Source organism: Callospermophilus lateralis, chromosome 1, assembly GCF_048772815.1.
Source record: "Callospermophilus lateralis isolate mCalLat2 chromosome 1, mCalLat2.hap1, whole genome shotgun sequence".
In the NCBI taxonomy this organism is placed as follows: Eukaryota; Metazoa; Chordata; class Mammalia; order Rodentia; family Sciuridae; genus Callospermophilus; species Callospermophilus lateralis.
This window is the reverse complement of record NC_135305.1, coordinates 37726309-37798397: the sequence shown is the minus strand read 5'-3', so window position 1 is coordinate 37798397 and position 72089 is coordinate 37726309.

Genomic DNA, 72089 nt, shown 5'->3' with positions numbered 1-72089 from the left:
AGGGTATGGATATCACAGGACAAGTTGCTAACCTTAAGGTGAAAAGTGTAATGATGAGAAACATGAACTTTGTGGTTAGGCTTTCTACATTCAAGTGCTGTCTATGAAGTTTACTGGCTATGGGACTTTGGAGAAGATATGTCCATTTTATGTGCTGTTTTCTCTTTTTTAGAATGGGAATAATGCTACAGTTACTTCTTTGGATTGATGTAATAAAAATGAGTTACTTATATATAAGTCACTTTAAACCATGCTGATTGTATGTATCAGCTTATGGGTTACATAAACTTGGGTAGGGTGTGTGTGGCAGGGGAAATGGAGGGAGAAGAATAAACAAGCAAATAAAAGATTCACCGAAGAAAGGAAAGAAAGCATCAAGAGTCCTCTTCTGAAATGAATTGTGCTTCTGAAATGTTTTTCTTTTCTTCTGGGTACACAACTTTGTTATCTAACTATGTTTTTTACCTGCTTGCTCTTTATTTCCAGCACTATTTCTAAATCCCTGTCCTCTGGTTCACCCAGATTGATGTACCGGGGACTGGAGTACCTGCATAATGAACTAGAGTTGACCTCTCAGAGTATGGACTAATTGAAACTTTAATCTAAACTCACTGGATAATTACTCCATATTCCTGTCCACTTTGGCTGCACAAACAGCTTGTTTTTTTCTTTAAACATCATTAGTGCCACCCTTGATCTTTTGTTTGGTCATTGGCAGGGGATTACTGGGGAAGGGCAGAGGAAGAGAGGTTATCCCTTAAGGTAGACTTAATTTTTAATAAGTAAAACATTACTGTTACTCAAACTCCAATGGTCAGAAGACTTGGAGATGTGATTTTTGTTTGGGGAGGGATGCCTACATAAACTTTTCTTATTTTTTAAGTATAAGAGAATGGAGTTGGGGTACAACTTACAATCAAGCTGGTTACTTATGCTGTAAAGTAACCTCTAGTTTAGTTTCATTAGGGAAACTTTCTCAAATTAAGTGCTCCCAGAAGTAGAGCAGTTATTCATAGTTGAAAGTCACTTGATCTGAGGATCACAATTAGGGAGAAAACGAATGTATATTCAGGATATAGTATGGCTAACCAACAAGGATGGGTGATATGCCTATATTTTGGCTAGAGATAATGTTGGGTGAGTAGAAAAGAGAAAATTTGTGAAATGACTTGAAGGTCATAGTGTGTTTCTTATTGAATGATGAAAACAATGTGGATCTACTAAGTGATTGAACAGTGACTAAGTAAGTACTTCCCAATATTTTTTCAAGTGATAGAAAAATAAATCATAGTATACTAGGATGCATGGAAGAGGCAGCACATGGCTGGTAATAACTGGCCAGGGCATTGTAGCCCATATTCACAGCTGTCCTCCCTAAAAGCATTGATACATGTAACCTATGTGTATAACTCTGTGCATGATCACACTGCTTAGAAACTTTGCACTGAAAAGCAGGCACAGAGATATATGCTTAGTCAAAGCCATAGAGATGGAAGAGAGGAAAAAAATAACAGATTGGACATAAAATGACCAGGCCATTAATTTCTTGATTGGAAAAGCACACACTTAGGTCAGGTTACCATAGAGAATTCAACCACTCCTGAGTCTGGCCCTGGCATGACAGGCTTAAAAATATTCTGTGTCAACTGACCAAGAACAAATCTGTGCCAGGGGGCAGACTTGCACAGAATAAAATAATAGAGATGGATAAATCAAAACCAAAATAAAACTAATTTATTAATTTACATTGAGAACTGAATGTATCAAGAGAATCCAGAAATCATGTTTGTTGATCAATACATTTTCTCTCTGTGGCAAATTTTCTCAGTCCAATTACGCAGTCCAATTATGACTAGAAGTTTGTTCAGTGAACCTGGGATAGGATCAGGAGAGTGGGTTGTGTGATATTCAGTCCCAAGTAAATGGGTCTAGATGCCCTGTGCTTTGGGGCCACTAGACCCCAAAATATTACACATATACTTCAATGGCAGATGTGGAAACACCTTTCAGAAAGGCCATCTTGAGAATTCTTTTTTTTTGTTTTAGAGATTAAAATGCAACTGTACTTGTATATAGATATTCTAGATATTCTTAGTTGCAACTTCAGTTCATTTCTGCTTGCCTAAGGGCACCCAGGTCTCTTTGATCATCATTACTATAAATGGCTGATTTCATCTCTTTTATTTTAAAGCTTCTATGATTTGATTATTAGCAGCAGAAATTATACTTGAGACCTAAAAAATAATTGTTAATATATTTCCTGAGCCTAAGAAAATCTATTTTCTATTTATGAAGGCAAGACTTACAATTAAATTTAGTATGGAAAAATTTCTAGGAAACATATAAATTTAATAATACCCACTGAAAAATCCATGGTATTTATTTAGCAGAGGGAGAAATGTGAGCTTTGCATTTTCATCCAAAGTTCCTACTAAAGGTGAATTTGGGAAGGAAAGACCTTAAGTTAAAAAAATAATATAATAGAAGTAAATGTACTAGAGACTTTTTGTTTTGAAGAGAGATGTAGCTTCTTGCTATTCACTAGCAGTATTCTTAAGACAGTAAGAAATTTAAGCTTAAAGTGGCAAAAAAATCTGAGGTAGAGAGACTAGGAGAGATCTATGAATATCTGGGATAGACTGTAACTTTCCTAAAATGATAATAAGGAATTAATTTAAGAAGGAGGATATACACTTTATGAGATCTTACTATTATGGAGGGCAGGGGGAGAGGGAGGGAGAGAGGAAATGTGTTTAAATGCATATCTAAGAAAAGCCTTGTTTTTTTTGTTATGTGATAGCACTATGGAGTAGTTACATTGGTCAGATACTTTGTCATACTTACATTCCTTCTTTGAAGTTGGTTTGTTTTATACATGAATAAACTTATGCTTAGAGATGTTAAATTATCCCAGTATTTAGTCATTACTATCTGGGACAGTTGATTCTGGGTGCTAGGTTTACCTTAATGACTAAGGCAGACAAAGTTCTGATCTTCTGGAGATTGGATTCTAGTAGACTCTAAGAATACAGCAGTGTCTTAAATTCAGTAGTATCCAAAACAATCACCCTTGAGCAAGCAATAAACTGCTTTGACTCCACAGACTCATAGCTTCTTTTTAAGACAAAGTTGAATATTTTAATTACAGCATTGTTTGTTCCACTGGAATGAAAGAACCTACATTTTTTTTTTCTAAGAGTCAATCAAAATGAACTCACAGAATGAAATCTGACGCAGTTTAAGGCTCTACAGATTTGGGGAAATGGATTCTACAAGTAGCAAATCTGTATATGATGAGATTTCTTTCCAAGTGACCTATTGCTCTGTCTTACCTTTTGGTGGCCTTTCTGTTATGTATAATTCATATTGTGTATATTCATACCTATAACTATTTCTTTATTTCTAGTGACTCTTTTTAAAGAAGGGTACACTGCAAAAAAAAAAAAAAAAAGCATTTAGAAACCCTTCTAGATATGGATCTGCAGACACAATCATGTAGCTTAAATCCCCCATTGCATCTCTCAAGAATTTTAGTTCTCTTGTACTATTCTCAAGAAATATGCCACCTTAACAGAAAAATTTACTTTGAAAAGAGAAGTGTCTGTTCATCTAAGAGTAAATGATCTTGAACTAAACTTTATATTGAAATGTAGGTATAGAAGTTTATTTCTGCCGAGAATTATATTTTTATGTCCTTGGAGTTATTGTAGGTATTGTATGATTTTTTGAGTATTTTTTATAATTTATTACAAAACAGAAGTCACTATTTTCCTGATTTTATTATTGGTTAATGTTTCTATGCTTTTAAAATTTAAGATGTAATGGTATTTTAAGGAATATTAAACTTTAGAATGAACTTTTTGCTGTTTAATATATTAAAAAGTTTATATTTACCTACAGACTAACAACTTAGATGTTCTAAACTATGCAATATAAACCAGTTGAATAGTGGAAATTTCAGCTGAAACAGTATTTCATCATTACTTTTCACATGGATATTGGATACTGAGATATAAGGTGAACTGTATGTATTCATCTTTTTACTGTGAAAGAACTTGACTTCAGAATTTCCTAATGACCTATTAACAGAAAAACTCTTTATGAGGTGAATTTATTTATTTAGCTCTAAAGCCCTTAATTGTCTGGACTATTCTACAAACAAGCAGATGTGTACTGTCCCTCCAGATTGAACCACTTTATTTCTTGACGTCCAAGATCCGTAATGGTTCTAAGAAGCATTAAAAAATGACCCATATAAAGTTACTCTGAGGCCAAAAGGGATTGTTCTGAATTTATTTAAAGTTTCCAGTATACTTGTGAATATGCATTTTTTGAGTGGGAAGAGAATGAATAGCACCCCATGTTTTTGCAAGGATATGACCCCCAAATGTCAGACAAAAGATCCAGGAAATCAAGTTCTAAGGGCCTTTTCTTATACTTGCCTCAACAATAGATAGTGTGAAATCCAGGTAAAGTAAACATGGGGTACAATCTGTAGTGGCAAAGAAAGAGAGAAGAAGACAATGTGAGAGGGATGATGTTGCTAAATAGTCCCAGTCTTGGTGGGTGTTGGAGCAGATGGAGGTGTTGAGCACATCTTTGGGTTTTTGAGCTCTTTTAGGATTAACTCTGATGGTTTTGCCTAGGTCTTAGAGAGCTCAGCTCATTTTAGTGGAGAAAACTCCCCACAGTAAGAACCTCCTTATTTTCATAGTGTAGGACAGCTGGAGAATTTGTGATACTGCTAGTGAGTGCTCATGAAGTTCACAGGTTGGCCACAACAGTGGATCTAGCCATGATTTTGAGAGACCATGGGCTTTTTAGAGAAACAGCCATGATTCGAATAACATGACATGTAGGCTTAATGTTGTTTAGCTTTAATCCCTTTCTATGAAAGAAATAAACAAAATTACATACACCTTGAAGATTATAGTGAGATTCAATAACGAGTTGTTTGGAAATAAATCAATACATTTTCAAGCACCTAAAATTGTGATTTTGTGTTAAATTTTTAGTATTTCAAGTATAAGGTTGTTTTCAAAACAAGAAATAGAAGATTGCTGTTTATCTCTTAAAACTGAATTAATGTGGATAATTGAGAAATTCGGAAAAGGGCTATGTTCGTGGGAAGTCTGCAATGACCACACTGCCTGCCGTGGTATAGTATTAAAATTAATCAATTTCCATCTGTCTTACATAAACCACATATTATCTCCAAAGAATGTCTCCTGCTGCTGTTCCACTGTCTGCTGGTTTTATTGCTTGTCCAAGAGAGATAATACTTCTTTTGTAAGTGTGAGTGAACTGGTTGGAAAAATGAACGGCTTGTAGCTGATTCTATAGGACAAGTTTAACTGATAATAAAATGTTTTTGAATAGCTGGAGTCAAGTAAGAGAAAAACATCTAAATGTACCTTCTTCTATAGGGAAGTATTTGTCTTTTTTAAATAACTTGCCAAATAATAATTATTATCAACTTCAAAAAGATGCACTGTGCTTAATACTTCTTTCATCATTTAAAGAATCTACTGACTTATATGAGATTTCATTCACTTACTCATTTAACAACATTTGTTGAGAGTCTATGGAGTATAAGTCATTACTCTTAGTTTTTGAGGCAACATTTGGAAAAATCTAAATTCAAATATTGATAACTGAAGTAATAAAATACAAATATGTGTGTACACACACATATACATATATCCCTTTATCCATAGTTTCTATGTTCTTAAATTCATCCAGCCATGGATTGAAAATATTCGAAAAATGTTGCATCTGTATTGAACATGTTCAGACATTTTTCTTGTCATTATTGACTAAACAATACAGTATCATAACTATTTACATGGGGTTCACATTGTATTATTTATGATACAGATTCTAAAGATGACTTATCCACATTTATCACATGTGAGAGGATGTGTATAGATCATTTGCAAATATTATGCCATTTCATATGAGAGACTTAAGCATTCACAGCTTTTGGTATACATAGGAGGTTCTGGAATATCCCTTGTGGGTACCAAGGGAAACTGTGTGTGTGTATATAACCCAACTGATTTTCATTCAATCAATTCAATTGGATTCATGAAATTGAACAGGTAAATCGCTAGACCTTGCAGATGCAGCTGGAAAATGAGAAAGTAACGTACGTTTCTCATGGATTATTTATTAAAAAATATAACACTATGTAAGAATTATGAAATATGTATGAATACTATAAAAAGTTGAAAAATGAAATTATTAAGCAAACATGGTGGAAATTGAACAAGTTATTTTAATTCTGAAATTTGGCAATGATGTTGTTATGGGCTAAATTTTGTCCCCCCACATTCATTTGTTGTTCTAACCCCTTAAACCTCAGAATGTGATTGCATTTAGAGATGGAGTCTTTAAAGAATAATTAAATTAATTATTATGAATGATAATGCGGGTGATCCCTAAATCAATATGACTGGTATTCTTAAGAGAAGAGGAAACACAGTACAAATACACACAGAGGGAAGACCATATGAGGTCAAAGGGCTAGGAAACCTATCTACAAGACAATGAAAAAGGTCTCAGAATAAAACAAGTCCTCCAAAACCCAGATCCTGGACTTCTAGCTTCTAGAACTGTGAGAAAATAAATTTCTGTTGTTTAAGCCGTCCAGTTTTGTGGTACTTTGTTATGAAACAAAACAATACAGATGACATAACAAATAATATGAAAAAACTGTGGGAAAAAATCTTCACATTGTTTACCAGTTGTCAGGAGCCCTAAGTTTCAGCACTAATTCTTGCACTTACTCTGTGACCTGTAAGGCTTCTAGCTTTGAGTAAAATCAATTAACTCATAAATTATTAAGAGTATCCTTTCTACTACTTATGTCATCTGATGGTTCTAAGGATGGGTTATAATTTGAAAACTTGTTGTAGTCAATTATACTTGTTGTAGTCATCTATACAAAGATGAGACATGTTGACTTGGTAAAAGAATACTTTCAAATTTCACATAAATGTGCATACTATATGTCTAAGTAAGCAATTTAATGAATAACATGTTTTTTTGAAAAGTCTTTAGGTAGCTATTAAACTTTAATTTTTCATCCTTTATTGATATAAAAATGTTACTTCTATTAATGATTCATTTAATCTTCCAGGTGATAGATGGTTTAATATCTGGTCAGCTTCAGAAATGACACCATATTACTCAAGAGTAGTTTTTGACTTCATTTCAACCATCCCTATCTTCTAGCAAGATGGAATCTAAAAACTCCAGTCAGAATGGATCTTACTTTTATTTAAAAGAAAGAAAGAAAACTGCTAAAGGAACATTATCACAGAGTAAAAGCAACTTTAATTGGGACTGGATTTCCTTTACAAATATGAAATACAAAGGACATGTACAGGAAGTTTTACAAAGAGCAAGGAGGGGAGAGAACTGAAGAATTTGCTGGAAGTGTTCAGTCTTTGAAGTGATAAAGGAAGAGGCAGCACAGGGCAATGTGAAATGATGCCTCAGTTGTAGATAAGGGAAAAATGACCCAGGGCAAAATGGACATGATTTGAATGCTGACCCCAAATCACAGTGAGTAACCGGAATGCTTTCTTTGTATACATTTTTTTCTCTTAATCTTATATTTTCTCTTTCATACCATCTCTGGTTCCTCTGCACTTTTATTTGAGAACTCGGCAGTTGACCTTCATGACTTCATTTTCCAACTCACATGCAACTATTACAAATTGAAAGACTAGTATCTGAACTCTAGCTCACAGAGAAAATTTTTTTACTTTAGTAATTCAAATAGAATCTGCTTTTACTAGTGAAATATAGCCACTGAAAGAGGAGTTTTCATCTCTAGAAACAAGTCAGGTGAACCCACAAAGTGACTTTTAGAAAAACTGGGTAAGCAAAAATATCTTGTTGCTTTTAAATAGTGCACTTTCACAAACTAAATACTACTGTCCCCAGAGATTAAGTGGCTCATTAGTGATTTGCAATTCACTTAATAAAATCTGTGCAGTTGATAAAAATCAGAAAATCAAGAAATCATTGAAGGCATGAAAATGAAAGTGCAATACACGATATTATCTTAGGTATCAAGATGGATAAATCTTTTTTATTGGTATATTATGATTATATAGAATAGTGGGATTCTTTGTGATATATTTGTACATGCAAATAACATAAATTATAAATTTCATTCTATAGTACTTCCATTTTCTCCCCCCGCCACCTCATCCCCATTCTCTACTCTAGTGGTCTCCCTTCTATTTTCATAAATCCCACCCCTGTTTTAACATTTTTTTTTTCTTTCTAGCTTCCACATTTGAGAGAGAACACATAAACCATGACTTTCTGAGTCTGGCTTATTCCGCTCAACATGCTGATCTCTAGTTCCATTCATTTTCCTGCTAATGACATAATTTCATTCTTTTTTATGGCTGAATAAAACTCCTTTGTGTATTTATACCACATTTTCTTCATCCATTTATCTCCTGATATATGCCTAGGCTAGTTCCATTACTTATGTATCATGAATTAGACTGTGATAAAGATGGTTTTGCATGTATTTCTATAGTGTGCTCACTTTAATTCTTCTGGGAAAATTCTAAGGAATGATATAGCCGGGTTATATGGTGGTCCCATTCTCATTCTTTTGAGGAACCTCCATGCTGGTTTCCATAGTAGTTGTACTAATTTTCAAGAATAAATCTTAAAAGGATAAAGCTGACTGGGAATAGTAAATTGTAAAATGATACGTTTTTGAAACTATTTAAAATAAATATTTAAAATATCTTACATTTGTGGTAAAAGTGTAGTATGCATGAAAATAAATAATACAATGTTAAGTTAGGGATTACTTCATGGAAGAAAGGATTGAAGGTAAGAATGACTTTAATTTTTTTTTCAGGAATATGAACATTTTATTGAGAATAAAAAATATTCCATAATTGTTAAGCTCAGAGATAGTGATTACCCCTACCAATAAACTTTATAGTCTTAGATAATTTGTGAACTTTAATAAGTAATTCATTATGGTACTAAAAATTACCAAAAAAACTTGTAAAATCAAACCGAAAACATCTATAAAAGGCCAAAGTATGATAGAATGTTTTGTGAACAATACATTATAATATCTGCTTATTCATAATATAATGAAACTGAATTCTTCTCCACAACCTTATTTTATATTGTAAACTCTTGGCACTAATTACCAATGTGGCTGTCATCATTATCACCCTTGTCCCCATTCTAAAGTCCTGAGGAAGCTACGAGGATCTGTCACACAAACTGCACTTACCACCAAATAGAATAAGAATTTACCCTCTGAATAAATAACTTACCCCTTTGCAATAAAACAATATGCTATGCTCATTATCTTGAATGTCTTGGGAAAAGTTATTTTCAGTCAAGCACTAGATACTTTCACTTTCCTGAGGTAGAACTCTCTTCTGACTCTACTTTTAGAAATAAATTGGATTCAAATGCGAATACTCTTTTGGAAAAAAAAAAAAAAACACAACATTTTAAAAACCAGCTTGGGAAAATAAACATTAGAAAAGACACTGTTTTAGCATTTTGCATACATTCTGAATATAATTTAAGTTTCTAAATACTGAAAATTATTTGCTGTCACTTAAGCTTTGTATAAAATATGTCCCCACCAAAGAAGGTTCATCCTTCTTTCTTAAAAGAGAGAAGCAAATATGGTAACATATTGTCAAAAACTAATTCCAGGTGGTAAGTTCATGAGTGTCTTTTTCATTATTTCTGAATGTTCAGAATATTTAAAAATTAGAACTAGGATTTCTCTGTAATATGTGATTTTTATGGTGCAGTTTTCAATATATATCCATTAATATGCTTATCTCTTTCTAAAAATTAAAATGCAACATTTTACATTTAATTTACAGTTACATTTGCTCACTTATACTTTATGGACAGAGGAGATTGAGGCAATATTACTTATTTGGATGAATCAAATGAATTGTTCTCTAAATTTAAAACTGACCTTACACAAAACTCAGTAATTAAAATATAGTGCTCATCTATATTTTATTAAATACTCTTTATGCTTAGAATGATATCTTTATTCATGACTATGTATGAATCCATAATATGCCAGTTTCTGATTGGATAAAAGATATAATACAGAATTCAATTAAACAGGGATAACAATGTAATTATAAAAATGAACTTTAGGGAATATCTTTACTGTAAGCAAAATGTAGAAGAGAAGAAAAGTTGCTCTTGATACTGAGGTTTATGGAGTGCATCCTGATACTGTTTAGAGGGTCAAATGGCTGATTTAGTTAGATTATATAGAGCCTCATTAAAATGGCCCAAACCTGAATTGGGTTTTGCAGTTTCTTGTTTTAGAAGTGATATACATCTAGCCAATATTGAAGAATTAATCACAAAAGAAAAGTTCAGAGGTCTTCATGGGACTGTTTGCCCAACACCTCGGCCTTCCTCACTCTTGTCTACACCTTCTTCCAAGTTGTGCTGTTCAATTCTGACTTGTTCCCTGACCAGAGGTGTTTGGTCCAGGAATAGGTACCTGAGATACGATGGCTTCTTGCAGAAGATAGATGTGTATTTGTCCAGAGACAGAGTTGTAATTTGTTTATATATATATATATATATATATATATATATATATATATATATATATATTTTTTTTTTAATTGATTTATAAAAAAATAAATGATAGTGTAATGCATCACAATTCTTATTACACATATACAGTACAATTTTTCATATCTCTGGTTGTATATAAAGTATGTTGGCACCAATTTGTGTCTTCATACATGTACTTTGGATGATGATGTCTATCACATTCCACCATCCTTGTTAATACCCTGCCCCCTCCCTTTCTCTTCCACCCCTCTGCCCTATCTAGAGTTCATCTATTTCTCCCATGCTCCCCCTCCCTATCCCTCTATGAATTAGCCTCCTTATATCAGAGAAAACATTTGACATTTGTTTTGAGAAAGATTGAAACCACTCATTTTTAAAGTGAAGTAATTCTTTTTTGTTTCTTTCTAGTTGTACATGGGTAGAATTTTTTTTTAAAATTGTGGTTCTAAGGATTGAACCCATTACAGAGTTGTAATTTGTATTTCATCAAACGTACAATGCCATTGTTTGTAACCTGCACCACTATTTTATTTACCACCAAGAAATAAATACTGCTAATGAAACATGCATTTAGTCTTATTTTACAAAGGTTTTAAAAATCATTTATTACTCTTCTGCATATACAAAGAAGAATATGTAAGTGAAAGAAATTGGTTAAAGTATTCCTAATAATTATTTCCACTCTGGAATTAAACTGTTTTGAATTGCTCTTTGATGGAGTTGTTGATATCTGCTTTGCTTTCCATATATCATCATTCTACAACATCATAGGAAATTTAACACTTTTTGAAAGCTTTCTGTGTCTTCAGCATCTGCTTTTAGTCTGCTGTGGACTCTTGGTCTTCATGCTTTAGAACATAGGAACTATCAACAATAACTATATTACAAGTACTGTTTGACCATCATATACATGAATAAGCCAGTTACTACACAATGACTGTCCATAATTATAAGGAACATGCTGTTTTGGGAAATGTTAAAAAGTGAAAATATTTTATATGCAAGTCAAGAGCTGTTGGTAGCCATTTTCCCACTCTATAAATAAAGCAGGTCTACTGTAGTAAAGAAGAATGAAGCTATGGTAGAAAAAGAGCTGATAGAAACAAAGGAGTCCTCATGATATGTAAGCCCCTGGTTCCAAGAGTTCCTGGGGTCCAACTTCACCTCTGGTATTTTCTTGACTTGGTTGTTCTGTAAAATGCCCTAGGAACCCTGTAATAAAGTCCCTTCATGGCTGTGGATTATTTGCAGTGGGCACTAGTAACTCCTTCTCAAAAGAATTTTCATGAATACACCTTTTATAGTGTTGTTGCATTTGTAACAAAACATCTAGTCTTTTTAATCTACTTATCTATTGCAGATGGAAGAGAGAAGTGAATTCACTTAAAGGCTAATCCTAGGCAAATAAAGCTGTAGGCAATAGGAAAGATTTCCTTGTTAGGAAAGGTGCCTGTTGGTGCTATGACAATAAGAATACTGATTAGGTTTTCTGGGCCCAGGGTTACCAAACTTTTCAAACTTACTTGCTGGGCTATCCTAATTTTTGTGTTAGAATAAGCAAAAGATTTAGAATTCTACCCTTGCTACTCTGTTGACCTGGAAATAAGGTATGATGTGACAAATTTAGTATAAACTCTTTCCCACAGGATTGACTCATAGGAGCAGATGGCTTTGAGAAAGAATTGTTTGTCATCCAATCAGTAGATTCACCATTTGGCTAACTCGGCAAAGGACTGTTGAACAAAGAGATATATTCTGTTAACAAAGCATTTCTTGTGGCCTCTTTCTGTCTTACATATATTCTAAGTTGATGAACAGATGTCTGATCTTTCTTGTAACTTTATGGTCTTTGTTAGAAATATAACTACACATTTCTTCATGGAAAAATTCACTGAATTTGTTTCCTTGGGAATAAGAGAGGTCTTTGCATTTCACTTTAAGAAGTCAAGGGAAGCAATTTAAGTGTGGCTCTCCAGGACAGTGACTTGATTTGGATTCTCAGGTTTTTGTTTGTGCACTACTAACAGTGTTACGGTGTTGATCTTGTTTCCAAATAGACTATACAGGTCACAAGATACATAGTGATATACCAAAGTGCAATGTGTTTAATCTATGAAGAATTTTCTTTTTGAGACTTTGTCTCAAAACTTCATCCTCTTTAGACTTTAAATGAGGAACAAAGTGATAATACCTTCAAGGGCTACTTCCTGGATTAACAAACGTGTTGCTAAACTATTTTTGCATATTTGGGCTAAAAATATTGAATAATTAATTACAAGGTGCTATTAGTACTTGGCTCATGAGTTTATTCATCTACGTATGTATGTACTGATTAGTTCACAGAAAAATATGTCAATGCATGCTTCTCTTTGTTCAGAAAAGAAGGTTTTCTTATTGCTGATATAGTTAATTTTCAGTAAGGAATATCAACCTAAATTCAGATGAGGTGTCTGAGGAGGAAATGCTTTGTATCTATCTGTAGTACCTAACGTATCTGCTAAACATGTGACCATTGTCACTAGGATTTTAGAAATAAAATGCCCAACTGAAAGCAGCAGTAGAAATCAAATATTTATAATTTCTTTCTTTTTTCATCGATTTTCTCCAACTGAAACTTTTGCTTATCACAATCATCATCAAAAGATACACCAAATTATCTAATAAATAATAGATAATAGAGTTCAAAACATATTAATATATTCCTAGGGGTGTGGAAAGAATAGAGTAAATAGGAGTAGTTTCTTACTTTTACGTCTCCTTTGAATTTTCTTTCAAATGGCTCTCACTTTGAAATTCCTTTTGATAAGACTCAATATAATGATAGAGATGTAATTAGGCTGTGGGTCAGACAGACTTGGGACTATTAGGCAAAACACTTTACCTCCTTGCCTGTTTCTTGGCGTGAAATGTGGATGAAAATACACGGCTTGCAGTGGTTTAAAGAAGACAGAATGATCATGTTGCCGAGGCATGAAATGTAGTGATAAGTGCATAGAAAGTGTTAAGTAAAAGTAGCCTGATGATTGCAATGGAAATAATAGTCACTGGGTGGATGGAAGAGAGCATTCTTGTTGTTTTCTTGAGAAAATGAAGCCAGCTTAAAGTACTTCCACATTTCCTTATTTGCAAAAAGAAATCTAACCACTTGGCCTAAAGTTTTCCTCATCAATCTGATGTGGGGTTGTTATTTTAGTGTGTCATCAGACCTTCTCTGGGATTCAGTTCACAGATTACTGAAATCAGTGTGTAGAAAAGGACCTTGATCAGATGAATGTGGTATGGATTTGTCTGAATTACAGAAAATAGAATTTGAAGGATATGAGAAAGATGACTGAAGGCGAGGGCATCCATATAAAAATGTGTATATATTTTTTCCCCTGTCCAGTTCTTGCCTACCTTTCCAGACCCAAGGGAGAAAGAAATCTCCCACTTTGCTGGCTTTCCCTTGCTTAGCTAAATGGATGCTAACGTCTCAACCACAATCAGGAGCAAGAGGCATGTGGAGAGAACTCTAGTTTTCAGTTGCACCATCAGGGATTCCAGTGGCACAAATGCCAACAGGAACAGTTTTAGTGGTGGCAGGGTCACAGGCAGGGAGCAAGCTGCACAGAGCGGGAGGCAGTGGCTGACTCTACCATGGCTTTTGTTAGTCATTTAGCCGTATCTGATTCCTGCTCAGTTGTTGGGCTGTTTCTTTAATCTCCTCATTGATTTTGACAGCTACTTGATTTCCTTCAATAAATCTTTCTTTTTTTTTTAAGCCAAGTAAGATAGAGTCAGATTCTTTTATTTTCATGTAATATATTTGTAAATAAATTCAGCATAATTCATATATTTAAATAAGTGGCATGCTTACGATAATCTGTCAAGGAAGTATTTCTTTTGGATTATCTTTTTAAGTTTCATAAAGATATATGCTCTATTACTTTGTGATCAGAATTAGCTCTGAAATATTTTGGTTTCTTAAAAAACTCAATCTAAATTCAGTTTTAAAAAGTTAATTCAGGATGTTGAATAGAGAATGCCACTGGTTCAAAGAGAGATTACATAGAAGGCATTTTAAAACTGTTTTTGTTCTGGTTATACTGTCAAACTAAGTGTAAAACAGAAGTTCAAGGAACTACTTTTGAAAGTGACATTGGATATTTTAACCCCCCTCCTCCATGTTTCCTGTATCTTGTCATTTGGTGGCCTGAACCATCTTGGGGATTTGCCAGCAAGAAAGACATCAACAAGTAGAACCCCTCAACTTGGACCAGTATGTAAGAAAATAATGAATTTCTTTGTAATGTGTTAGTAGCAAGAAAAAGCATATAATACCTTGGTCCATATTAAACAGTCAGTGTTATGGTTTTCTTTTCATCACCACCATGTGGTCACGTTGATTTATAACAATAATAAAATCTGTAGCTCTGAGGAGCAAAGAGTTTATTTGGAAAAGTATGAACTGTCATTACACGTGAAAATATATTTCTGATTTTGATAAATTTATAGAGATATATACATTTCTTCTCTTACTCAGATCTCATCATTGCAAATATTTTTTTTAGGTTGTTGAGGCTATTGTTATATGGGGATTCTGGAACTTGTACAAATGGAGCCAATGCTTATTTCATCCTATGCATACTATGTTCTAGATCGAATCTTATTAGATTGAATTAACTCTAGCTCTTTGTCTCTTTCTTTCTTTTTCTTTTTTCTTTTTACTGGTGATTGAACTCAGGGGCACTCCCGAGGCCTATTTTGTATTTTATTTAGAGACAGGGTCTCACTGAGTTGCTTAGTGCCTCGCCATTGCTGAGGCTGTCTTTGAACTCTGGATCCTCCTATCTCAGCCTCCTCAGCCCCTGGCATTACAGGTGTGCACCACCGCACCTGGCTCTTTACCTCTTTCTGTATCTGTAATCTTTTCCACGGAACTTTACTGTTTTCCTCGATAACCTGGAGGTGGGCAAAGTGCATTTCTTACTCTTTGCTTTGGCCTATGGGATATTGGTAGATCACAGGCTTCTTTACTTGCCTGAGCTTGTGCTTCCACCAGACCAGGATACACCTCGGTAGCCTGGGAGCACAAGACAGTATGCATTCAAATTTTGAGGTTGTTACACAGCATCATGTAGGAATAGTTTATAGTTACCAACGGGTTTGAGAGCTTTTAGGAAAAGGTTAAATTAAAAAAAAAAAAAACTAACAAATATTTAGAAAGTAATCACTGAAGAATCAGTCTTAAAGTCTATGAATTGGGCTGGGGATGTGGCTCAAGCGGTAGCGCGCTCGCCTGGCATGTGTGCGGCCCGGGTTCAATCCTCAGCACCACATACAAACAACGATGTTGTGTCCGCCGAAAACTAAAAATAAATATTAAAAAAAACTCTCTCTCTCTCTCTCTCTCTCTCTCTCTCTCTTTAAAAAAAAATGCACCTTCTTGTGTGTATTCTCTTTAAAAAAAAAAAAAATCTATGAATTGTATGTCTAAGTAAAGTTCATCTTACACATCTGATAAACCAGATGCTTACAATACTGCACATATGGATAGACCATTGATTTCTATTGTTCAGTGTATTTCAGTGATAAAAGAAACATGTGGAAATAATTAGAATATGGGTGATAGATTTGCACGAGACAGAATAATATAAGAGATTATTTACTTCAGTATTCACACTATTCTAAAATTATACTAAATATCTAAAAGGTACAGGGACAAGTGTATCCCCAAAGTTATTATGACATAATTACTTATAAAACAAAATGGAGAATTATCTTGTTTCCTCACTTTATCTTTTAAGATAAAATAAAAATTACAACTTTTGAATTTTATTTATTATTTTGTTGCTATTTGAGGCCATCAAATGATAGTCAAGTTATTTTAATCTACCTTAATGTTTTCTAAGACAAAGAGTCTACGAGATTCTTTAAATAAGGAAATAGCTCTTGAATAAGTGAGGCATATGAAAAACATTCTGATTTTGTCCACACTTTTCTCTTTTACCATTAGTTAAAAACATTTTTAAGCATATTTTCCAAACTAAATGGAGTTTTAGTTCTGTAACTCTATTCTTAATTTTTTTGGTCACTTTAGTTTGTAAGTTAGTCATTCTTTGCCAATTATATCTTGATTAAAAAGCAGAATTATGAAAGATGCTAAACTGTAGCTCAGTGAAAGTAGACATTTGGTTTTGTTCACTGATGTATGGGTTCACATACCTGGAACCCTAATGGGAACTTTATTGGTACTAAAGGGAACATTTGTTGAATAAATAGAATGGGTCCTTCTTTTTTTTAAATTTTTTGGGGTACTGGGGATTGAACTCAGGGGTACTTGACCACTAAGCTACAACCCAGCTCTATTTTGTATTTTATTTAGAGACAGAGTCTCACTGAGTTGCTTAGTGCCTCACTTTTGCTGAGGCTGGCTTTGAACTCGTGATCCTCCTACCTCAGCCTCTGGAGCCACGGGGATTACAGGCATGTGCCACCATGCTTGCAGCAGGGGTCATTCTTGAGTCACCTAGAGACAGTTTCTGAACTCATTCTTTGAAGGTTGCTACTTGGGGCTGCTCAGTACTACCCAATGTTTAAAGGAACTAGCACTGTGACTCATAAGACAATGAAAAGTAAGAAAGCCTATTTCTTGCCGGCAACCTCCCTGGTTGCTGCAAACATGGCAACACGCGAGGGGTTACTGTCATATTTTTCTGTACTTTGAACCTCTAAAACTCATCAGGCAGTTCCTTCTTGGTGAACAGAGATACTATTTTGAATGTTGGAGACCCTCCTTCCATCACAAAATCTGTTCATTTTCTTTCCCATTGTCATAACCAAAATCAGAGATTATTTGCTATTGGAAGTCTTAACATTTATCCAGTGTCAATCATTTCAGAAGGAAAGTGAGTCCCTCTGTGGGAGGAAAGCAATGGTTGTCATCTGCGTACAATGTCCATTTGCTCCTATCTGGTCTGTCTTTTGAGTACATTTCATGTTTTTGCATTTTAAATCTGCTGACCTAAATTTTCCACAGACTACGAAGCCCAGTTTGAATCTTCTTGACACTCTAAAGCACTCCTTGGCTATTTTGACTTTTACTACTAATAATAGCAACAATAATAGAAGTAAAGCTGATTATCTGTTGTACGCTGGACACAGTTCTAAATATTTTAAATAGATGGTATCACACTGTCCTCATAACAAGTCACAGCCTGTGGTCAGGGCAGGGATGGTTGTGCAGAGAATGAAGATATAAATAAACCAGTATCAATATGTAATATGTACAATAATGATAATTGTAGAAGAAAATCTGGTTTGTCAAAGAAGGATTAGTATCACTGGGGCTGGGCATCTGGGCATATTGACTATATGGGCATATTGACTTACAGACTGTACGCAAAAAGATGAAGAAAGCGAGGAAGTGCACCAGTCAGATACAGGAGTGCCAAGCAGGAAAGTGCTCAAGGTGAGGAAAGGGCAGAAGCAAATATCTTCAGGTGAGAGTGGGATTGATATGTTGGAGCGACAGAAGAGCCCCACATTTTGGACGGTGTGAGTGGAATGGATGGGGTGGGGTGTGGAGGGAAGTGGAGAATAGTGAGAGAAGTCAGAGGTCTGAAGGGGCCATATTTATTTTATTGGGTCTAATATATATAAGGACTTTAGCTTTTACCCAGAGTGGATTTGAACTGAGAAGTGACATGATCTATGTCTAGGTTGATCTTCTGTGAGAAACTATGCAAAGAGAACTAACAGAGCCTTTCTTTTAGGAGCACATCAACTATTTATTTTCCTTGTCAATATTTTCTGTATATTTGAATCCAAGTTTAATTTTGATCTTAAAAGAATATAAATAGTGTGCGCAGTGGTTGACACAAGGAGCATTGAAGGGGAAGAAAGCCTGAGCTGCTGATAAGGAAGAGGTGAAAACCAACCCAGAGCCTCAGAAGAAGATGTTTTTCTAAGAAGAGCTCCTTAAAGGGTGCCGGAGACTCCCATGGCTCCACATAGTTTCTATTGAGTAGGTTGCTTTGATTTCGTAAACATATGTTTGATATTTAATACTTTTCAGCCATTATTCAAAGGGTTCTATAGAAAGTAACTAAGGAGCCTTCTTAATAAGCTTTGATGAGGGTTCTATTTGTCCAGTTTTACAGATGGCAGGCTGGGACACCATTTGCTGAGGGCTCACCAAGCTATGTAGACAAGCGATCAGAGGTAAATTCCCTCCTGAGTGGGAGACTGAACAAGGTGGTCTATAAAATTATCTGTTCCATGGTTAGAAATGTGGCAGAATTATATGGGAGACTTTTTCTGGGAGAATTGAAAGCCAAAAGGTTGGATAAAACATTGCAGCTGTTTAAAACGTGCCTGAAATTCCGATTGGAAAAATTACTTGGAGCCAGATTGAAGCTCTGGTTCTCCTAAAGACCCGTTGTTATTACTGTTGATGATTAGCTTTTGACCAGTGAATTATGTGAACATTCAACTGTTTTGCCAACTCTCTCATTACTTGGTCCTGCTTGCACACCTGTCATAATCCATGCTCTAAAACACAGTATAATTATAGGATTCAAGTGCTGCTCTCTGTCCAAACTCTTTAAGGTACTAAGCTTAAAGCTTTGAAAATGCCACCACTTTCTTTGAAGCAAAGAAAATGTGTCTTAATTGGGGCCTGACTCTTTTGAACAGAACCATTTGAGAAGGGAGGCTATGCACACAAAATCATAAAGTTCATCACTAAGGGTCATGATAAAAATTTCTTAAGAAAATAAAATATCTGAATGTGTATGGTTCTGATTTTTTTTTCTCTGTTAAACAAAGACTGTGATGAATTTGTGCTCTTGGAACATATGGGGGAAAAAAAGACTGCTCTAAAACAAAGCAGAGAGCTGAAATGCTTTTACTTTATGAAATGTCACCTGAACATGTGTGCGGAAAGCTGTAGGAGATCTCAATGGACCAGAATGGGAGGAAAGGAATTCAATAATTTAGGTCAGCTTTATTGATGGAATTAAAGTTATGACAAAGTGACTTTTTCCTGTTTCTGGTCCACGGTTGGCTACTTTTGAAATGGCAACACTTAACATCCTCTGATCTGGCTCTACCCCTTTATTCTCTTTTTAGCATTTTCCTCTTCCTTAATTAATGAACATGATTGCTTTGATGCTGAAAAGTGGGTAATGTCTTAAGGGGATTTGGGGAAGAGACTTCTAACTTGTATTATAATATCCCATTCTCCTTTAGCAAATAAATTCCAGGAGAATTGTTTGCCCATGTGTTTGCCCTGGTGGTGTGTACCTGCTGGACTTCTTGCAGCTTTGTACTGACTATGCTGCATGCAGTGTTAGGGGAAGTGATGTGTGCTGCTTCCAGATCATGCTCTTGAGAGCAATCGCTTGCTCTCTACTACCTTATTCTTCTTTTTGCATATGGAAAGATAGATGTTGGACTGATGAGTGGACTTCAGCTTAGGACATGTGGATGAAGACAATACAGGTGGTATATCCTCTAGATTTAGACTGGCAGACAGAAATCACACCAAGTAGCCAAAGAAGAAACAAATTTAATAGAGGAAATCAAAAAATGATCAGAAGGTCCAGCAGAAAAGAAGCCAGAGATCTGCTACAGGACACCGGTTTTAAGGTCATATCATTATACCTGTGAGGCAGAGAGGTCAGGAGAATGCTGCTGCTCTTGTCCCCTTTGAAATCAGCTTGAATGCCTCATACCACTACAGAATAGTGTTTAAAATATTGCTTCTTCAAACACACCTGTTGGAAATTGCTTGCGGGCCACCAGTATCTGCTGTTGTGAGAAGATGACCTCTACCTCTTTTCCACTTTCCAGATTAATTGTGAATGCCCCTTATTTGCCCAATGAATATTATATCTAGAAACCTAGCTGCTAGAGAGTCTGGAAAGTATAGTCATCTGCTTTCTGACCACTGTAATAAGGAGGTAGAATGTACTTCAGATGTCAATAAAAGGAATCTACAACAATGAAAGTCAATGACATAGGATTCTGGGTCTCAGACCCTGAAGACTACCTGACCAGTCCTGGACCAGATACCAGCCACACACTGGAGTTTAAATGAGAAAGAAATTAACTGTCACATTGTTTATTATTATTATTAATATTATTATTATTCACTTGTTGTTGAATTTAAGTTTAATTCAATTTTTTCTTAGAAATGGGATGTTGCAATTAACAGGTAGTCTTAGATAAGTCTAAACAGCCAGGTAATAAATCATCATTGCAAGTTGAAAAGCTGATATTATGTTACTACAAACAGTGGGAAAACCATCCCCAAAGGTCCTAGGAAGGCAGTGCTTTTGCCTGCTTATGATCAGCTTTAAGTAAAATGGTAAGAGTAATTCAAAGTGCTGTGCTGAAAGCCATAGCCAAGTAGGAATGACGCATGGCATTTTGGGTTGAAAGGTGACCCTGCTCAGGGATTAGGGTGGCTCCGGGTTTAGGGTGGATCCTGCTGGGAATAGGGCGAATCCTGCTGCCTCAGGCGCCCGCTCCTTTGGAGTTCCCGTTGAGTTCTGAGAGTATTGGTACGCAGAGCGCAGAGCCCGGTGGAGGGAGTGTGTTCCCAGAGAGTGTGTTCTGGAGGGAGTGTGTTCCCAGAACGTGCGTGTACAGTGCCACAGTGCCGGTGAGAGTTTGGGAATAAAGAGTTGCTGTTTGAATCTACAAGGCTTTTGTGGTGGCTCGGTTATTTTGTGCCCAGCCAGACTGTGGCAGTGCTGGGCTTTTGTTTCTGTTGCTTTTGATAGGTCAAAGTAGTAAGATGCTCACTTAGGGTAGAACTGGCTAGGCCGCAAGAAGTGATGAAGAAAATATTGCTAAACTAAGTTCAACCATCTCAGCCTCTAGCTGGAATGCATACTTAAAACATTCCATGGTTAAAATAGTCAGCTGCTTCTATAAGATAAGACAGCAACTTTAACAGGAAAACTATTTCTAAGCTATTAAGAGCAAAGTTGGTGGTGAAGATCAGATAAAGGCCTGCCTTTTCCCTCATGCTCACTGTAATGGAGTGAATTTCTCCTCCCAAGGCTCTAATTTGGCTATTGAAAACCGTCACTCCAGTATAACTGTATTTGACTTTAGGACTTTTCAAAAGGTAGTCAAAGTTAAATAAAGTCAATAGCGTAGGGCGCCAATCTGATAGAATCAGTATACTTATAAGAAGCCTCAAAGATCCTGGAGCTCTCCTTCCATGTGTGCACAGATTTGAGGATGCAACATAAATAGCCATCTGCAAGCCAAAAAGAGAGGCCCCACCCAGAGATTAATGCTGATCTTGATCTTGGACTTTCAGCCTCTACACTTTGAGAAAATAAATTTCTGTTATTTGAACCACTTAGTGTATGGTATTTTGTTATAACAGCGCAAGCCAACTAATACATCTACAGTGCAAATGTATCGAAGGCAGTGACCTCATGGTCTGGCAATAAAAGAGAGAGGGAGTGGGAAAAACTAGAGTCTAGTAATTAAAAACCAAATTCTTTAGGTTTAAAAACTATACCTGGACAATATTTTTAATTTTAGTTGTTTGTACTTGTAAATAGATTAGAAAGTGAATACTCTTTGAAGGACTTACAAAAGCTGACCCACTGCACATCTCTATCCCAACCAAGACAACAGGACACAAAAGCATATAATTGTTCAATATCTAATGCAGCCCTTCAGACACACTAAGCTGTATTAGTAGGAAGCAGGCTATGAAATCTATGCATCCACCCCAAAGGGCAAACTTGATTGCCTTCCTTAAATGTGAGCATGGAGTGTACTATGGCAAGGATAAATTGAAGGGTGGAATTGAGGGCAACATGATGGGCAAGGAAGTTGCCCCCAGAGAACAAATCCAGGTTTACCAGGATTTACTAGATAGTCTATTCAGAGAAATTAGTCTGATTCAGAGAAGCGAATCTTCATAATTCTTGGCCAGAGGGCTCAATAATTGTCAAAGACCAGTGATGGCTGTGTTCTTAGAATTTTCTTCTTTTTCCAATGAAGAAATCTTATTCCTACTTCACCATTAGATATCATGATGGGGCAAATACTTTGTATTTAATTGTGTAAGATGTCAGACCATGAATTATCATATCTAGACTTGCTGCATTTTACCACCCAGTTGTACTAGAATTTGAGTCAGATTCTGAAAATTGGTAGGTCTTTGGTACTGGGTCTCCTAGAGCAAGGCAAAATATGTTTCATTTACGAGAAGAGACAATTCATAGGTGGCCAAAGGGTCAGTGTACCTCTTGATATCTGCTTCTTCTGCAACAGAGCTCTCAGTTTGGGGCTTAGCATACCCCAATATAGAATGAACTTCCTAGTTTATCTTGCTCTTAGAGGCTTTCTAACTCATTTTGGACCAATGGTTTTTAGGCAGAAATATTATGACAAAAATTCCTTAAAGATATGCATATACATGTACACTCTTTGCCTCTTCTCCATCCCTTCACCTATTTTTTCACCAGATATGTCAATAACCACCATTCTTGACTATGAGAGTTCTATGATTGATTATCCTTTTTTCATTGTTTTCTAACTAATTTTAGAGTTGAAAAAAGTAACATATGGTCAATCAGTATGTAGGCAGCATTACACAAGCTAAATTTTATCAAACTTGTAGAAGTAGGAAAAATTGAGGATTTCTCCCGAATCAGAAAAGAAGAATATTTTTTTTTCTTATTTTCAATTTTGGTTGATACAGGAATCTTGGTTTTATATATTTTTGGAAATGCTCATACATTTTCACTCATTCACATGACCAATATTTTAAACCCACCTTGGAGTACATAGCTTTTATTTCCTGAGAAGAAAGCAAAATGAATGTGAGGAAGGATTTACTTATTATACAAAATGTCTCATACAATTTTTTCAATTAAGAAAGAAAGAATTCAGTGTAACTATCTCAGCCCCAGTTTATAATCTTTGTTTTTCTCTGGTTTCTTTTTTTGCTTTAAGCAATGGAAAGGATTAATTCTGTGTAGTAATTTAAATAGAATTACTTGCTAAAAATCCTTTGCCAAGATCAGTGAAAGGGGATTAGTTTTAAGCTGCCCTAATCAGAATATTTTTAAGAGAAAGACTATCAAGGAATAACTATTAGCATTATAGTTACATCTATTTTTTATATCATTTGTAATATATATTTTCTTTTAAAATTACTCATAAATAATTATTTACAGTTCTTGATGATAGGTTTTGAATAGCAAAATATATTACTGAAGCTATTATGTTTCTCTTTTCTGTTACTATTCTATATTATTATATGAATGTATTCTCTTTGTGTAAAACTGACACAGGCAGATTATTGCTAAGTACTTCTGTAGTTTTTCACTGGGCTTTTGTGGGGAGTTATGAGGTCTCTGTCTAATAGTCATGATTTTCTTCTTTTCATCCTGGTGCTGGAAAAAGTAGTCTCAATGCACTTTCTGATCTTTAAAGTAATAATCTGGATACATAAACATTATTTTTGAGAATCAAGTATAATCTACCCAAAGAAGAAACCAGAATAGATAAAAGGACTTAGAACAGTAAATCAGCATATATTGTAAGTGTATTTCTGGGATTTTTCAAAGATTTCCAAAAGAAATTCCAAAATAGGATATATGTGATGAAGAAACTATTGTTTCTTCATTTATTTTTTATGGTTTATATGTGGACACATTAGTTTTGATTTAGCATCTCTTATGACAACTGACCTGGGACTGTCAAAAATTTTTATCTTTTACACTAATAGTTCTCATTATTCCATACTACTCAAAGAAATCAAATTATTAGGGTACAGAGGCAAAAGAGTATTACTGCTCAGAAAAGATCAGGAGAAATATTCAGGAAGGCAAATATCTATCTATTCTAGAGAGTTGATACAAAAGAAGTGAATACAGGATTCAGTGTCTGGGAACTCAGAATAAGTTAAGTTCAACATTGCAAATACAAGGGGAACTCTTATTCTTTGTCACTTATTCTTTTTGCTCAAATTTTATTTTATTTTCTGGATTTTCTTTAAAAAAAACTTTAGAAGATGAGGACAAATCTCTAGGGCTGAGAGAAGAGTAGAATATGTATGTGGGCACACAGAGAGGTCTATGTGTACCTACTACAAACATACATGCTTTGTGATTGCAGTCAGCAAAAATGGGGGGATTATGCTTTGTGAAAACACTCTTCCATGGGGAAAAGTAAGCTATCATTCATCTAATATCATTTTATTGGTGATTGAGAAGCCAGTTAAGCTGATTTCAGTCCCTTATTTTGCATACTGAATAGATCTTGTGACTGTGATTCTGTAATCCTCTCCCATGAGAGCCCTTCGCATCCTGAGTTGGGCCACTTAACTTTTCAAGGCCTTGCAATTCCTTATCTGTATCATGGATACATCAATAATAAAAGTTACAGTTTAGGATAATTGCAAGGATTATGTTAATGCATTTAATAAAAATGTTAATAGTAAGTTAGATAATAAGAGCCCAATATGTTTCTATTATTCTTAAACTCTTAGAAAGATCCTGTTCATAAATATTATCAGCCTCATATTATGGATGAAAGTACTGAAATACAAAAAGATTTAAATGACATTTAAGTATTACTATCATTAAGTGGTGGAACAAAATTTAAAAATCTAAGCCTTTGGTCCAGTTTTTCACATGTTGCTCTGCCTGCCCGTCTCCCTCTCTTTCTCTTTCTCTGTGCTGTGGATTGAACACAGGGCCTCACACATGCTAAACAAGATCTCTATCACTGAGCTACACCAAAAGCACTATTCAGGTATCTTAATATGCTCATTATTAATTTTAAAAATTGGCTACAATTACTTTGCAAATGCTCATCGATTATTTTTTTGTGTGTATTTGTGTGTGTGTGTGTGTGGGGTACTGTGAGGTGCTTTACCATTGAGTTACATTCTCAGCTCTTTTAAAATATATATATTTTGTTTTATTTTGAGACAAAAAATCTAAGTTACCCAGCCTGGCCTCATACTTTTATCCTCCTGCCTTAAAAGTCTCCTAATTAGCTGGGATTACAGACATGTGTCATCATGCCCAACTAATAAGTTGTTTTTACAATATTTTCTAGTTAATTATAAACTGTTCATCAAATGTCATTTTTTTGATAAAATAATTTTCTTTTTCTTACATTGGTAGTAGTTGAAATTCAATAACTTCCTCAGGGGTAATATATTAAAACACTGTGAATGGTCATAATTGTCTTATAAATACCTCAAGGTTAACTAATCATATTTTTAAAATACAATTGAATTTTGGTGAAAATATAAATAAAAATAGCACTATACCTTACTCAAAACCTCTGCTTTTATAGATAAAAAGGAAATTTTGAAGTTAAATGTGATTTTGTTCTAAACATTATGATTTATTTATATCACTTGAGTAATAACCAAAAATAATCTAGATTATGAGCTTTCCCATTTTTTAAAGGAGTAAATATACCTTCATTTGATAAGCATGAAAACGACCAGAATTCCAGTCAGGTTTTTTTCTCTTAGCCATTCTAATAAAGATGTAGGATTAAAACAGACAAACTTCTTTCTGAATGTTGCCACAGTTGGTAAAACTGGACTATCTAGCAGCACTGAACAGTGGACGTTTACTGAGGTCCCAACTTTGCAAAAATGTTACGAAAAATGTGATCTTTTCTTTACATTAACTCAAAGTTAGAATGTAAAGGAAAATCTTAAAATATTTCTAAAGTAAGAAACAATTTCCATATATTTTGAAAACTGATGTATGGATGTCATATTAAGCGAAACAGCAAGTGGTAAAATTAATCAAAGAAAGTGAGGAAGCTGAGTTTTGTATGAGATTTAGGAAAATCAAAGCATTTATGAACTCTATTTCTGTTAATAGACGGAAGATCTTACTTGAAAGATCTTCAAAAATTGTGATTTGAGAAAGAAACTTCATAGACATTAGCATTTCCACAACTGCTCTAAATTTTATTAAATGTTCAAAGTTGTGCTTAGCCTTCCTCTTCGGAGTGTGAGGTACTTGAAGGCTGGGATCATGCCTTTCGCCTTTAATTCTAGCATCCAGCACAGTGCCAAACACAAACTGCAAACTTGACAATACTTTGGAAATAGTTACTGAGTCTCAGTTAGCTCTATTGTACCAGATATGGAACAAGATAAGTTATCTATTTACATGGTGTGTGTGCGTTGAGGCAATTTTACAAGTAGGGTATTTCAGGTGGTTGTAGGGGCAGAGAATAAAATCCTAAATATATAAATGACATTTTGGGAACTAAAGGAAACTTTACTCATCCCCAAACGTCTGACATCCTTTACTCATTTCCAGAGTACTTACCCCAATTATACAGAGACGAGCTGAGAAATAACAGTAGCTAAATTACAATGGGGAAAGACTTGACCTGTACCTTAAAAGACATTTGATTGTGGAAGAGTGGCCAGTGCAGACTGTGAGGCACAGGTGTTCCCTGCTCCGCGCTGGCAGTGGCCCGTTTCTGACAGGCTGCCACACTGGGCACAATCTGAGGCTCCCAGGTGGTCTTCAAGGACAGCCTGCACTGTAGCCAACTCATCCTGCTGAGGTCACAGAGAGGGCTTAGGCATCCAACCAGGATCCATGGAAGGTAGAGTGAATTATTAGAGGGCAAGAGTTGACATTTGGGAAAGTAATTCCTGACTAGTGATAAAAAAAAATGATTAATTTTCTCAGGACAGTTGTGCTGTATTTAATTCTACTTTAAGGTCAGTGCAGACTTTGAATGAATATTAAAGAGAAAAGATTTTATTGTGAACACTTTAACATACTGTTTACCTAAAAATTTAACATACGAATGAATCTCCACACCTAGGGATATTCAATTTCCCTAACTTCCCACTATGATATTTTCTTTGAGATCCTAATAAAGACCACAGACAGCTTCCCAAACACAAATTGAGACAGGATGATTTTCTCTTGCATGTTAGCTGATGCTGGGCTCTATAACTTCAGCCTCTTGAAATACCGTGAGGATTCTTAACTTTAGGCCAGACATTCCATCCTGGCCTGGTACAGAAAGACCATTAGCCCCAAATCCCAATGAGAGAGATCCTTGAAGTCACATCATCATCCTCTGCCTTCTCCATTTTCTACCCCTGTAATGCCTCCCAATATGCCTAATTATCCAAATCACTCATTTTACCTTTTAACTGTACCTTCAAACTCTCTGGGTATTTTCTTCTATTCTTCATCCCCAAACAGAAATATACATCCTCAGTCCTTGCTGACCCCTTAGGCTTTGTTGTTTGTAATTTCTGCTTTTTGAAATACAAATAGCTTTATATCTGTAAGATCTTTAAACAACCATCTCTATTTATGAAATAGAAATACATATTACCAAGCTATTCTACAACTCTGATTGGCTACATTTAAAAAGTATCCTCAACAGTACATATTATAAGTGCATGTTGTATCCCTGAGAGCATCGCAGATTGGATGACACATGCCGCTCTCCTGAGAATTCTATTAGTATCTTTTCTTGGGTGGAGTCCTTTTACTTTTCACGTGTCTCTTGGAGTGTCTTGTCCTTTGCTGATGAGCTCAATTTTTTTGTGGGAGGAGGTCTACAAAGCCCTTGAGTATGTTCCCAGTATTGTGAAGATTTACTTACCTGTTTGCAATACCAGACTTGCTATTGATTTATATGCATGAGCCATTTTCTATTGACTGGCTTTTAAATCATTTTAAAATATGGTTTAGTAAAATTGGGAGAAACAAAAATTATGGAAGTCAATTACTTGAAAAAAATTCAATGGCACTAAGTAGAAAAATATTCTTCTTAACTAATGTCATCAGTGATTTTTCTTGTTTCTTTGTTATAGCAGAGTTCAGAGGAGAATTGTATCTGTTTCATTTGTGGTTTTGGATAATAATAAAATTAACCTGTATAGTTATAATGGTATCCTTCATAAACATTATATTTTAATTCTAAAAAAGTTTTATAAGAATTTACTTTACTTATTTATGGTGATGAGCCTGATAAATTTCACACCCCCCCCCCTTTTTAAATTCTGATAATTCTTATATAGACTTGGGCTTGATAAATTGCTGTTGGTATATGTTAAGCAAAAGTTTTAGAAGGCAATGATACAATACTTTCAGAAGACCTATTAAAAATTATCATGACATCACACCTTTAATTCTCAGACCCTCTTTTCATCTTCTTTCATGACTTACCATTGTAATTGGAAAATGAGCCTTGTGTTATTTTACTTATTTATTTTTTGCAGTGCCAGTGTTGAACTCAGGGTCTCATGAATGCTACATAAGTATTTTAGCACTGAGCTTACGCCTAGCCTATGAGCCTCATTTTAATGAGGATTTTTGTAAATATGGTAAAAAGGAAATATTAAAAGGGATCTTTATACAAACCATTATATTTATCAATAGAAATACTATTATTGAAAAACTCAAACTCATACATAGAAAGAATTAGAAAATATAAATTATTAATAAAAATACTTGCTGGGGGGTGACGAATAACTTGTGTAGATTGATGCAGCAGGAGTGGGAGCCGTTTATTGTAGGACAGGAGTGGTATTTATACATTCCACACAGCTTATCTTAATTAGCATAAACTAGATACAGCAGTCAAACAATCAGGAATCTCTACACTTAATGGCTCACTTTTGTTACTTCATAAACCACTCCCTCTGGCATTTTGCCAGGCACCATCCAGACTTGTTTACAGACTCTAACAAATACTTTCTTCCAAACTAAAAAAAAATATTATATTTGAATTATAGAGTATTTAGAGTTTTGGCTTTGTTCAATGTGAAATATTTTCTGAAAGTAAAGAACACTTCTTGTTTTTCAACTTCTAGTTTAATTCTCAGTGTATAAACACAAGCACACATGCAAAGTATTGGTTAGTGTGTGTATATATATGTATGTACACACTGTAGTGTTTTATATGTCTGTATACTATAACACAAAATATTAAAATGTGATTTCAGTTTGGTGTGTGTGTGTGAATATATGTGTGTGTGTGTGTGTGTGTGTGTGTGTGTATTATGCACATATGTATACATACATATGTATATCTGAAGTTTTTGTATACCAATATTTGGAAGCATAAATTATTTCTATGTGAATGGCCAACTTTCTATGCATCAATAAAATCAAAAGATTACATTGATTATGTCAATGATTGATATTTGTATTTCTAGAACATAACATAAATGTGTTTTTTCTTATTCTTTGTTTTTGAGATGGAAGGATGACTGTCCATGCTGAAATATCTGATGTCAGCTGGAGTGTCTTTGAGTCTTTTAGCTTTCCTCCCCTTTAACAGACTTTGTGGGTTCTATCTCTGAGCCCAGTGATCTTGACAGTGAGATCTCTAAAGAAGAGGTCACAATTCATTGTCCTTTGGAAGCCAATCTGTCTTGAGCAAAATGGAAACTTAGTAAAATCATTGTGTGCTAAAACTTTCATAGAAACTGAAAAGTCTTTCTTACTATATCCCAGTTAAAAGTTTGATTGTGTAAGTTAGGAAAAATTTGTTAATACCAGAAAGATGAAAGAGAGTACTACATTAAATTCCTTGGAGCTAATGCCTTTACAATTCAAAATCCTTTAAAAATATAAAATCCAGAGACTTACTATCTTCAGGTGCAGAACATTTTTCTGAATTAATATTTTGTTTTCAACATTTTGTAATTTAAAAAGTATCTGAGCATTGCAGTATTTCTTTATTATAATTATGCCCTTAATTTTTAGTAGTTCTTTTTTCCTGGGAAAATAAGTATATTTTTTTAACTTATGATTTTTAAGTGATTTTTTTTCATTTTAAAGAACTAGACATCAAATTCTTTTCTTTCTGACTCATAGGAATAATAGGATATAGAGAGTTTTATTTGGTAGGTTACACATCTACTTCAGATCTGTCTCAGGCCTATACGGATCAAAAGCTGTTCCTGACTGATGAAAAAGTGATAAAGTCCAATAACTCTTACTTTAATGGTATATGCTGTGACAAAATATTGAAATATGATTTCAGTTTGGAGTCTTGAAAGAAAAAAAACATTGCAATGAACTTAGACATTTTTATTTACTTCTAATATAGAGACATGATCATCTTGAGTCAAGATTTAGGACTGGTTCACAGGGCTTAGGGCTGGTTCACAAGGACGCCAAGATTGCCTAGTGAATTAGGTCAATGGAAATATAAATTAAATCTGTATTTCAGTCACCAATCTGGAGAAAAGAAAAAAAAAGATTTTCCAATAATTAAGAAATTTCTTAGTCCCACAAATATTTATTCTCAAAAGAAATGAATGGTTCTTGTCTGACCACACCTACTTGGTCACCTCAGAAACTCAAATTTCTGTTTTCACTCATTGGATTATATTCACATGGCTTCCCTCATAAGTAGAGCGTCTGGAGAGTGTTTTATTGAATAGACTCATTATCTAAAGATTTCCATTAACACTTATTTTTTTTTCCTGTTTGTTATGGACTGGATGCTTGCATCCTCCAAATTCATGTTGATGTCCAAATGTGATGTCATTTGGAGTGGGCCTTTGAAGGGTGTTTTAGTCAGCTTTTTCAACTCTGTGATCAAAAGACCTGACAAGAACAATTAGAGAAGAAAAAGTGTATTTCTTGATTTCAGAGGTCTCAGTCCATAGACGTCGGATTTCATTCCTTGGGGTCTGAGATGAGGCAGAATGTCATAGCAGAAGAGCGTAGCACAAGAAAGCAACTGGGAACACAGCACTGAAGCAGAGAGAGTGCCCCACCCGCCAGGGACAACATGTCTACCCCAAAAGTATGACCCCAATGACTCACCTCCTCCAGCCACACCCTCCCTGCCTACAATTGCCACTCAGTTGATGAGGGGATCAATTCACTGTTTAGATTACAGATACTGTAACCCAGTCATTCACCTTGAAAACTTTTTTCATTGTCTCACAGATAGCTTTTGGGGGATACCTCATACCAAACTGCAAGAAGAAGTAACTAGGTTGGAATAGGCCATGGGGATGAAGAGACTCTCCTGGTGGTACATTAACTATTTTTAGCAAATATTTTAACTATTAACTAAAAATAGTTAACGTATTGAGAGGAAGAGGAAGAGAAAGAAAGAGATACGGAAAGGGAGAGGTAAAGAAAGAGAAAGAAAAAGAGATCTTTCTGCAAGCAGAAAAACCCTCACTAGGTACTGAATCTTTCAGCACCCAGACTGTGGGACTTCCCAGTCATCAGAACAACAACAACAACAACAACAAAATATATATATATATATCTCTTTAGATAATGAGTCTATTCAATAAAAGGTTCTCTAGAAGCTCTAATATATATTAGAGCTTCTAGATATATGTGTGTGTGTATATATGTGTATATATAGTTGTTGTTGAAGACAGTTTGTGCTATTTGTTTTAGTGGTCCTTGCAGACCAAGACAATGTTGACACTGGTACTCTAGTGAAAAGCAACTTTATCCTGTGGTTTATGCGTTTTCTTCAGTGCTTTCAAATGGCTAAATTACCCAAAGACTACATAACACCTGCTACCATGTCTTATTCATTTTAAAGCTTATTTTGTGCTTCTAAAGAAGACAGTAGAATGAATTGGACTTAACTTTCCTATGTTTGTATATGAATACACAACCAGTGAAACTCTTCATCATGTACAACCACAAGAATGGGAAGTTATGATCCATGTATATATAATAAGTCAAAATACACTGTACTGTCATGTATACTAAAAAATGAATAAACAAAAAAGAAGATTTTAAATGTAGAAAACATTCCAAATTTTATATTTTTTAAATTCCCCAGACAGTAAAATTAAAAATGGTGTGCATTATCTACACCAATTGGTTCTTTATAAAAAAAATTTTAATTGTGTGGATGGAATTTTATCAGTTCAAGGATTAAAATCTCAAAGCTATTTCAAATGATGTGAAAATCGTGGTGGATGTGCTTATCTAAAACCTATTTGTTCTTGGTCCTGACTTAATAAAAACCAGGACAAGGTGGTTTAGTTGTATTAAGATGTATTTGAAGGAGCTTTACGTCTGTGACATTGACTCTCTACAAAGAAGAAATAGACTCTGGTCTCTTGTCACACCTGTACCCATGTAGGCCTGGAATCTCAAACTAAGGTGATAACAAAATCCCAGCCTTCAGTAATACTTTGATCTTTGCTCTCAGCAGTGCTGAACTTTGCTGTCCCCTTACATGATGAATCAAGGAAAAGAAAAGAAAAGTGGAAAGGTTAATATGAAAACTTCATTTATATTAAATCATTTGCCACTTTGCTGGTCTCTTGCAACCTGAAATTTACATCCTCCATACATTTTCTTTATGCATTAAAAGGAGAAATAAAACTTGATTTGTGAAGCAAAGAAATAATGACAGCAAACAGGGATTTTTTATTTCTTCTTTGGTGTGAATTGGCATAGGCATTATGATGAAGTTAAAACGCAGAGGTTAATTGAAAAATGAGATAAACAAAGCCCCTTGAAGGTCTCTGAATAATTTCGGCTGGCAGCATTGACAGTCTACAACCATCAGGCACTAAAACCTACTCCGAACTGCTGGAGATTAAAAAAAAAAAAAAAAAAAAAAAAAGCTAAAGTTAATTGTCTTTCTGTTCCTTCCACCTCATTTCAGCCCAATTATAACTGGGAAAAGTCATTCTGTCTAATTTGCATTAATGCACCTCTATGGAAAAATAGCTTAGACAGTGAATTTGATTTTTTTGATATTATAGACATATTTAAAATACCTACTGCAATTCCCTAATGTAAAATTACTTGTGAAATTCCTGGATGACAATTCTCAAATTCTCCTAAAATGCCTTTGAATTATAGGTGCTAATAAAAATAGTTAATGTATTGAGAGTATGTTAAAGGCCCCAGTCTGTGTTAAGGTCTCCATGTGGATTATGTCATTTACTCCATATAACAACTCCATGATGAACACCTTTGTACTATGCCCACTTCACAGCTGAAGAAGCCAAGGTTTAGGGAGGTGGGATCACATGTCAAGGTCATGAAGCCAAGGAGTGTTAGAACTGAGATTTAAATCTATGCAATCTGACTCTAAATTCTTTGATAGTATTATAGCTTGATGATACTTTATCATAATTACATATTTGTTTTGATTTTGATTTCATAGATAAGTATCAATTAAACTGCCACTTCTTCAAATCAGTATGAAAAGAGAAACTGCCAGTGCACTGTGAAATCATTAGTTCATTTACTCATGCTTCTTTTATGACAATTTTACTATGAAGCTCATATTCTGATTTCTATTACTAAATGGAAATGTAGTATTTAGAGTACTTCTGTTCAATAGTAAAAACAGCTGCAAATCTGAATAACGTCAGCTGTTTTGTTTTTAGTGTAAAACCAAGCTAAGAAATGTCAGTATTTTTAAGGGAATATGTTTTGTTCTTATATTCATGCAATATGATCACAGTAGAAAATTAGGTGTCTCTGGATATGCTTGATGTCTTGAATTTTTGTTTTTTTAGTGATATAGAAATATTATTTTTATTGCTGTTAATTGACAGTTTGGAGCAGAAGCTGAATCTATTCAGAATCATTTATATTAATAGGTACATTTCTCCACAGAGGCCTTTATTTTCAAAGTACTGGGCTCATAGCCCCTTTTTGTGCCTCTTTCTGGTGCTAAAGTGTTCATAATGAGAGGAGCATCTGGAGGCAAACTATTGTTTCTCATTAAAAGGACATGTCTCTGAAGCTTTTGGGGATTCTTTGTGCTGAACAATGCAGACTCTGAGTGTCTTGCCCTTTATATAATCTGCGAACGTGTGTTGTTGCTACTGCTTCTAGCCTAAGCTACATGCTTGCTTACTGCTTGGCTTCTGAGTTTCTAAATATGACATAGGTATGCAGTCAGTGACTGCTCGTCCTTTTGTTTGGCCGACATTTTGGTTTCTCTGTCTTTTTGATTTTCTGCCACCACTAAATATAGTACAATAATCTGCCGCAGTCTCTGGCTGGGCACAAGATCACGAGCCACTCAAACAGGAACAAACTTTATTTGAAAGAACCGCCAATAACACGTCCGCCCGGGAAGCTTCCCGATCCACCCACGCGGCGTTCTGCTGCTCCTTTCCGGAACTCCAGCGCAAGCGCCTCCCCGGAATTCCCTCCTACTGTACTTTCCCAACCAATGGGAACTCTCCAGGAGTCCCGCAGCAGGAGTCCGGTATCCATATGAATGTAATTTTTAACATAATCATATCATCTCAATGGCTAGCTGGCATCACCTTTCAATCAAAAATGCCATGCATCATATTAATTGGCTGTGGCTCCCAGCATCTCCCCCCTTCTGTTTAATTAAGAAGCAAGTAATGTGGCTAGGGACCGTGCCTGTTAGGTTTGTCCAATTCAACATATGGTTCTTACCCGTCATTGGAAAACTGACCTTTAGGCGTCAGCCTCCTGTCTTAGGTTGATACCATTGCAATTGGATCATACCCGTCACTGACTACCGGTCCAGCAAATAGCCATAATTGTGGATAGGCCTATGCACCAGTGGGGGGGTGAGGTTCTTTGCCTCACCTCTGTTGGCCCCCAGATTTGGCCTTGGTGCCAGTGGGGGGGTGAGGTTCTTTGCCTCACCTCTGTTGGCCCCCAAAATTAGACCATCACTAGTAGAAGGGAGGAGGATACAGAAATGCCACAACACCACATCAATTGACGACTCCTAGGGAAAATTGCATCACTGGTGACACATCAGCAAAGATACGCCAGCATTACCATAATTTGTTGTATCAACGGATAGATCACAGTGCATACAAGTGATACATAGTCCAGGCAAGTTTTGTAAGCAGTTCAAAGTGGAGGAATCTATCAATATGTCCATTTTTTCCCAAGATCATTGATATATCAGTTTATACAGTTTGTTGTGATAATTATCGAAGAAGTTGTAGTTTGGTTTCATCTTTGTCTTCACCGGCACTGGGATGAAAAATAAGAATTCTGACAATGATGTTAAAGAGAAAAAGATAAAAAATGTAACATTTTAACAGGTACTAAGAAAACATTTTTTTTTTTTTTTTTTTTTTTTTTTAAGAACAATTTACATTATCTTGAACAGAATTATTAAATATAATGAAAAGGAAAGATGAAAATAAACAAACAGATTTGTTAACCTGCTTATTTGTACACATATTAAAATAATTTTTAACAGCTGTTTACCCAATTTAAATTAAACCATTAAAATGACGTGAATAATAAAAAGTACTTGGATCCATTTTTTTTTTTTTTTTTTTTTTTTTTTGAGCACTCCTCATATATGATCTATGGACATACGCACATATAGACACATAACACAAAACAGAAGTGTGCACATATAACATACAACACATAAGACAATAGTAAAGGCCTTGTAGTTTCACCTAGGTGAAATCTCCATTGCAATGTTAAAAACTCCACAGTTAAAAAATAAAACTGATCAGAAAAACATCAACCTAGGTCTGTATGAGCTCAAAAATAAAATAGAACCTATGATATGGAAAAATGCAATAATAAAATAGATATTGAAAAAAGCATCCTGGTTAATCAGTCGCAGATGTAAGAATGGCCAAGCTGGAGTTCTGGATATCAGCTGTTATGGATTTGAGTCAAATTATCTTCTTTTTGATCTGTAGAAATCGTTTTAGTTAGTCTTTCTGGAATCCAAATCGGCTGCTGTTCTCCCTGTGGAAACACGCAAACAGAGCCCCGACTCCAGACAATTACTGGGTCAGGACCTTTCCATTGTCCTGTTAGAATATCTTTCCAAAGAACTTTAGGCTTATGCACATTTTTTGGATACATATGCCTTTCCGCAGCACTAAGTCCTGATGAATCCAAATTTAAAAAGTTTAGAGTAAAGAGGGTTATTTTAAGTTTATCTTTGGGGGATATATACCCCTTTCCAATTCCCTCCTTTTGTTTTAATAAGTACATTTTAATAGTTTGATGAGCTCTTTCAACTATGCCTTGTCCCTGTGGATTGTATGGAATTCCTGTTATGTGAGTAATGCCAAATGATGAGCAGAATTGTTTAAAAGAGGTAGAAGCATAACCGGGACCGTTATCTGTTTTTAACTGTTTTGGAACGCCCACAGTGGCAAAATTTTGTAAGCAATGAGCTATAACATCTTTAGTTTTTTCTCCGGCATGAAGGGAGCCCATCAAAAATCCAGAAGAAGTATCAACTGTAACATGCAAATATTTTAATTTTCCAAATTCTGGCAAGTGTGTGACGTCCATCTGCCAAATATGGTTAGGTATCAGTCCTCTAGGATTGACTCCAAGATTAACTTGTGGTAAAAATGTCACACAATTTTGACATTGTTTTATTATATGTCTGGCTTGTTCTTTAGTTATTTTAAAACGTTTTTGTAAAGTATTAGCATTGACATGAAACCTTTTATGAAAATTTATAGCTTCTTCTATTGTGGAGAAAATATGTATGTCATGTGTAGATTTATCTGCTAATTCATTGCCTAAACTAAGGGCTCCAGGCAATCCTGTATGTGCCCTGATATGTCCTATAAAGAATGGATCTTTTCTGTCCCAGATTAGACTTTGTATAGTGGAAAACAAAGAGAAAACAGTAGAAGAAGGGGAAATCCTACCTGCATCTTCAAGGGATACTATAGCATTAACTACATATTGACTATCAGAAAATAAATTAAATACAGAATCTTTAAACATCATAAAAGCTTGTAATACTGCATTAAGCTCTACCTTTTGAGCTGATTGTTTGGGTACTAAAAATGTAAAAGTTTGATCAGGGGTAACTACTGCTGCTGTACCATTATTTGACCCATCAGTGAATATATTTGGAGCATTCATGATAGGGGTCTTTCTTGTCATTTTTGGAAAAACTACAGGATGCTTAGACCAAAAAGACAACAAAGGATTAGATGGCAAGTGATTATCAAATGAAACATTAGATTTACACATGATTATTGCCCAAGTATTTAACTCATTGGCTAACTCATCAATTTGATCCATAGTATATGGAGTAATAATTTTATTGGGAGAAATCCCAAACACTCCCTTTGCTGCTTTTATTCCTTTGAGTATTAATTGTCCTACAGCCTCAGGATATCTAGTAAGAATAGTATTAGGAGAATAAGATAAATGTATCCACAATAATGGACCTTCTTGCCAAAATACTCCTGTAGGAATATTTTTTGTTGGTAGTACAATAAATAATAAAGGCAAACTTATATCAATTCTATCCAAGTGCATATTTTCCATATATGTTTCAATGATTTTTAATGCCTTTCTTGCTTCAGGCGTTAGCATGCGGGGTGAATTTGGATCTGATGGACCTTTTAGGATATCAAATAAAGGTCCTAGCTCTCCTGTTGGTATGCCTAGATAAGGCCTTATCCAATTTATGTCTCCCAATAACTTTTGAAAGTCATTAAGTGATTTGAGTTGATCTACTCGTATTTGAATTTTTGGTGGACGGACCATGGTTGAGGATAACAGGACTCCTAGATAATTAATTGGAAGATTTAATTGTACTTTATCTATTGCTATCTCTAGATTATAATTTTTTAATAAGTTTGTAAGTGTGGCATAACATTCCAGCAATATGTTTTTATCTTTATGTGCCAATAATACATCATCCATATAGTGAAATATTTGTAGTTCAGGATTTTGATTTCTAAGTGGTTGGATTGCTTTGTTAACATAAATTTGACACATAGTTGGACTATTAGCCATCCCCTGAGGGAGTACTTTCCATTCATATCTCTGATCAGGACCTTCATGATTTAGTGCAGGGATAGTAAATGCAAAATGTGGACTATCCTCAGGATGAATAGGAATTGAAAAAAAACAATCTTTAATATCTATAGCTAAAACATACCAGGTTTTTGGTAAAGCAGACAATTGGGGAATCCCTGATTGAGCAGGTCCCATAATAACCATCTCATTATTAATGGCTCTTAAATCTTGTAATAATCTCCATTTACCAGATTTCTTTTTAATAACAAAAATGGGAGTATTATGGGGAGATATGGAAGGTTGTATATGTCCTTTCGCTAATTGTTGTTTAACCAGATCATGGGCTACTTGTATCTTTTCTTTAGTCAGGGGCCACTGAGGAACCCACACTGGTCTTTCTGATTTGTCCTTGTTTTCCTAATCTTTTTTCTTTTTTAAAACCTTGTTTAGCCCTAGTAGTGGGCACATTAGGATTGATGTTATTTGTTAACGTTAAACCTAATTGATCTAGGACATCTCGTCCCCATAAATTTATAGGAAGATGATCCAATACATATGGCTGTATAGTTCCCTCACATCCTTCAGGATCCTTCCAATCTAATACCATTGCACTTCTATGGGGATTAGTAGCCACTCCTAGGCCTCGAAGCGTTTGAGTGGCTTGTTGTAATGGCCAATGTTTTGGCCATTCCTGACTAGATATGATGCTAAGGTCTGCACCTGTGTCCAGTAGCCCATTAAAGTCGTATCCTTGAATATTTAGTTTTAGCATGGGGCGAGAATCTAAATTTAAAGACAGCATAGCCCAATCTACACCTGTGGAGCCCAATCCCCTGGTACCTCTTTCTACAGTACGACTAGAAAATTTATCATGTAGGCTGGGTATTATTAGTAACTGTGCTATTCTATCCCCTGGTGAGATAACTGATATGCCTCTTGGAGAACTAGCTATAATTTTTATTTCACCTTCATAATCGGGATCAATTACCCCGGGACTTATCATAAGTCCTTTTAGTGTGGAAGAACTGCGTCCCAATAATAAGCCTACCGTTCCTTGGGGAAGAGGTCCTTTTACTCCTGTGGGAATAATTTGAATTCCCATCTCTGGAGTTAGTACTGCTCTTGCGGAGGCGCAGATGTCCAGCCCTGCGCTCCCTCTAGTTTGTCTGATGAGGGATTTAATGGATAATGTGTCCTGGGCACTACCTTGATGGTGCTGTTGGGTTCCTCCATTGCCCCGTATATTTGTGGTTTTGGGCCCCGGAGCATTGGGCCCTCCAGTCCGTTTTTTGGCAATGGAGCCTGATGCCTTTCTCCACGATATCGTGGGTAAACACTTGATCCTTGTCCGTTTTTTGATAACGGAGTGCCCTCTATGGTAGTTTGAGAACGGCATTCATTAGCCCAATGTCTCCCTCTACGGCATCGTGGGCAAATACCTGGTATTCTATTTCTTTGATACCTAGCTTTGTTAAACCCTCCTCCTATGGGACAATTCCTTTTAAAATGTCCTGTCTGATCACAATTGTAGCATGTTTTTGGCCTGGCATCTAAAGCCTGTTGTACTGCTGCTAAGACTTGTCCTTGTTCATTAATGTCTCTACATAATTTAATATATGTGTTTAAATCTTCATGTTTCCATGGTCTAATGACCTCTCTGCAGCAACGATTTGCTTGGTCATAAGCCAGTTGTTTTATAAATGGCATTGCTTGTTCTACATCTCCAAATATCCTAGAAGCTGTCTGAATAAGCCTATCTACAAATTCAGCGTAAGGTTCGTTAGTTCCTTGTATTACCTTAGATAACTGTCCTTGTAAATCTCCATGCCCCTGTAAAGTTTTCCATGCCCTAACTGCATCTGCAGCAATTTGTGCGTATACACCAGGATCATATTCAATTTGTTGCCGTTGACCCTCATAAGGTCCCTTTCCTAACAACATCTCCAGATTTCTTTGAGGGTAACCGGCTGCTGTATTTCGCCTAGCTGTCTCCATGCAGAATTCCTCATTGGCAACCTTCCATAACAAATATTGTCCTCCATTTAGCACAGATCGACACATGTTAGCCCAATCTGCTGGTGTCATGTCTAAGTTGGTAATAGATTCAACCATGCTTATGGTGAAGGGTGCTTGCGGGCCATAGGTTGTTACAGCCTCTTTTAATTGCTTTACTGTTTTGAAATCTAGAGCGCGATGAATTCGTTGCCCTCCTGCCTGCTCAAGTACAGGGCATGCTAGTCTTTGGGATCTTGCCTTAGGATTTTGTGCATTAACTACAGGAATTGAGGGCCGCTCAGCTCTTACGCCCTCTGGTGATAGAACGGAGTTAGTAGCAGCCTCCTGTTGTAACTCCCCAACTGATGGTCGTTTTTCCTCTAAGCTTTCTTTCTTCAAATTTTCCTCTGTCTGACTAGCTGGAGAGACCTTCTCTTTTGCTTGACCTGACATGTTTTCTACCACAGTTTGGACCTCTAACAATTTACTTAACAGTTTTTCGGTTTGTTTTTTACTAGTTTCTAATCTACTATAAAGGTAACGCAACCCAGTTAGGTAGCATAAAACAAACCCGAAACAGAATGAAACAAAAACGGAGCAAAGAATAGTTGTATCAATTTTCTCTTTCTCCGGGCCAAACAACTTCAAGCCTTGAGCCAACCATTTTTCCCAGTTTGCCTGAGAAAATTCTAGGGATAGGCAGCTTGAAACAAAAACAAAATAAATCAAAAGAAGAACACATTGTTTTTTGAAATGGTCACCCATTCTGTCGCCTTCCCTCAGGGGCGAGCAATTTTACTCACCTCCAAGCTTCAGGCGCTCCCCGTACAGGGCCACCAGTTGCCGCAGTCTCTGGCTGGGCACAAGATCACGAGCCACTCAAACAGGAACAAACTTTATTTGAAAGAACCGCCAATAACACGTCCGCCCGGGAAGCTTCCCGATCCACCCACGCGGCGTTCTGCTGCTCCTTTCCGGAACTCCAGCGCAAGCGCCTCCCCGGAATTCCCTCCTACTGTACTTTCCCAACCAATGGGAACTCTCCAGGAGTCCCGCAGCAGGAGTCCGGTATCCATATGAATGTAATTTTTAACATAATCATATCATCTCAATGGCTAGCTGGCATCACCTTTCAATCAAAAATGCCATGCATCATATTAATTGGCTGTGGCTCCCAGCAATAATCCAGGTGGTAGTGAACTGATTCAATGATCACTTAGAATGATTTTAAATACTTTGAATGCTTAAATCTTTGTTAGATTTCTTGACTTCTGGCAGGTTAGTCCAAGAGAGGGAAAACTGGGCTGGGAATACAGATTGCCACTTGAGTCATAAACCTTCTTGGGCGTTAATTTGCTCATCACTGAAAAAAAAAAAAAAGGAGAATTATTTCCCTATTGCTTCCATGGGGTTCTCATGAGCTTTCATCAGGCACTGGGGAAAATTTGGCTTACTAAATTAGTCTTTCCATTTACAGAAAAATTTCTATTTGGCCTACCCAGTGTGCATTACCTTTGGCCACATGTGACTGTGCCAACTTGTCCTCTTATGATCTTGACCTTCTCCTCCAGCTTCTTAGATTAAAACAAAAACAAAAACAAACAAACAAACAAACAAAAGCAGCAAAATCTTCCTAGGAAAAGCATACTATCTTTCCTTACAAACAAAATCATGTGAAAACAAAACAGAGGGAAGGTTGTTGAGGGGCAGATGTTGAGAGAGATAGAGGTATAAGGTATCAGGAAGGGTACACTTGTTTCTTATAGGGACATTTGAATTTGTGTCTAGACACTTGTTTTTAATTTTAACTCTAGGTAGAAGGACTGGAGTCAATTTTCATTGCTGTAGCTCCTCAAGAAGGAAAACTTTCAAATCAGGACCGTTAGCATGACTCCTTCATTAAAAAGAGAAAAACAAATTACTTAGAATTAAAAATAGTACAATGTTTGCTGTTACAAACAGTGGGAGGGAATGGAAATGTACCTTTATTCATGATAAATGCAAATGAAATCTCAATCTGTGATGGCTGCAGTTGATTTTCAGAGAAAGAAAAACAGTGCTGGATATGAAAGGACAAACAGCAGAAATGGAAGGAAAGTTATTAAGGTCTTAGTTTTATTGCTTTTTCTAAGTATGTGTTGGCCATCATGTTTTCCATGCACACAATTGTACTCATAATTGTGAGTAATTGTACACATAATTTTATACATAATTGCATATGTAATTGTTTATCCTTCTGACAAAATGTTCACGCAAGAAAGAACTTTAAGGGATTCCTTAGGAGGTGACACAAACTGGAAGGGATGTAGGCATAAGATGGATGAGAAAAGCTAGTGGAGAATCCCTGGAGATTGTCTTGGCGGGAACAGAGCATGTGGGCCAATGAACACAGTGAATGAATTGGCTGAGGATAGGGGTGTTTGAGAAGGGCTAGAAGACAACTCACATTATTTTAGATGCAAAATGTTTGCACAAAGAGCTTGCACCTGCTGTTCTGCTAAAGTTCACTTTATTAATGTTTTTCTGAAAAAAATGGTAGTGATTTACAAATGTTCATTTTAAACAAATTTATAGTTCAAATACAATGCAATGTAATTGTGTAATTCAAATGGTAATTATAGGACGTATAAAGATACGAATGTGTTGGTACTCTATACATAGGTCATGCAATTGGGGATTGGGGTTGAAATTTCTATGGGAGTGTCTCTGTTGATTGTCCACATAACCTCATTCAGAGACAGTGCCCAAGTCTAAACTTGAGCCCCTTTGTGTGAGGTCCATGGTCAAGTGGCTCCCCAACCATCCATAAGTTTGGCTTTACCTGGAACAAATCAGAAGGCTTTACCAGCAGTGGAACATAGTTCAAGCAGGATTTTGAAGTTTTGTTGAGTCAATGGAGAGGAGTGGTAAGGAGTCCCAGGTAGTCAGCCATGGTAGCAGAAAGGCTTTTGCTGAGGAGAACTTAAGTAGCTGGGTCTCAGAAAAGACATGTAGTCCCCACTGAATACAGCTGTGGGTGGCAAAGAGGGAAATGGAAAGTAGCCAAAAGCACATTTATTCACAAAGCAGTCTTGGACCAGCGGTCACAATGTCAGAATTCAAATCCATTTGTAGTCTATTTGTCCCAAACTTAATTTCTCTGTTTGTATATAAGGAATAGTGATTTCTATACTTTCTAACTCTTGGGAGGCTTGATTTGAGTAAAACGCAAAGGAAAAAAAAAAGCATCCGAAATGTCTTATAAACTTAATGTTATGTACACATACTCAAATGGACAAATAACAGTTAAAAAAATCAAATAAAATGCTTACCATCTTAAGGCAGTATACCCACACTCTGTAATCTTTCAATATGAGGGTTGACAGTAAATAATGGAAGATTAAAAAATGTTAAAACCTAGTCATCTTCTACTTCTTCTTTTCCTGGCTTCAGTCAAAGCTTTGTAGAATATAGCAAGAAGTAGTCTGAAAGAACATGCAAGGACACTTAAAGTTAAATAGGAATATAATGTCTTTAAAAATGAAACATGAAAACTAGCTTTCCTTTGCCAACTAAATTCTGAATTTATTGCCCTGTGCTTCTCCTATTAGCATTGATAATTAAAGCAGTATAAGGAATGTCTTGCATTTGATGTTAATAGTGTCATGCAGGCTGCTGCGGGACCCTGGGCCTGATCTTTATCCCCTCTGCAGGTAAATCTTTGAGTTCACCTTTAAAAAGCACATTAAACATTCTGGAAGAGAATCTTTAAACTTGTGGGTTCTCCAGTGATCTCTTAAGTATCAGAAGCTCAGATTAGAGGGTGACATCTTATAATCTTCTGACTATTGCCGACCTTTGTTAGCAATGGAATCATATAAAAAGCCTTAGGATATGGATATTACATTTCTTATTTTTACATTGGATTGACCTTGGGAATGCACTGAGGCCCAGAAGAAAAGAACAGTATGCCAGAGCTGTACTTTTATTTTTTCACGACACACTCATTTTTATTTTTTTAAATCCAAAGTACATTTAGTAACATACTGATGATAAACTTTATATTTGTCTTATTTTATCAAATTGATGTATGACCATATGACCAAGACAACATCATTTAGGATAAACTAAGTTAAATATATATTTAAGTTTCATTTTATAACTACTAAATTCACTTACATTATATACTTGATAATGTTTTACAGATTCCATTAATTTATTTAGTTATTTATTTTAAAGCTAAACTTTAGACATTATTTAGCCTGTCCACTAATGTTATTTTTCTGCCCCAAGATCCCATTCAGGATGTGAAATCACATTTAGTCATATGTCTTTTTAGTCTCCCATGGTCTGTGACAGTTTTTCCTTGTTTTTCATGACTTTGGGAGTTTTTAGGAGTACGGTTTAGATATTTGGTAGTGTACACCTCCATTTGGCTTTGTCTGTTGTTCTCCTTATGACTAGAGAGAGTCCTGATATCCTTTGACTTTTCTTCTTAGGTTAATTCCACTTTCATCTACTTTTGTCAAATCAATTTTAAGTGATAACCACTGTCCCCTGTTAGTTTTTTATGCTGCATCACAATTACCATAATCTCTGAGGCTTAAAATAGCAATGTTGCCCTCTGCAGTTCTGTAGGTCAGAAGTCCAGGCTGGGTTAATTGGGTCTTCCTCTGCTCAGGGTCTCACAAGCAAAAAGCATGGTGTTGGCTTGGCTTCCTACTGTGTTTCTGGAGGTTCTGGAGGAAGAATCCACTGCTATTCTTATTCAGATGTTAGTGGAGTTCAGTTCATTGAAATTTTAGTCACCATGTGACCCACCCTTTGTTCAAGGTCAGCAATGGAAAATTTCCCCTGTTGTAATTCTTCCCAGACCTCCATTCCTCTCACACATCTCTTTTATCAGGAAGAACCCAATTTATTATTATTATTAAGGGATAACCTGATTAAGTCAGGTCCCTTTCTTAAAGCCAATTGTGTCCCATAAAATAGACTAATCATGGGAGAAACTCTTATCATATTTAGAGTCTGGCTCACACTCAAGGAGTGGGGATTATATAGGGAGGATATAGTGGGGATTATATTGGGGTCATCTTTGAATTCTGTCTACACTATCTGCCACATATAATCCTCAATCCTGGAAAATTGGATTGAGGGTATTTTGTTTATTTAGGTGCTTCAAGTAGCAGGCGATTGGTAAAACTATTCTAAGCCCTTGTGCATTTACCTTAGCCAGATCCTTGCCTCTGCCCCTATTGAACACAGGTTTGAGAATTTGTACATTTTTTTCCTACAAATTGAATTAGAATAAAGTTTTTTCTTTTTCCCTTCTTAGCTATTTCATCTTCATAGGCTGTATGTTAGAAGGACTTTGGGATTATTTTATTGATTTTTCATTTTTATTAAAAAACTCAACAAATCAAATAGAAAAATTTCAACAAGGCTTAGTATTTTAAGTGTTGAACTTCACTTGACAAACTCCCTCTGAAGATCAGCAAATCTTATTTCATGAACCAGTGAAACTATGATTCTGCGTTTATTTGTATTATATAGTGCTTTGAGGTATATATTGGTAGTTTTGAATACATATCAAATAATAAAAATAGCAAGGGGAAATGACTATGATTCCTCATTCATTTTACAAGCCAATCTTTCTCCAGGGGACAAATGCTACCTACTATTGCTACTACTCCTGAAAAAATACAAAATTGAGAGCCGAGATGTACTGAGAGTGTAAATAGGACTGAGGCAAAGGAAGAATTTAAACAAAAAAGATGTAAAGGTTAAAAGGAAGGAGTAATTTTGTGATAAGAGCGTGGAGACTGTGATACCTCAGTGAGGGTCCCTCATTCACCTGTGCCCCCATTCTTTGTTTTAAGGGATCCAGGGAGTGCCAGTGAAGCTGTCAGTAAACTTCTGGCCACTGGGCGACTAATTTGTTTTTACCTGTTGCTATGAATCTCAGGCCCAATAGTATAGAGGTGTTTTCTCATTCACCAGTTTAGAAATGTTTTTTCCATGTTCCCTTTCCTGAGCAGCTTCATATTTCAGAGACACTAAATTGTAGGGTAGAATTCAAAATCTAACACTGTTTTGTCTTACCAGGATGCCCTGGGCTTTGGGATCTCCAAATCTCAACAGTAGCCCTGGTGACTGAAATCAGCTTCTATCTCATTTTTACTAGCCTTTCCCTGAGGCCTGGCACTTCTGATTTTTATTGCAGTGTAATTAAATGCATGCCCTTATATACCCATTGCAGTGTAGCTTTAAAATCTACCTCACCAGCCTCCACTTTCAGAGCCGATTTCTTGGTCTTAGGGGGGCTCTTAGACTTTAAACACCCAAATTGACTACCTACTCTTTGCAGCCAGAGTGCCAACTAGAAGAGTCTGATGTGGTGAGGATGCAAACGTGGAACATGGTTATTTTTCTTCAATCACTGTCCAATCTATATTTCCTTGTCATCTTTCATGTTATTTTGAATAGGTCCCAGGCTTTCTGTTTTCTTTCAGATATTAGAAAAATTAGCCCATTCTCAACAATTTAGTTTGTATCTTACATCTAGTTTAGGCCTCCTCTTCCCTCCCTCAGCACTTGTGAGGAGCCAGTTTGAGGGGCTTAGAGAAGAAAAGAGTTGTAGACTCTTCTTTTCCTTTGTGCCATCTTCAGAGTCTCTCTGGTGTGATCAGAGGTCAGAGGTAGAAGAGTTCAACGTCTTTCATTTTACCTGGTTTGGATGTAGTTCTTTCTTGTCTGTTGGAGTCTTCTCTGGCCATCCCTGTTTTCTGTGTAATTGGTGTTTAAATACCATCTCTTATATGAGATTCACTTGTGAGATCTTGAGAAGGCTCCCTGGAGCCTCATTGCTGTATTGCATATGATGCAAGCAAGTTTCTGGCTTTACCTCTCAGGACCCCTTTAAATCCCCTTCCTGGGCTGCCCTCTACCTTCTGAAGTGCTTCCTCACCCATAGTGAACTCAAACAGCTTTTCCATGACAGAAAGTTTCATAAATCCAGAGGGTATGCCAGCCACCTAAGCACATGACCAACCTCCCACTCCAAGAAAGAGATGTTCCCACAGGGTTTGAGGGTGGTGGTGAAAATCACTCTCTCTGAGTTTCCTCAACTCTCTAGGGTGTTAGAACAGCAGAACCAGATTGCTCCTTGTGAGTCCCCAAATGGGACTTCTGGCCTTTAATTATTTGTAGATGCTTTAAAAAGGCAGGATATACCTGGCACAGGGGTGCATGCCTGTAGTCCCAGTGGCTTGGGAGGCTGAGGCAGGAGGATCACAAGTTCAAAGCCAGCTTCAGCAAAAGTGAGGTGATAAGCAACTCAGTGAGACCCTGCCTCTAAATAAAATACAAAACAGTGCTGGGGATGTCGTTCAGTGGTTGAGTGCCCCTGAGTTCAATCTTCGGTACCCACTCACGGTCCCTCCCCCCCAAAAAAGGCAGGATATTGTGGCCTGTTTAAGTCTTGCTTTAAATGCAACTTGGAGGATTGACAGAAAATAATTGTGGAGCAAAATTGAATTTTGGATAAACAAGCATCAATTTTAAAGATAACTATGTCCCAGATATTATATAAGACATGCTTATACTAAAGAAGGAACTGGCCTTCCTGTATTTTTATTCAATGCTGTATTTTTCTTTGGTCAATCTGTCAACCGTAGATGCAAATGGTGATTCCAGAGCAGCAGGGAAACCCCAGTCTGAATCTGATTATATTCCTAGACGCCAAAGACCTATCCCTGGCATTTTACTCAGATTATTATTTTGCCAGATCAATATTGTTACTCCCTTACATAAGGAAAATGATTGACACTCAGATAATGCCAGTGAAATGCCCAAGATCACTCTGACAAATACACAGCTGGCTAGGGTCAGAGGGACAGTTGGGTTTAGGTCAGCTGGTTGATCCTTAATGACACTGTATTACATTTTACATCATCCCTTCCTTCCTGCCCTCAGCCACAGGAGTCCCATGTGCTGTCCCCTGTGTTGGCATCACACTTGCCTCCTGTTTGGTTCCATTTTGCTGCTACTTTTGACTCAGGGCTATGTATTCCAACTTCCTCCCAGAGTTAAAAACACTGATTAAGTGTAAGTGGATGATACTTATTGTGTCATAGCTGACATTCTCTTCTATTTTTTTTTTTTATCCTGGTGAATCAATTAGACTTGAGGACTTCTCTCTTTTTCCTTTGAGTGTAAAACAAGACCTATGTGAGTTGTATACTATTTTATTTCTTCTGAGTTCCATTCACCATATTCTCTAGGTCAAAGGTGACTAACAAGACAAGAGCTCTCAGAAAACTGAAGGAGATGCTTGTGCACTAGATCTGAAAGTGCCTTCAGTTCTTCCTGGCTTTCTTTTTGCTGAATGTCCCTGTCGCTGTCATGCCTCCTCCTAAGCTTAGAGAGAGAGAGAGAGAGAGAGGGGTGACTCAGGCACTTTACCTTCATCACTCCACAACTGGTTCATTCATTGGGTTAAATCTCTAAGTTCTGGCCTGTTTAGCATTTCTATAATTGTTCCCCCCTCTTGCTTGTGTTCGATGCTCATCTTTGCTATACCAGGGATAGGTCTAAGTATTGAGTGACTGAATGGTACACGTGGACTACAATATGATTGATGGGGGAAATAAGAAGAGTGTAGTCTTAAGATTTTAACAATTATAAACGTAATGAAAGAGAATTAAAATACTGTCATGAGGAAACATGTAAAATGACTGCAATAAAAAAGAATGAATGAAGAAGAAAGGAGATTAATAGAAAAAATTTAATAAGGTCAGATCTTCTAAAGATTTACACCTACTGTGTATTTTAAATCAGTGACTGAACATAATTGAATATGTGCCATGTAGTAATTTATTGGTAGTCTCATCACTTTTTTTTGAGGTGCTGCAGACAGTTTTAGTGGAAAGACTCACTGTCTTCTGTTGAATATGGGATGGGTCACTGCTTCTAGGTCTACTATAGAGGTTGGTTATTGATTAACACATTATTTATGGGACTCTTTCAAGGAGGCATGAAAATATATTACAATGTGGCCTGTAACACATTATAATATGCTGCACGTTATGAGAATGGAGCTTAGTTCTAACCTACTATCAGAAAGACTGTGATGTGTCTTGAACCTCTCTATGAGGCAATTTAAGATAATGATGAAAAGTCCTCTATTTTTAAATGTTAGACTAAGATATACCAAGGAGTTTCTAGCATGTCATATCAGCTCTATGATCTTGAGTGGGTTTCCTTATCAGTAAAATGCAGATAATACCAAGTTTCTAAGTTGTGAAAATTAAGAGAATGCATATAAAGCATTTAACATTGGTTTGCACATTGCAATAGCTCAATGGTAAGATACCATTATTATTGTCATTGTGATTGTTTTGACCAAAGGCACATTTGGGTCATGGATAGTTTGGTTACGTCCTTCCTAATAAGGGAACACTAGTCAATATTCATTGTTTACATAATTGTCGAAGAAAACACTAGCATGCTATGAGAACTACCTTAAATTCTGTTTCTAAACTCATATATAATAAAAGTCACAAAATTGTGAGTTTTCAGTCACACAAGGAGGGACTGATCAGGAGTGAGTGTATCTGAGTGTTCACTCTGGCTTTCTGCCCATTGTTTTATGACTTGACAAATGAATTTCATCTTCACAAACTCAAAATTTTTATCTATAAAGTGGATCAATTTGAGGGAATAATTTCAGTAGTCTACTTCATCTTAAAATTTTATTTGTACTATGGCTATCTATATTCAGGACCAATTGCTAGAGTACACATCCTTCATGATTAGGAATTGTCAAATGTAGATTAAAAACCTTCACTCTTTATTTCTTTAGCTGTTACCAGTTCATTATCTAAAGTCTTTAAAGAAATAGGGTGAGTGAAAAAAGTCTAAACTAAGGATTGCTTTATTTTATACTTATAAGAAAAACTATTTTTTATAGTTATAAAAGTTGTATATACATATTAAATAAAACTCAGAAAACAGAAACCTATTATCAAAAAGTGAAAATTCCATTATCCACTCTCCCTTTTCAAATTCCCTCCCCATTCCAACAGGAAAACTTTTCTTTTCTTTTCTTTTTTTAATATTTATTTTTTAGTTGTAGTTGGATACAATACCTTTATTTTATTTATTTATTTTTATGTGGTGCTAAGGATTGAACCCAGGGCCTTGCACATGCTAGGTGAGTGCTCTACTGCTAAGCCACAACCCCAGCCCCGGATAACCTTTCCTTAAAACTTAAATTGCTGATAATTTTAAAATACATTTAAAAACATAGAAAACATGATTGGGCATGGTGGCACATGCCTGTAATCTCAGTGGCTCCGGAGGCTGAGGCAGGAGGATCTAGAGTTCAAAGCCAGCCTCAGCAAAAGCCAGGTGCTAAGCAACACAGTGAGGCACTATCTCTAAAAATACAAATAGGGTTGGGAATGTGACTCCATGGTTGAGTGCCCCTGAGTTCAAGCCCTGGTACCACCCCCATTCCCTGCTGAAACAAACAAACAAAACCCCATAGAAAATAAGCCCTTTGCACTTGCCCTTTGCACTTAATAATTATATGTTATTTTAATGGACTCATACAGCATGATCATACTGTTATTTTATATAGCTACATGGTATTCTCTTGTGAAAATGAATCAAAACTTTTTTTTTTTCAAATCTAGAACAGCAAACACTTAACATTACTCACAATATCTTATTATTATAGGCAATTTTTTGGATATTTATTTCTTGATATAAAGATTACATTTCTGGTTAAAACAGTATGCACATTTCAGTTTTTAAAAATTTATTACCACTTCTATAGACTCAGTCTTGGATATTATCATTCTTTAAATCTGATCCCAGATGATCAGTAAATTTATAAAAATGCTATCTCATTGGTTTATTTATTCTTTATTACTGATGAAGTTGTATCTTACTGTGTTTATTAGCCATAATGGGGATTTTGTCTCTTAAAAAATTTTAAGAGCTCATTCTTTGGTAAGTGTATTAACTATCGGTCTGTTTTACATGTTGCAACTATGTTTTTCTTAGTTTTCTTTTAATGTAGTTTAAGGAATTATGTTAGATGACATTTAAGAATTGTGTTACAAAATCTAGCAGCTTCTTCTTTTATAACTTATGACTTTGATATCCCATTTAGAATGTCCCTCCCAGGTGAAGATCCTAATATCATCCCTCAAAATTTCACTATGTAATTTATTACATTTAAATCTTCAACTTGTTTGGAATTTAGTATAATTTCTTTAAAACGCTTGCAGCTATTTTTAATTATTTTTATCTAGATTCATGGAGTTCTATATTTTAATTATTTTTATCTAGATTCATGGAGTTCTATAATTATCACATATATCTGAACCAATTACAAACCAATAATAAGATCCGTTGAGTAATATTTCAAATGCATACCTGAAAGCCAGCTCAAATCTCTGCTTCCTCCCGGCTGACTACTTCATATCACAAGGGGGAGCTTTTGTGCTTTAGTAAATACATCTGATGCTTCCCAGGCCACTCCTTTCATTTGTAGCTTTTTGTCCAACCTTGATTTGTTTCTCTCTTGAACATGTAAAAGCAGTGTAGTGAGGTGGTGAGGGAAAAGTATCTGAAAAAATTGAGCTTCACAATATTAAAAAATTCTTAATATTATTAAATCTGTATTAAAATATTTTCCTGTGCATAGGGAGAAGGCTTCATGTTTCTTTCATTAGTCTCTCATTTACTAAACAATTTTGGGAATATACATCCTTAATAATGGAATTTAGATCTATACTTATAGTTAAGGCCTTTAGTGAAAAGTAAAATTAGGTGCCATATACTATGTGAATTTTTTTTTCCTGCAGGTGTGATGCAAGCTCATACGTGTCAAAAATAACACAATGCATATTAGCAAGGATTTCTCCTCCTCTCATGTTTATTTAGTTGGTTACATTGTTTAATTAAGTAAATATATTTGAATTCTCCTCTCCACACCTCTTCATACACCCCATTGGCAGAACTTTTTTATCTACAGATTTTGAGATCTAAGGTAAATAGAGAGGATGATCCTATTATGGTGATTCATCAGTAAATTGATATCTTTTCTAATTTCTTTGCTCAGTACGATCCAGGCCTCCGTAAGATTTTATCTTGAGTGAAAGTCACTTGCACTGTGGCTGTCATTTGTATTTAGTCCTCTAGAATATGTCACAAGAAATGAGTGCTGTCAAAGAGTCTCTCTCCCTGGCTGTGAAGCCCTTGCATTTATGAATGTCTGGATGATAGGTATAGTGTAACGTGAAGTCCTCTTCAGAGAGGGAAAAGGCTCCCAACTATTCTTAGAGCACGTATCCAAGGCTAAACATATGGCCTTGTCATCACAATTTCCCAGATCCCCTTTCTTGTGGCTTTGCCCTTCTACTTTATTTATTACCAGAAGGCCTTATCTCTCTAGCCTGCTGCTGCAGGCTGCTAGGCCAGGAGGCAGTGAAAGCATAAAGTAATGAAACAGGGATGATCATAAAACAGAAGGAAATGGCCACAGCCTCTGTCTGTTACAGCTGCCCAGGTTCTGTAACCTGAGCCAAACCGTGTTACAGCACAGTGCTGATCAGGATCAGGCTTCCTCTTCTGTTTCATTTGGTATCACCAGAAAACCTTGGACTTGGTGAATGTCAAGTCTTTTCACAAACTTCCAGGAAAGGTGTCAGCCCAAGGAAGAAGGGAAAGAAGACAGCTCGAGGACCTCAAATGCTAAGATGCTATTTAAAGGGCAAACAGCATCTCAAGTGAAGAAATGTCAAGCAAATGAAATATTTGTTGGGCTCAGGGTGGAAGAGAGTACAAAGGGAAAGCAATGAGCACTGCCTGTGCAAGTGGTCTTTTAGGATGTTTTCTTCCCTGTGTAACTCTCAGCAAAGTTATCAGTCTAGAGCTGCCTGCCCGCCACGGCGGGACTGACAAGTGGTTGACTGCCACAAGTTGGATGATTGTTGAGTTGGTCATTCTAAGAGCCAGTCCAGGTCAGGCCAAACCCTGGGGGTTATAACTTAGTGCCAGGTCTTCTCAGGGAGGTTACATTCACTTCTTCCGCTAGAGAGAACAAATTTAGCAGAAATGAGAAAGAAGAATTTGACTCAGATGTCTAGCCCAAATATCATATACAACCATCTCAAGAAGAATCACATCTTAATAATGCTGCTTTAAACTCTATAATTTTTAAAGAGATATTTTAAATTCTGAACTTGAAAAATAATGTTAAGTAATAATACATGAGGCTCATTAAAGATTAATCACTGATAACTAATACACATGGGTATCAGTTGATGCTATCATTTTAGAGGACTATTTTTCAACATCTATTATAAATTAAATATAGTAAATATTTTGATTTGGTATCCAACATCTAGGAATTTATTTTATAGAATACTAACTTAAGTGAATAAAATGATATATAGAAGACGTAATGGATATTTTAAAATATTATTATTATTATTTTTTTATTTTTAAAGAGAGAGAGACAAAGAGAGAGAGAGAGAGAGAGAGAGAGAGAGAGAGAGAGAGAGAGAGAGAGAGAGAGAGAGAGAGAATTTTAATATTTATTTTTTAGTTTTCGGCAGACACAACATCTTTATTTGTATGTGGTGCTGAGGATCGAACCCAGGCCGCACACATGCCAGGCAAGCGCGCTACCGCTTGAGCCACATCCCCAGCCCTTAAATATTATTTTTAATTGACATAATAAGTATACATATTTATAGAGCACATTATCTTTCCATACCTGTTTACAATGTGTAACCATCACCTCACATGTTATTTTTTGTGGTGAGCACATTCAGAATGCTCTCTTCCAGCTTTTTTGAAATCCATAATAAGTTTTTTTTTTTTTTTTTATAAGTGGAACTACCTGACTATGTTATAAGATACTAGGACATATTCCCCCTATTAATTGTAATTTTGTATCCATTAACAAACCTCTCCCTATCTTTCCTAGTCTCTGGTAAACACTATTATACTCTGTACTCTGTGAAGTCAGTTTTTTAGCTTCTACATATAAGGAAGAACATGCAGTATTTGTCTTTCTGGCCTGTCCAGTCTCATCCATGTTACTGTATTACTTTTAATAGTAAAGAAATAACACAGTCCAAGTGTCTATTAAAATGGAAGTTGTTAAATTTAAAAATTTGAATGCTAAGTAGTCATAAAATGAATTAAGTGCAATCATAACTATTTTTCTTTCTGGGATCTGCCACTGAATAGCTGTGTAAACTTAAGCGAACATCATTTGCAGATGATTTATGTGGACATAAGTTTTTTTTAATATATTTTTTAATATTTTGTATCTGTAGATGGACACAATATCTTTATATTTCTGTGTCTCAGTATTTTCATCTGTTTAGTGTGAGCATAATTACAATATCTACTTCACAGGGTTTCTTGGGGAGCAAATAAATAATGTGCTGTAAACTATTTAGAACATTGCCAAATAGTAGACACTCAATAAATATGAACTCATTGAAGTTACTATTTTTCTTTAATTGCATGGGAACACATGCAAGATAAATAAAATAGAAAATTTGCAAGTGAGTATACATAATACTATCCCCCAAAGATAAAAACAGCAGAGTAATATTGATTTTTGTTGTCTCTGGAACATGGATTATGATGGGATTTCATATTTTGATTTGTATATTTCTATATATTTGAGTTATTTTACTATTAGTTTTTCGAGAAGCCTCATGGCAATTACCCCGTTCCCTCTTGTTTCTTGCATCTTTCAGGGTGTTTTCATGATATTTCATATGGTCAGAGAGGAGCCGGTGGATTTTGGAATAAAAGAGTAATTAGACTAGAAGGGTGTCTCTCCAACCAACTGTGGTAAAGGACCAGTGTTATAAAATAAACTTTATTTTTTTAGAGTAATTTTAGGTTCATAAGTATAAGGTACATTCATAAGGTACATTTAGGTTCATAGTGAAATTGAGAAGAAGGTATAGAAATTGACCAAATGCCCCCGTTTCTACACATGCACTACCTCCCTGACCATCAGCATCCTGCAATAGATTGGTACCTTTGTTACAATTGATGGGCATTCACTGACACAACATTTTCTCAGAAAGCCCACACTTTTCTTTTGGTTTGCATTCTTGGTATTGTATGTTCTATGAATTTTGTCAAATGTTTAGTTACATGGATCCACTCTTACATACAGAATAGTTTCTGTGCCCTAAAAATTCTCTGCATACCATGTATTCATCCCTTCCTTCCTGCTAACTGCTGGAAACCACTGATGTTTTTCTCATTGTTTTGCCTTTGCTAGAGTGTCAAGTACTTGGAATTATGTACAATGTATGAGGCCCTTTTGTATTGATTTCTTGACTTCTTTCACTTAGTAATATACAATTCAATTTTCTCCATATCTTTCTTTTCATGGCCTGTTAGCAGCACATTTCTCCTTAGCACTGAATAACATCTCAGTGTTCGTATGTACCTGTTTATTTCTCCATTTACTTTCTGAAGGACATCTTGGATGCTTTCAAGTTTTAGTAGTCATGAATAAAGCTACTATCAACATCATTTGCAGATATTTATGTGGACATAAATATATAATATATAATATTTTTTTAGCTGTAGATGGACACAATATCTTTTATTTATTTTTATGTGGTGCTGAGGATCCAACCCAGTGCCTCATATAGTCGAGGCAAGCCCTCTACCACTGAGCTACATACAACCCCAGCCCATATGTGGACATAAGTTTTAAGCTCAGGGCTTCCCCCCCCCCCCCAGTTTCTCATCATCATCGACCAATACTTTTAAAAAAACAAATTAAAATGAATTACTAACATAATGAAGTAGACAAATGACTACCAAATAGAATCCTTAACTTTTTATTACTAGACTCAACAGACTTATAATTACTCTGTCAAATTGTTATAAAAATCTCTAAATGTGTACTGTTAATTTCTGTATTTCATATTTCACCTTGAGTCATAAACAGTCATAGCTAGCCCCAGGACACAGACCACACTTTGAGTAGAATATATATAGTAAGTTTAGGGTAGCCTGTCCTTTCATCTTGAGAACTTCAAAGAATTAGCTCTATCTCTGGCTCCTCCATTCTGGCTAATCTGCCCCTCCTTGGGCTCCAGAGTGACACCTGCAGTGCTGTCTGAGAGCACTGGTTCCTGCTGCCTTTCAGCCTATGGTATTCCACGTGGGTTCAAGTGCCAGCTCCATAGCCTGACACCTATCTCAAGGCCAGTTACATAGAAGACTTTCAAATTATGTTAGTTAGATAGATAGATAAATAAACAAATAAATAGAAAAACATGTTTAACTTAAAAAAGAAGCAATTATCTTGCTATTGTAGATGGAGGTCAAGTAATCCTTAAGCATGGAGTAAAATTCTGTTGTTCGTTTGTATGCTACAATGTGGATTTAGTTTTCTATTGGGTCAGCTTATGCTCTTAAAACCTAACAACCAAAAAGCCCATCAAACTACTTATGTGCATGTATATTAGATTTATACATTATACTTGTACATAGATATGTGCACAATATAAGTAAATTTTTTCTTGCCTTCTCATGATGAAATTCTTCTTTTGGATCAGGGTAGTTTTCTCATATCATTTTACATTTAGTTAGAAAGTATCTTTCTGAAATGATGCTAGAGTAAGTTATTACCAACAACAAGGTAAATAAATAGGCACCAATGAAGCAAAACAAGTCTCATCTAATTAAGCACTGAGTCTATATTATTTGTGATATAATTTTCTGGTATAAACTGTGTTAACAAGTTCAAGTGCCCCAATTTCCTTTGTGGTTGATGCCAAGCTCAGTGAATAAAGTAATTCATGTGATGATTCATATCAATTTTTAAATAGTCTACATAGGCAGATTGACCAACTGGGGATCTACCATGAAGAAAATGATCACAAATATTCTATTTGACACTTTTCCTGAAAGAGGTGGTCACATATTCCAGAAGGCAGTTCTCTGTAAGGTTAATTTTTTTTTCTGTTTCTTATGTTATTTTAGTACTTGTCTTTCTTTGCAATGACTATTCAAACTTTCATCTCTTTCTTCAAATCCCCAGTCATTTCTTCTATCTTGGCAGATGTCCTCAGCACTGATATTTTGGGGAGAGATATTAGGATTGAATTCAGGGGTGCTTAACCATGGAGCCACAGCCTTTATGTTTTCTGTTATTTTTTTATTTAAAAAAATTTTTTTTAGTTGTAGATGGACAGAATGCCTTTATTTATTTATTTATTTTGAGAGAGAGAGAGAGGGTGTGGGGGGGAGAGAGAGAGAAAGAGAGAGAGAGAGAGAGAGAGAGAAGAGAGATTTTTTAAAAAAACATTTATTTTTCAGTTTTTGGTGGACACAACATTTTTATTTTATGTGGTGCTGAGGACTGAACCCAGTACCTCACACAAGTTAGGCAAGTGCTCTATCACTGAGCCACAACTCCAGCCCTTTCTTTTGTTTTTGAGGCAGCATTTTGCTAAGTTTCTTAGGGCCTCACTAAATTGCTGAGGCTGGCATTGAACTTGCAATGCTCCTGTGTCAGCCTTAGTCACTGGGATTACAGGTAGGTAACACTGCACCTAGCTTTAGCACTGATTTTTGAACTCAAAGTCAACCCTTGGTTTCTTCTGTTTCTTCCTCTAAATATTTCTCAATATATGCATTCAATTTATACTTTTTAATCCTATCTTTTCCTCTCAGGCATCACCAACTTCTTTTTTGCAGTCTTTTTCTTTCTTGAGTTTTCTGGAGATTTTTATTGATTGTTTGCTTTCTACCTCCTATTCTTTGAATTTTGCGATAGTGTGTTTTCCCTGGTTCTTTTCTTAAAATCTCTATTTCCTAGTTTCATTTTCTGACTTTGCTGCTCCTACACCATTGAATAGTGCTTTTAATAAAAGTGATAATAGTGAAGATGAAGAGATAGAGATAATTAGACCTGAATATATTTGGGGTGTAAAGTTGATGGAACTTGCTGATGAATTTGTTGAAGGAGAAGAATCACAGATGAATTCTAAGTTTTTAGTTTGAACAACTGAAAAAATGATGGTGTCATTTACTGAGAAATAGTGGAATGACAAGCTTGTGAGGAGTGGATGATCAGGACTTTTGTTTAGGCCATATTAAGTTTTAGATACTGGTAGTCATCTCAGTGGGCATATCAGGTTAGCAGTTGGGTATTCCATCTGGAATCCGGGAGAGGGATCAGAAGAGAGATAGACATCCAAGGGTTACAATCATACAATGATGCTATTTGTGATTGAGATACTCAGCAGTTGTGGTTCCCATATGTTAGTGTGAGTCAGAATTGTGCAGAGGGCTGATTTGTTGAAACATCAATTTTCAGGTCCTACCTTAGAGTTCCTGATTCAGTAGGGTTAGGATGGGGACAGTGATTTTTGTTTTTCCTAACTCCAGCTGATCCCATGACTGCTAATTCCAAGAGAAAATTTGGAATCACTGTCATGGAAAGATAGTGTTATCAAGAAAGTAGAGAGGAATAAGAAATGAGATCAGGGCATTCTACCATTTAGAAATTTCACCAAGGAATTTGGAAAGAAGGGTCATTGAAGTAGGAGGCAATCAAGAACATGTAGAGAAAATATTTCAGGAAAAAAAGAGGGTTGTTGAAGGAAGAAAGGCTAGTGACTAGCTCAATTAAGGATGGTTCTGCAAAAATCTTTGTCCCGAGACACTTGGGAGTTGCTTACAAATTCTTCCAAGGACCACAAATAAGTAGCCTTCTTGACTAGTTGAAATGATATTACATACTAATGTGCCATTCCACCCTGCCACTAAAATAAGAATTATATATGATATATAAACCCTGGAAATGGTGTTTCCTTCCTCATCTCTCTGCTGTAAACCAGAATAGTTTGTCTCGGTAGAGGACTCTCAAGGTAGTACTATTGGCAACATGTAGTTCTTCTCCAAAGGTAGCCCAGGAAACACTGGCTTTAAACCAGTCTGCTTCTGCTCACCCGCTGACAGCATACATTTTGCCTCATTTCTCAGGGTCTTAGTGCTATTAAGTTATGGCTACTTCAGACTTCCATTCTGTATTGAGGGGGTGAAAAAGAGCTAGTCAGTCTCTCCCTCCCTCTTGGTTTAGGTGTTCTCATTCTGCACATGTGTGGCTTTTCAGCACTTCTTACCCTAACCAGTATTTTGAGCTTTATGTGTTCCTAAGGAAATTCTTCAAAATCATTAAGAACATGAATCCACAAGGAAAGAGTCGTCATCACTGCTTCCAATCACTTTGCTAAGACTCACTTTTCTTTTTTGTTTATTTTTTATTGATTCTTTTTAGTTATACATGACAGTAGAATCCATTTTGATAGAGTTATACATGTATATTTATATTTTATTCTAATTAAGATCCCATTCTTGTGGATGTACACAATGGTAGAATTTGCTTAGGTTCTTTTTCATATACATACATAGGAAAATTATGTCAGGTTCATTCCACTGTCTTTCCTTTGCCTATTCCTCTCCTTTCCCTTCATTTGCCTTTGTCTAATCCAATGAACTTCCATTCTTTCCCCTCCCCCTTATTGTGCTTTAGCTTCTACATTGGGATTGGTTATTTCACTTATCATGATAGTCTCCAGATCCATCCATTTACTAGTAAATGTAAGACTGACTTTCTGTCCCATGCTATAGCTTACTAGATTTCAATTTTGTATAAATAAAAATATAGTATTATATAAATTCAGTTTTTAAATCTTTGTAAGCCCTCCCCACAGTGCAAATCCCCAGTGGACTGTAAACTCATCAAATTACTAAGAATTTTTCAACCAATGAGGAAAAAATATTACATTCTTCCATGCACCTCAGTTCACGTCAAAGCCTACTCCCATCCCAGTGACTCTCATTTTCCAGTGTGCCAGGCATTTCCCATCTCATGAATTGACTTCCAGTGTTTCCTCCACCTACAAAGGAAATTTAAACTTTAAAACAAATTACAAGCTCTTTTTGCTTTCTTCAATGCTTCAGTGAGAATCACTTTTTCTTCATTGGTACTTCCTCCTCATTTTGCCTTAGCACTCATTCAAATCAATATGTGCATACATACTTATACATACACATACATATACATACTGTGTATATGTGTATATATGTATATATATGCATATATATTTATGTATTTTCTTTTAAGTTATTATTATGTTTTGTTGGAATAAAATCAAGTTTATTTGAGATTATATTACTCAAGATCCTTGTCTTAGATAGTATACTAAAATCCCTCTGAGAGAGGGCGGAGGTAATTATCAACCAAGAAATTCTGACATGGCCTGTAAACACTCTTGAGAGCTGGGTCCACAGCATACATTTTAATGAATAGATGACATCAGTGTTGGACCTGCAGCTAGAGCCACCTTGTGAATAGCTGGAGTATTAAATGGATGGCAATGTGTTATGGGCATGATTCCTCAATGTTTTCCACACAATCATAGGGGTGCATTTGAAGTAACCATTATGAAAGTCTTTTCTTTGCATTTAAATCATCAGATATCAGTTAACCCTCATTCAAATGTAAACACACTTTCATGGTTGAAACTCAGTTCAGATCAACCTTAAAGGAGCAGACTCAGACTGATTAAATCTTAAGAGTGCAGTGAAATCACTGGTCTCAAATATTAAAAATGGGCACCTACATGCCCACACACGCTAGTACACACACACATGTACACACGTACGCGTACATGCACGCATCCATCCTCACGTGCTCATCCATACAGGTTACCAGAATTTGGAAGAGACATAGGGACAAATGCGTAACTTAAAGATCTATTAACGAATTTGTAAAGGTCAGCTCAGTTTATGAACCTTAGTTCTAAATATGATCTTAGCTTTGAATTTCTTTTAATGCATAATCCAATTACTTTGGCAAAAGACTAATTGTGAGTCAAAACTGGTAAAACCAGTAAAATCCAGTAACACAGAGAGATTCACCAAAGACATTGCACACTGATTTTTTCCCCCTGATGGTTTAGCTGTATATTTTCAGGTGTTGTGATGGTATTCTTACTGAATTTTACTTACAAAAAATGGTACTTATGATCAGAGAATTAAGTTTAGCTTGACAACCTACAAATTAGCTGGTGGAGCTAAAGTGTGAATTGTAATTCTGTGATTGAAGACATTTGTGAGTATTCTTTTTCCTTTGGAAAAATTTCTTGTCCCTTGAAGGTTAATGTGGGGTAGTGACAGAAACAAGGATGATATGAGAAAAATTAACAGAAGCTGGACAATGTATTCTGGGATTAAGCAAGATTAAGTAGGATAATGTACAAGAACAGCACTTTGTAAACTATAAAGCATCACATAAATATTTATTGTAAGAACATATAAAAGAGAAATTCATTTTGTGATCACTTATTATTTGCATGACCCTGAGGCAGACAGAAATAATACTCTTCAGCTAGTAAAAGTGATACCTTTTTGAAGTAGAGGCTATACATATACAGTGAATAGAAATGAACATGATTGTTAGTGATTTTATTGCCGTGTAAATACTAACAAAAATGTTTTCCCATACTGCTAAGCCAGCTAGTCCATCAAATGAATTCATAAATTTTATAGAATATTGTGAGGGCTCTGAACCAGGTGCTCCAAAGGAGTTAGTCACAATAGAAACAGACCTTGTATTTCTTTTAATAGTTCATAATTTAAGAAAAGAAAGCTCAAACAAAGTCTCATTAGTGGGTATTAGGAACATATATACCAACAATCATAACCAATTCTAGCTGTTCAAAATGATGCATTTAATTTTATAAAAATAATTGTTCAGTGTCTCCGTATTGCTACTGTAGTGACTCCCTCCCCCACATTCCAGGACTGTCTGAGGGTTCCTGTGTTCCCAATCCCTTCTTCATGTCAGATTTCTTTATCAACCTCCTTTCTCATCCATGCAGGTTATTATGTCTGCCCAGAGGGTGCTGTCATTCAATCTTAATGTTTTACTCCCAAGTACCTGTAGTTGGATGTTACAGTGATTTCAGAAGGAATGAGCTCATTAGGGCTCAGAGGCAATAAAATACCTTGTAAGTTGGTGAAGTAGAGGTTAAGTGTGTATTCTGTTTTGTCTTTTACTTGCTGTTATTACTACCTAGCTTCTTTAAAGATGTAGTTTTAAAAGTATAGTCATTTCTTAAATGAAATTATTATCTCCTTTATTACTTGTACATAATCACAGAAAATCAAACAGCAGGTTGTTGAGTTCAGAGATAAATCTTAAATGCTGATATTACCTAATTTTGATCAGTTTGCTTCTCTTGTGTGTGTGGTAGTTTTTCAATATGCTCATAATTGCAATGATTTGATGAACTTGCTTCCCCTTTACTTTTAAAGAGTATGGCAAATCAGGTTTAAATCTTGTTAAAATTACAGAATTTTCTTTCTCTTAAGGCTCCTTACTCTCAAATAATCTGATTTTTTTTTTTCTTTTTTGCTAACTTGTTTGTGGTCTCTAGATAATTATTATACTAAATAAAAGGTAACTCATTTTTTTTCCAAATGAGAGGGGAAATTTCCTCAATAGTGTTGTGGGTGTGAAGAATGGGGGTGTTTTTAACCCTGTTTGAGGGGACTAGACGAGTCTGTGTTCTTCCACACTGAGAGCTGAGGGACTTGCCAATTGAAGTAGGTTTGATTGATCTGCCTAAAACAAAAAACACATTTTCTGACAAAGTGTTAATAAACTCTCTGCAGCAATTGTAGGCTCCTTTCAAGATCTTACCGTTTGTTTTTGAAGTAATAAAATTTATAGAGAACTATTATAAGGTTCTAATTGAATTTCACAGAAGTAGCCCTCATGTGACCCAAAATGGAGGGGGAAAAATGCCCAGCCCACAAAACCCCACACCACGAAATAACTCTCTGCAGAATCATTGATTAAGGACATGAAGTAGAAAACAGACCCAACTCTCAAATAATTAGCCTGGTTAATGAAGACTTTTAAGATATGGCAAGTGGATGTTGGTAACTTCTGTGAGACATAGGGAGATGATGAAAAAGATTGGCAGCTATAAAAGAGAAGTGTTTATTAAAACACCTTTTAAATAGCTGTGGGACATAATAGAAAGCCATCTTTAAAGGAACTTATTAAAAATAAAACCTAGATGGAATAGATAATTTCACCACCTGCAGCTTTCACAGAACTTCTTGGCCTTTGTGAAAGCTTTCACATACTTCATAGATATCTTTTTTTGTTTGTTTGTTTTAGAGGGACACAAGACTTTTTATTTTTATGTGGTGCTGAAGATTGAACCCAGTGCCTCACACGTGTGAGGCGAGTGCTCTACTACGGAGCCACAACCCCAGCCCCCTTCATGGATAGCTTCACATATGCTATCTAGATTCTGTATTCTCCATTTTGGAGGATCACATTACTGGAGGTTGATGGCTTATACTAATAGGAATGCTGTCTAATTTAAGCAAACAATGATGCATTAAAATATTTCTTTCTCAGGATGTCCAAAGTATGGCTACATAAATGCTTTTTTTTTTTGGTACGGGAAATTGAACTCAGGGGCACTCGACCACTGAGCCACATCCCTGGCCCTATTTTGCATTTTATTTAGAGACAGGTTCTAATTGAGTTGGTTAGCACCTCACTATTGCTGAGGCTGGCTTTGAGCTCTCAATCCTCCTGTCTCAGTCTCCTGAGCCACTGGGATTACAGGCTTGTGACACCGCACCCAGCTAAGTACCTTATTTTGCAGATAATAATCTTACCTGTGCAGTTATTAGTTTATATAGAAAGCTTACCTCCATTTGCTTTTGATCTTCATAATAATTTAATGGAGTATAGAAAGCAGCTAATGGCACTCAATTTTTATATTGGAAAAGTGAGGCTAAGAGGTGAAGAAGGTCATACAAGATTCTACAGGGTTACTCTATACAGAAGTGGAAAAATGAGGATATTAATTCAATATTCTAGTCATAAAATCAGTTGTATTTCTGTTATCTTATGCAAATGTCATAAGGGTCAAACAAAAAAAAATGTACACAACCCTCAGGCTAGTTCCCATCACAAACTAAGCTCTCGGTACATTTTTGTCATTATCTTTACCATTGTTATTTGGCACTGATGTGTTACATAGGAAAACCTTAGTCAAATATCTTCACATTGAACTGTTAAGTTGCAGCATAAATCATGTTCTCTATAGGTAATATAACTCCTCACAGTGTTTTGGGTTCCTCGGGAGAGAACTTAAGTAATGAACAGCTCTCTTCCCCACTAAGCTTCTGGCTAATGCTTCAGTGTCTCTGTTAGCTCAAAATTGGACACACTGGTACAGAAGATATCCTGTATTTCTGTGTCAGTGCTACCTCAAGGTCTAGAGTATTTGACTTTCTCCAGGATATTCTTACTTGGATCTGTCATCAGCCAAGGGTTAACATGGATTTGAGGACTTTGGGGAGAAATACAACTTGGTTCTCAAAGTATTACTGTGAAGCTCTTGGATTGTCATAACCCAGAAACTGTCTGACTGATCATCCTCTCTGTGCCACTTGCTTTACATATAATTGTCCAGAGTTCTGAGTCCTGGGGAAGAAGAACTGACCTTTATTTAGCATTTATGAACTTGTAGATAGACCCATTCTGCAAGAGTAAGGGATATGTATTATAGTGGTAAGCAGATGCTTTCCCTGGAAACTGACCTGTGCTGAGCTGGGCATTTTTCTGTCTAGCCTAGCTTTAGTGCCTGAGGGGTCGAGGGTGCCAAACAGGTATCCTTTGCTACTTAATTAGCAGTTGATTACAATAGATTAAAAAGTCTGATTACTAAAATTCACTTACATATATCAAATTGAGATATCATGACAAAAATAATACCTCAACTTCTCATTTTTGTATCATGATAGAATAATAGGCAATGACATTATTGGGGGCTATGTATATCCCCATAGCCATTCTGGAAATCAGTATGGAGGTCCTTTAAAAAGTTAAAAATAGGACCACTATATAATGCAGCAATCCCTTTTCTGGGTATATCTGTAAAGATAATGAAACCAATATGTCCAAGAGATGTATGCACTCTCATATTCATGGCAGCATTATTCACAATAGCCAAGAAACGGAAACAACCTTAGTGTCTTAGTCAACTTTTGTTGCTGTGAGCAGAAGACCTGACAAGGAAAATTTAAGAAAGGAAAAATTTATTTGATGCCCCTGTTTCAGAGGTCTCTGTCCATAGACAGCTGACTTCATTAATCTGGGCCAGAGGTGAGGCAGAACATCATGGCAGATAGGTATGGAGAAGGAAAGCAGCTCAAGACATGGCAATTTGGATGCAGAGAGCTCCACTCACCAGGGACACAATTATACCTTAAAGGTACAGCCCCAGTGACCTCCCCAACCACACTCTACCTGTCTACAATTACTGCCCAATGAATTTATATCAGTGGATTAACTCACTGATTATGTTAAGGCTCTCAAAACTCAATCATTTTGTCACTAAACTTTCTTGTATTATCTTACACATGAGCTTTTGGGGGACATCTCAGGAGAAGCTTTGTGTTAGTCAATTGTGACAAAATGACTTAAGAAAAGCAACTTAAAGGAGAAAAGATTTATTTTAGCTCACAGTTTTAAAGGTGTTAGTCCATCATCACTTGGCCACATCATTGAGGGCTTGTGGTGAGGGAGAATATCATGGCAAAGAGCATGTGGTGGATGGAGGAACTAAACCGCTCACCTCCTGGTGGTCTTGAAGTAGGAATGGTGAGTGGGGTTTGAGAGACAGAGAAAGAGCATGCCAGAGTATAGACATAAAATACCCCCATCATGGCATACCCTCAGTCACTCAACTCTTCTGACTATACACCACCCCTTGAAGTTTCCATCACCTCCCAACAGTGTCATGGGCTAGGAATCAAACTTTCAACACATAAGCCTTTGGGGACATTACAGATCTATGCTATAAAAAGTCTGTTCAGATTGTGCAAGCAGAACAGCAGATCTTTTTAGAAATGCAGCGGGTGGGGAAAAGAAACTCAAAATTCAGGTTTCTCCTTTGATTTTATAAAATCATATTGCCTTCACTATTGGAACTTCAAAATGAAATCCAAGCTATCCTTAAGGGGAAGAAAGAGTTCAGAAAAAAGTTATTAAGGGAATATAGGCCTATTCCTCATTCTAGGGTGGAGAAAAGAAACAGTGGGACATTATTATTTTATAAGAATAAGCATTACCTGACTAGCAATGACAATTGTTTACAGTGACTTCATTGTTCCAAGTCTCGGTATGTATTTCTTTGTTTTAAAATATTAGAATAGGTTTTATTGAAATGAAAAAAAAAGTGAATATGCATAGTCAAAAAAGCAGAATTTAATGTGCAAAGAAGAGCTTACACTGATGGATAATTTTTGAGCAAAATTAGTATTTCTAATTCCCTGTTAGACGAGAAATCATTTTTAGTTCCTCTAATACTTTAAACATATTTTCTGACTCTGTGATTGGATTCAGGTTTCAGAGGTATTCTGTAATTCCTGGAGTTGGTGTAAATAGAGGGAATTTTCATCTGCAGAATCTGGAAGTGGTTCAGTCAGGACTCTTAGCAAATCACCAGCATTTTCATAAAGATTTCATCCCTGTCAAATATCTTTAATGAAAATCTTTCCCAAATCATCTGATATCATCAAGTATTTATTTAGTATCTATTTGCATGAATCTGTGCTAGATAGTTTTCAAATAGGTTGATCAGCTGTGGTCATTACTAACTACTGGAAATTTATAGTAAATAAGAGCCTGGCATAAAAGAAAAACAACCTCCAAATGATTTTTATGCAAGGAAAAATGCTACCCTAATTGGCAGCCTTACGATTGAATCTGAAATGTGGCCTTTTAATTTTAAATGGCATATGCAGACTCAGGTGCCACAAATACACTATTACAGAGACAGTCTTGCATCTTTGGATAAATGTGTGGGGGCCCTTTGCCTGACCATTACGTTAACATGTGCGGCGAATGGGGTAGGGAAATCAAAGGAAACCAGGAAGGCTGCAGATGCCCATGCTTTGCGGTGTGCTGTTTCTCTTAGGTGTGGTGGGCATACTCATGACAAGCATCTCCAAGTGAAGATTTTGATCATAGAGATAATGAATTGATGATGGTAGGCTTTGAATCTTCTGCTTTGTCTCAGAAGGTGTGTGGACCTCTGGTGGGCTAGAGAATCAGTTCCACATTACTTCCCAACTTGGCTACTTGGGTGGAAGAAATGTGATTTTGGTAATGGGTAAGCTTGGCAGATCCAAATCTTAATAGGGCCTAAAATTGATCATTATATATTTTTTTGATGGAGGGATTGTCTTCTTTAAGAAAAAGGATGTGAAATACATTGTGTTTGCAAAATCATGAAAAAAACATATGATCATGAGAAAACATCAAAGGGCCCCTTTCCAGGCTTTGGTCTGGAAAAAATCAAAGAAGGACACTGAAATTCATGTTTTATATCTTTATCCTAAAGAACCCTCTGTTTCTGGTGTATTTGAAAAGGGAAGGCAAGAAGATCAGTTCTTCACTAGTCAACAGTTGAGCTCCCCTTCCAATTCAGTGGTTAATTCATTCCCTTACATAGTTTTGCTGTATGATATGCTTGCAATGTTGCCTCAGGCAATGATGTTGTATCAAGAGTGTCTGAAAAGGAGCTGGCCCGTTAGTGTCCTTGCATTCTCTGCATATTATGCTGAATAAAATAAAACATTACATTAGTAACAGCCAAAATGCCCATTTATTTTAGCCTTGAAACAGTCAGGTAAAAGAGTGGGAAAAAATGCTTCTGAGTATTTGTATAAGAGAACATTGGAAACAGATGTTGGGTGTTGGAAATCTCTCAAAGAAAATCCAGAGCTAAAAACTCTGTAAGTCACTGGACATTAATGATAAAATTATTTTTCAGTAAAATGCCATCTGAAGTTCTGTAGTTTATATTCAGGATTGCAATTCCAGACTGGCTCCTATGAAATAAACAAATTCTACTGAATTTCAACTGGTGAGATAAATCACTGTTTTGTCATCATAGGTTATGAATCTTGAAGGACAAGTTATCTTTTAATTTGTTTTCTGAGGATAACCCTTTGCAATAACAACTGGGGAATGAAAATAAAATGGTGTAGGAAAAAATGAGTGTGGCTGATCTCTGTTTTCTATAGGTCACAATCCGCTCTCTGTATAGGTACAAATTAACTACATCCTTTTCAAATTCTTAGTTCCTTGCTATTTTCATGAGTTTAGAATAAGTATGACCTCGTTGAGAGCTCAAAGGTAGGTCTTACTTGGATATAGGCTTCCTTACAATGAACAGTGGTCAGGATAACATTGGAATAATTATGATAGCAAGAGTTAATAGGATAAGTTTAAGTGACTAGTGAAGTGTACATGATCTTTGATGCCATGCTTGAGTTCCCTCTCCTAGGCTGGTACCTCCATCTCCAGCTTCTGTAGCTACTGGCTGCTGAGCGTTCACAGCTGCACCCTTTTCTGGGAATTGAGTCTTGATAGAGAGGAGTCAACTAGCCTGGAGGTGCCTGAATGGCTCATAGCCAATGCCTGCCTGCCATGGAGGTGTGACAGCTCAGCCCTTTCCCCTCTGGTTGGCATCACCTGTGAAGTTCAATTCATGTTGCCTTGCTCCCTATGGGACCAATCTGAGACGAGACTTTTGAAAGTAAACCATTGTCCAACTTCTTCCCCTCTATTGTCTGCTCTCTTCAGTTTTTCAAAAACATTCCCTCAATAGATCACTTGCTCAACAATACACATTTTATGTTCTTCCAAGGAACTTGATCTAAGATAAGCTCAGCAAAAGCAAACTACATTGAATATTTTGTGTTTTCATTCAATTTTTTAGATGAATGGTAGTAACAAAAGAGAAGAAAAGATAGAAGTAGGGGGAACAATTCTATAATTTCAATATTTATAATGCCTAATTATAACTAAGTGAACTTTTAAATCAAGTATGGATTAGTTTCAGAATAAGTTGGCACCAAACCAGCACAATGCCCTTCTTCTGAGAAATGAATTTGGCTAGTCATTTTAAAACCAAGCCATGCATTCTGGCATCGTTTGACATTTGCCCCCTGGTCAGGGTCAGGCATTCTGTGATACCAGACAGCCAATTTCAAGCATTGCTGGAGCCACAAAATGAGGCTTTCATATGACAACAGAAGAGGCAGGTGAAGTAGGATGCTTGGGCTTCTTTTGGCAATTCTGCAGCAGGGCCAAAGCCAGATGCCAAGCTGTTCTTCCGTCTGCTGTTGACTCCACTCTGAATTAGCTGAACAGGGCTCAACACCTGTTGATTTAGGAACAGTTACAGCTTTGAAATAAGCAAATGATGTTTTGTGAAAGCCAGATATAAACTCATAATAACAAGATTACAGATATTAATTTTACATTTCTGGTGCTGAAAGGATCTTTCTCAGTACCTGCAAAACAGCATGAATAGACTTGCCAGTTGTGATGTATATCCTAAAAGACCATTTTGGAGGAAAGCTTTACCTTCAGGTAGCAGATGTTTTGAAAAGATGGTTAAATTGACCTCTTTCCTTACTTCATATTTGAAAATGAAGGGGCTCAATAATGTCAGCTAGTGTGCACGGAATGTTGAGTGCTAGGAGAGGAATGTAGGAGACAAGGCTTGATGGAAATGGGGTAGGATAAGAAGGTGTCCATAAGTATTTTGGTCTTTATCCCAAAATGAGAGAGGAATCACTCAAATGTTTAAGCAAAGATGCTATGATCACATTTGCATTGTAGTGAGTTAACTTTCTAATAAATATTATTTCATGAAAATTTAAACTAACTCAAGCAAGAAGGTTTGACAGTATTCACTCATTTTCACACAAGGATACTGAGGTTTAGAGATACTCACCCATTTATCTACAGTCATACAACTATTGAGTGATAGAATAAAGATTGGCCTTTAGTTCTGATTCCAAATCCTACCATGCTGCTTTCATGAACAGTCACAGTACAAATTTTAATAAAGAATTTCCAAATTCTTGCAACCCAGACTAAGCTTATGTGTACAACTAGAATGATAAAAGTATAGAATTACAAAAATAGGTCAAGGGAGAGAGAAAACCTTGTGATACTAATAGTTCCAGCTGCATTCTATTAAAAATACAAATTGTAGAAACAACATTAAAGGAAATATTCAAAGTTATCTCTGAGTAGTAGTTTTACAGGTAGCTTATATTTACTTTTAAATATTTTTCCTGAATATAAGAATAGCATATATAATAGGCATATATAATAGGCATATATTATTTTTTATATGCTGAGAGCCACAGCCGAGTCGGAATGGCCCCTAGCATTTTGCCAATAGTATTGGTTGAGAGGCAAGCCATTAAGATGATGCTGGATTGATTCGGTTGTATAGTAGACCTTTACTGTCCACCTCGGCCTGCTATTTTGGAGTTCTCACACTACTTTGGAGTTCTTGTGGGGATTCCCAGAGAGTTCCCATTGGTTGGGGAAGTACAGGAGGAGGGATTTTCCGGTTGCTGGTTGCTGGAGGAGCCAAGTGGCGTTCGGGGGAGTTCCCGGGAGCGTGTGTGGAGTGTGCTGGTGGAGTTTAGAAATAAAGTTTGTTCCTGCTTCAGTGGCTCGTGATTTGTGCCCAGCCAGACTGCGGCATTTATAATCAGAAATGTAGGTAGTTTCAAGAACTACATATTGTTATCAACTTGATCTCTATACTTCTTGGCATCAGGGAGGATAGTGATTACTTTTCCCATATTATTCTTGGATGACAAACATGGATGGGCTAAATCTGAAAAGTTAAGAGATTTCCTTAGCATTGTATTGAAGTGCATATTCTGATTCATAGCCTAATATACTTCCCTTCCAAATGATGTTCTTGATTTTTTTTTGTCATTCAAAATCAGTATATCCTTATCTGTATCATATTATAAAGTGCTTTTTTGCTTTTTTTCTGGATTTAGAGTTTTTAAAAATGGTATTCAATTGAAAGATGAGCAGTCACACTGCTATTGCTGTCTTATGGGAGCAAATAACTTATTATCTTATGTTTGAATAATTAATAAACCATTTTTAGAACAGTTTTGAGTTCAGTGCAAAATTGAATGAAAAGGATAGGGAATTCCCAATACTTTCTCCCCTCCCCCACACACATAGTCTATCAATATCCATTTTGAAGGACATGAAATCTGTGTCTATATTATATATATATATTTGTGTGTGTGTGTCCAGTTGTCCCAGTACCTTTTGTTGAAAGAACTATCTTCTCCATTGTACTGCCTTTGCTTCTTTTTTGAAGATAGGTTAAATCTCTTTATGTGGACCTTTTTTTTTTTTTTTCTGGATTCTTTACTCTGTCCCATTCATATATTTGTGTCTTCATGGTTGCTATAGCTTTACAGTAAATCTTGAAGTTGGGTGGCACCAGTTTTCTGACTTTGTTCTTCTCTTTTAATACTGAGCTGAGTATTCTGGACATTTTGCTTTTCAATATTAACTTTAGAATCAGTATGCTTGTATTTATAAAATAACTTGCTGGGATTCTGATTTGGATTGCAATCTATAAATTTAGTTGGAAAGAACTGACATCTTGACAATATTGAATATTCCTGTCTCTATTTGTTTAGTTCTTTGATTTTTTTCATCAGAATTTTATAGTTTTTCATATTCAGATTCTGTACATTTTTAAAAACTATATCTAAGCA